This window comes from Hyperolius riggenbachi, chromosome 2 (genome assembly GCF_040937935.1).
Source record: "Hyperolius riggenbachi isolate aHypRig1 chromosome 2, aHypRig1.pri, whole genome shotgun sequence".
NCBI lineage: Eukaryota > Metazoa > Chordata > Amphibia > Anura > Hyperoliidae > Hyperolius > Hyperolius riggenbachi.
Genome location: NC_090647.1, coordinates 559,421,258 through 559,493,346, shown reverse-complemented (window position 1 = coordinate 559,493,346; position 72,089 = coordinate 559,421,258). Strand labels below are relative to the sequence as shown.

The window sequence follows — 72,089 nt, the reverse complement described above, 5'->3', positions numbered from 1 at the left end:
TGCCCGGTTTCAGGTCCAGCGGTGCCAGCCACAAATCCGTCTGTTCCTTTATTCCCCTCCAAATTTCCTCCCCTGTGTGCTGCTTATCCCCAAGGCAGATCAGCTTCAGCAACGCTTGCTGACGCATGCCAACAGCTGTGCTGCACTGCTTCCACGATCCTACTGCTGCTGGTGCTGGGTTAGCATTTCCGGATGAGGTACAGCTTTGAGATGCGTTGGAGGAGAAGGAGTCAGAGAGGTAGGTGCTGCTGTTGTTATCCAGCTGTTTGCGGCGTGGGCAACACCCGCGCCGTAGCAGGTGAGGAATCGCTGCCAGGCTCCACAAGGTTCACCCAGTGCGCGGTAAGGGAGATGTATCGACCCTGGCCGAACGCACTCGTCCAGGTGTCAGTGGTGAGGTGAACCTTGCAGGCAACGGCATTCTTCAAGCTTTGGGTTATTTAGCTGACCACGTGCTCATGCAACTCAGGCACTGCAGAGCGCGCAAAGTGGTAGCGGCTGGGAACCACGTAACGTGGGATGGCCACTGACATCATGCCCTTGAAGCTGTTTGTCTCCACCACTCGATATGGCAGCATTTCGCAGGCCAGAAGCTTGGCTATGCTGGCTGGCTGTTACTGCCACGGCCCGGGGGTCATTTGCTGGCAATTTCCTCTTGTGCTCAAACATCTCAGAGACAGACAACTCAACCGTAGCGCTGCACACCGAAGGGCTGTTGGTTGTTGTGTTTGATGAACACTGGGAGACCTCAAGAGCACTAGTCCGGAAAGTGACAGTGTCAGCATCGTCTGATGTTTGTGAATGTTGTGAACCACGCAATGGCTGGGCTACTGCTGCTGCTGAGGCGGGTCTGGTGGTGAGTCTGGTGAACCCAAGGGAGGCAGTGTTGCTGGTGGTACCCTGTCCTGCCGCGTTTGCCCACAGAGTGGGATGTTTGGATAGAATGTGGCGGCTCATGCTGGTGGTGGAGAGGTTGTTAATACTTTTCCCCCTGCTCAGGCGGGTCTTGCACACCTTGCAAATCGCCATGGTAACATCCTCAGTGCAGTCTTCAAAGAAAGCCCAGACTTTAACTGGCTGAGGACTCGGACCTCGTGCGTGATGTGCTGGTGCTGCTTAACCCACTGCTGGACGCTTGAGAGGTCATCCAAGTAATTATCTGGTCCTGTTCTTTTGGATCTGTGAGGGTTGTTGTCCTGGACAACATGGGCAGTATTGAGTGGGTTTTCTTGGGTGCTCCCCTGTGGCCTGTACGTGAACCGTCAGGGGAAACACCTCTTCCCTTGCCCCTCCCTCTTTCACCGGATTTCTTCCTCATTTCACTTATCCTTAAAGTACACGCTGACTGGCAGCAGTACAGTGGCAGTACAGAAATGCTATACAGTGGTGGGTGAGCGGTGTACCACTATTGTCAGCAGTGACACAGAGCACAATGCTATACAGTGGCGGGTGAGCGGTGTACTACTGTTCCCAGCAGACACAGAGTGGAAGTAAACACAATGCTATATAGTGTGGCTGAGCCGTGTACACAGAGTGGCATTAAACACAATGCTATATAGTCTGCTATATAGTCACCCCGAACAGGGTGATGTTCTGCAGAACCCGAACAGTGGCAAACACTGTTCGCCCAACACTACTGGGAGGGAACGCAGATTTTAGTACCTAAACACACGATACAACATGTTTTCCGGGGTCGGACTCTGAGGCACATACAGATGGTCCCGATCATCATCCTCATCATACAACTCTTCTCCTGAGTCTGACCCACCCACCACCTCTGCCACCCCAACATCCCCAGACACAGACCCCTCATCGTCCTCAACATTAACTTGGGATGCTGGCCTGAGCCAGACCTCCTCCTCCACATCAGGCCCCATCATCTCCTCAATGGCAGCCCTCATTAATCGCTCTGGCGACGGACTGATGGACACAACGTTCTCCTCCGGGGAGGGCTGCTGCTGACCACTGGCTGCTGGGGTGGATGTTATAGCTTGCGTGGGGCGTTGGCTGTTGCTGTTGTTGGGAGTGCTGCTCACAGCGGAGGTCTCTGGGGAACTCATGTTGAGCTCATATAGTGGTTGACGGTGAGTGGAGTATTACTGATCCCAGCAATATACACACTGACTGGCAGAGTACGCAATGCTATATAGTGTGGCTGAGCGGTGTACAGAGAGTGGCAGTAAACACAATGCTATATAGTCTGGCTGAGCGAGCGGTGTACTACTGTTCCCAGCAGAATCAGAGTGGCAGTAAACAATGGTATATAGTCTGGCTGAGCGGTGTACACAGAGTGTCAGTAAACAATGGTATATAGTCTGGCTGAGCGAGCGGTGTACTACTGTTCCCAGCAGAATCAGAGTGGCAGTAAACAATGGTATATAGTCTGGCTGAGCGGTGTACACAGAGTGTCAGTAAACAATGGTATATAGTCTGGCTGAGCGAGCGGTGTACTACTGTTCCCAGCAGAATCAGAGTGGCAGTAAACAATGGTATATAGTCTGGCTGAGCGGTGTACACAGAGTGTCAGTAAACAATGGTATATAGTCTGGCTGAGCGGTGTACACACAATGCTATATAGTCTGCTATATAGTGTCAGTAAACAATGGTATATAGTCTGGCTGAGCGAGCGGTGTACTACTGTTCCCAGCAGAATCAGAGTGGCAGTAAACAATGGTATATAGTCTGGCTGAGCGGTGTACACAGAGTGTCAGTAAACAATGGTATATAGTCTGGCTGAGCGAGCGGTGTACTACTGTTCCCAGCAGAATCAGAGTGGCAGTAAACAATGGTATATAGTCTGGCTGAGCGGTGTACACAGAGTGTCAGTAAACAATGGTATATAGTCTGGCTGAGCGGTGTACACAGAGTGTCAGTAAACAATGGTATATAGTCTGGCTGAGCGGTGTACACAGAGTGGCAGTAAACAGAATGCTATATACTCTGGCTGAGCGAGCGGTGTACTACTGTTCCCAGCAGACACAGAACAGTAAACAGAATGCTATATAGTGTGGCTGAGCGAGCGGTGTACCACTATTCCCAGCAGACACAGAGTGGCAGTAAACAGAATGCTATATAGTGTGGCTGAGCGAGGTACACAGAGTGGCAGTAAACAGAATGCTATATAGTGTGGCTGAGCAAGCGGTGTACTACTATTCCCAGCAGACACAGAGTGGCAGTAAACAGAATGCTATATAGTGTGGCTGAGCGAGGTACACAGAGTGGCAGTAAACAGAATGCTATATAGTGTGGCTGAGCAAGCGGTGTACTACTGTTCCCAGCAGTGACACAATGACAGGGGGGACCCTGGCTAGCGTGGCTGGAGCGCGAACTACCCTGCCTGCCTACCCAAAGCTAAACCCACAGACAAATGGCGGAGATATGACGTGGTTCGGGTATTTATTTACCCGAACCACGTGACAGTTCGGCCAATCAGAGCGCGTTCGGGTCCGAACCACGTGACCCGTTCGGCCAATCACAGCGCTAGCCGAACGTTCGGGGAACGTTCGGCCATGCGCTCTTAGTTCGGCCATATGGCCGAACGGTTTGGCCGAGCACCGTCAGGTGTTCGGCCGAACTCGAACATCACCCGAACAGGGTGATGTTCTGCAGAACCCGAACAGTGGCGAACACTGTTCGCCCAACACTAGTTATTACACAGGCAAGCTGCTCTGTATCTCCTCCCCTCAGCCTGTGAAAACTCCACTCCTCTCTCAGCCTCCCTCCTCCCCTCTGCCTCCAAAATCTCTGGCAGGTAATACCGCCTCCACCCCAGACTGAGCTCCCATGAGCACTTGCTACATGGGACTCAGAATGCCTAGGCACTGTGGGTAAGGTTTTTTTTTTTAATGTAAATGGAATTGGGGTATTAAAACAAATTAGCTTGAGGAAGGCCATATAAACTACATGTAAGGGGCACTTATGCAATGAGTAAATTTATCTCAGATCCACTTCAAAGGCTGGCTTACACTGAATCAGTTGCTGGCAAGTGGCAACTGGAAAACAATGCCCATATGAGAATGTTTCCATTTTTCACAATGCTGGTTGCAGCTCACACACCACTGTGGACCAAATGTATACAAGTGTCAAATGCCCAGCGACTGAGCACAGAACTGATCCATTAAAGTGAATCTGAGGGGAGGGTTAAATGGAGGCTGCCATTTTCCTTTTAAACAATACGTTGCCTGGCAGCCCTGCTGGTCTATTTAGCTACTGAAGTCTAAACACCAGAAACAAGCATGTAGCTTTCTTGTCAGTTCTGATGTGTCAGAAAAAGCTAATCTGCTGCATGTTTGTTCAGGGTCTATGGTCAAAAGTATTAGAGGCAGAAGATCACCATGGCAGCCAGGCAACTGGTATTGATTAAAAGGAAATATGGCAGCCTCCATATACCTCACTTTGGGTTCACTGTAAAACAGATCTATTGTAAATCAGCATTGCATCTCATTGATGCTATCGCTTTGTGGTCTGATCTTGAGCATGAGTGTCTCTCTGCCAGATTCCCACCCAACATGCCCAGGAGATCCCACTCTGATCAGGAGGATCTAATGCTAGACTGACACCACCAGAATCCAAGAGAAATGGAAGGAACTAATGGGAGTCTTATACCAAACATTCTTCTAATGCCTGGTACACACCATACAACTTCCCTTCAGGTTGATGGGTTGAATAGATAATCTCCAACAAATCTAATTTCCAATCATTCCATTAAAAAGGTGATCAACCTATGGGCCCGTTTCCACTATCGCAAATCTGCATGCGTTTCCTGCATGCAGATTCGCACAGCCAATACAAGTGGATGGGCCTGTTTCCACTTGTCAGTTTTCCTGAGCGTTTTTCTGTGCAGGATTTTTCTGCACAGCAGAGCCCTCAGAATTCGCCTGCGTGTGGAATGCATGCAAATCGCCGCTAATGTATTTAATAGGGAAATCGCCTGCAGCTTTGGTATGCGAATTTTAATGCTAATTTGCATGGAAATCAATGGAAAAGCACACCGGCACTGCCATGGTTAAATTCGCATACAGCGTCATCCATGCGAATTTTCATGCAAATTTCGCAAGAAAATTCATACAACCACATGTGAAATTTGCATCCGCATGCAGATTTTTACCGCGGCGATTCGCACCGCACAAGTGGAAACGGGCCCTATCAGATCAGACCTGTTCGTTTTTCTGCAATTGTATGGTGTGCCAGGCTTTAGACAACTGGCAAATTGTCCAGGCTTAACCTCCCTAGCGGTATGATTACTTCCATCAGAGGCGTAACAATCGTGGGTGCAGAGGTTGCAACTACATCAGGGCCCTTCAGCCAGAGGGGGCCCTCCCTCAAATGCAGTATTAGCTCTATTGGTCCTTTGCTGGTAATCATTAATCACTTCTATAGATGCTTTGAATAGTCGTAATTAAAAAAAAAAACTGTACCCCATCTTGCACCTCTAACACTGTGGTTGTCCTTGGCAGGTTTTGGTGTGCCATATCAATTGCTGTGTCCAGGGATGCTCGGATGTGCCTCATCCACGAATTCGGCAATCCGCGTGGTTGCAAAAAAAAATACGCATTCGGCCCCGCCGCATGCGGATTTTCGTCCACGTCACCACGCGGATTTTCTGCCGTGAATGGCGTAATCACGCATGGATTCCCGCCCGGAGGCGGATTTTCTTTTAACGTTAATAACAAAGCCCCCATACATGCTACAATCCCCCAAATTGCATGGATTATCGAGGTGATAAGGGGCAACATAACTTCAACATAAAAAATTCCCCCAAATTTTTTTTTTCTAGAGAAAATGGATTTTAAAGTGAAATCAACACTTTAAATGGGGCTATTAATTGGTAATAAGTGGTTTTAAAAAGGGATATACGCGTTAAGCAGTCAAAGAGGTGAAGGCGAGTTCCAATGGCACTTGGCGGCGAAGGTACCGCTGGAGGAGGATGAGTGGCTGACGCCAAAAAGGCCCCAGAGAGGTTTTTGTAATTTTTTGTTTTTTTGCAGCAATTAGCAATGACATCGCAGCAGAGTTGTCAGTGGACACGGGCAGTGTGAACGCAGAGTGCAGTGGTGGTAGCGACTGAGTCAGGAGAAGGACTATGCGGGCGGTCAGTTCAGCAGCACAGAAGGACCACGGCAACATACTGGTAGTAGTAGTAGCAGCACAGCGTCATAGTGCTGGCCAAAAAATTAAATGCACCCGGTGACCCGGGCAGTGTGAACGCAGACAGAGTACATTGGTGGAAGCGAGTGAGTCAGGAGGAGGAGGACAATGCCGGCGGTCAATTCAGCAGCACAGAAGGACCATGGCAACATACTGGTGGTAGTAGTAGCAGCACAGCGTCATAGTGCTGGCCAAAAAATTAAATGCACCCGGTGACCCGGGCAGTGTGAACGCAGACAGAGTACATTGGTGGAAGCGAGTGAGTCAGGAGGAGGAGGACAATGCGGGTGGTCAGTTCAGCAGCACAGAAGGACCATGGCAACATACTGGTGGTAGTAGTAGTAGCACAGCGTCATAGTGCTGGCCAAAAAATTAAATGCACCCAGTGACCCGGGCAGTGTGAACGCAGAGTGTAGTAGCGACTGAGTCAGGAGGACAAAGCGGGCGGTCAGTTCAGCAGCTCAGAAGGAGGACCATGGCAACTTACTGGTAGTAGTACCATAACACCAAAAAATTAACCAAGGTAGGCACTAGGCAGGTAGTAACTGTCTTTATAAAGGCAGGCATAGTTAACAACAGCACATGCAGCAGCCACTTCATGTCCCCCTGTGTCCGACAATAGGGGCCAGGAACTCACCTTCCACCCAAGCCTGGTTGATTTTCAGGAAGGTGAGTTTGTCCACAGAGGCGTGGGAGAGCCGAGAGCGCTTCTCTGTGACCATGCCACCGGCCGCACTAAAGCATCTCTCTGAGAGGACACTGGAAGGAGGGCAGGATAGGAGTTCCAGGGCGTACTGGGAAAGCTCGCTCCAGATGTCCAGTCTCTTGACCCAGTACTCCAAGGGGTCCACGGGGCTGTCGGTGTCATTGAGCCCGCTGGATAACCCCATATAGTCAGACACCATGGTGGTCAGTCGTTGCTTGTGCTGGTTGGTGGTGGATGCTGTGGCGGGCACCTCTGTTCTGGGCTGCTGCACTGCATACAGGCTCTTGCTTAGGCTCTTCAGGTCTCCGGGGCGCCAGTTGCTGCTGCTGGTGGTTGTTGTTGTGCTGCTAGTGGCAATGGCAGGCACCTCTTGCTGGCTTGGCAGAGCAGTTACAGTGGGGGTGGAAGGCTGGGGGAATGCTTCCAGTAGTCTGCGCACAAGGGCCTCCTTCAACTCCCTTGTGCGTTGCTCGGTGGTGGATGGCGTCATTAAGTCTCCCAGCTTCCCCTTCAGACGGGGATCAAGCATCAAGGTAATCCAGATGTCCTCCCTTGAACGCATCTGGATCACCCGGGGGTCCCTGCGAAGGCAGCGCAACATGTGCACAGCCATGGGAAACAAGTGGGCCCTGCCAGCAAGATCTTCCTCGTCCTCGCCATTGTCCCATAACGCATGCCTGTCCTCTTCCTGTGCCATGTCGTTGTCCTCCTCAAACCGCCATCCACGTACAATGCCTGCTGCACTCTGCTCCTCCTCCTCCTCCTCATTCAGGTTAGGGACCTCCAACTCTTCCACTACCTGCTGTGAGCCCTCCTCTGAGCTGGACTGTGCTGCCATCTGCTCCTGTTCTTCCAACTGCCTCAGGGCTTCATCCCCACGCTCAATTAAATTGTCCATTGCCTGCTCCAGTAGACAAACCAAGGGCACCCACTGGCACACAGAGGCCCGCTCCTCACTGACCATCTTGGTTGCCTCCAGGAAGGGACTCAGCACCAGGCATACTTGCTGCATCAGTGTCCACTGAGTGGCAGTAATCATGGGGACTTGCTGGTTGCTGGGGACACTTGGGACTAGCATGTAGGCCCTAAGAGCCAGCCTGTGCTGACACAGCCACTCCAACATGGCCAGAGTCAAATTCCAGCGAACTGGCATGTCGATGATCATCCGGTGTTGTGGCCTTCCATACTGCTGCTGTAAGGTGGACAAGAGTGCAGAGGCAGTGGCTGACAGGCGGAAAAAGCGTACCACCGCCCGGGCATCCTGCAGCAGCTCGCTCATCCCCTGGTAGGTGCGCAAGAAGCGCTGCACCACAAGATTGAGCACATGGGCCAAGCAGGGGATGTGCTGGAGGTTTCCCTGCTGCACTGCTGCCACCAGGTTAGCCCCGTTATCGGCTGCCACATACCCCACTTCCAGGCCTCTGGGGGTCAGCCACCTCCGCTCCTGCTTCCTGAGGGCGGCCAGGACGTTGGTGGCCGTAAGCCTCTCTTTCCCCAGGGTCACCAATTTTAAAAGGGCTTGGCAGTGCCGAGGCTTGGCGCTGCTGCTGCCGAGGCGGGCTTGCTTTCCGGGTGCAGAGGGAGTGTCGTGACAGGACCCTTCTGCATCCCCCCTGATCCCGCGTGGTGGCACCACTAGCTGGGCTGATGCGCTCTTGTCCTCCCTCCCTTCCATCAGTGTCACCCAGTGGGCCGTAAAGGACAGGTAGCGACCTGTCCCAAATCTGCTACTCCACGAGTCCATGGTCACGTGAACCCGCTTGCCCACAGAGTAGTCCAGGGAACGGGCCACGTTTTCCACCGCAAACTTGTGGAGTGCTGGGATCGCGCTCCTGCTGAAATAGTGGCGACTGGGGACTTGCCACTCGGGGATGCCAAATTGGAGCAGCGTCCGCATGGCGCTCCCCTCCTGCACCAGGGAGTAGGGAAGCAGCTGTGATGCCATGGCCCGGGCCAGCAAGCCATTTAGTTTGCGGATCCGCCTGTGGCTTGGAGGCAGAGGCTTGGTCAGACCCTGAAAGGTGTCGCTCAGCAGGGTCTGACGACGCTGGGATGCAGGGGAGACAGAGGAGAGAGACGAACACTGGCTGCCAGCCTCAATGTCTGTGTCCTGAGTAGCCGAGGTGGAAGAGCGCTTGCGTGCTACTACTGCTGCTGCTGTGGGGGATTCACGACTCTGAGGGAGGGAGGATGCTGCTGCGCTGGTGGGCCTTCTGCTCTCAGGAACCCCTGCCAGCAGTGCCTGCTTCCTCTTAAAGTCCGCATACTCGCGGCAGTGGCGGCTTCTCAGGTGGCCCTGGAGGGATGAGGTACCCATCTTGCTCAGACTTTTCCCACGGCTCAATCTTTTGCTGCATAACCTGCACACCGCATACCTTTTGTCATCAGTACATTCCTCAAAGCAATCCCACACTGGTGACTTTAATTTACTGCGGCCCCCACTAGCAGAGGGTGCAGCGGAACAATGTGTGGTAGTAGTTGCCGGGGGTTGCATGGTGGTGGTGCCGGCTGAAGCAGTGTCCTGTCTACTTCCTCCACGCCCACTGCTGCCGATGCCCCTGCCCCTGCCTGACATATGGCGATATCCTTGCCTAGGCCGAGGTGACTCGTCATCCTGCTCTGCCTTTGACCATTCTTCCACGGACTCAGCAGGCTGCACATAGTTAGGGTCCACAACGTCGTCATCATCAGCAGCATCATCATAATCCAGCTCTTCCTCTGACTCCCCCGCCTCCTCTTCTGTCCCTACATCCCCAGACACAGACCCCTCTTCTTCATCACCAGAACTCAACAACGCTTGTGATTGTGGCCCGATCTCAATCTCTGCCACATCAGTCCCCAGTAAGTCCTGAGCTTCTTGCATCAGCAGGTTCCCAGAAGCCGGACTGAGGGACAGAACGCTGTCATCCTGGGAGGGCTGCTGACCAGTGGGTGCTGGGGTGGATGTCACAACAAGCGTGGGACGTTGGCTGCTGCTGCTGCTGCTGCTTGGAGTGGTGCTCACAGTAGAGGTCTGGGAGAAAGTCATGATGTCCATGAGTACGTCAGGTTCCATTTGCTCAACCACCACATGGGGACCAGAAACTTTAAAATATTTGGACAATGGCGTCCGCTGACTCGGCCCAGGCTTTGCTGCCCCCCTTTCTGCTGCATCACGACCACGTACAGCTGGGCGTCCTCTCCCTGGACGTGGAGCAGTCCCAGAAGTGGCTGAGGCAATTGAACTCCCTTTCCTCTCACCCCGCGAAACCCTGCCAGACATGTTGCTAGTAATGAATCACTGGATGCAGTGGGCACAGTACAAGGTCACTGAAGGATGCACCAGGCACAGTACAACGGCACTGAAGGATGCAGTGGGCACAGTACAAGGTCACTGAAGGATGCAGTGGGCACAGCAGTGGGCACTGGATATACAACTAGGTCACTGAAGGATGCAGTGGGCACAGTACAAGGTCACTGAAGGATGCAGTGGGCACAGCAGTGGGCACTGGATATACAACTAGGTCACTGAAGGATGCAGTGGGCACAGTACAAGGTCACCAGTGGTAACAGTGGCCTTGGACGGTAAAGAGTACAAATCCGGCCCTGCTTAGGGGTAGGTATATGGTTTATTGGGCTTGGGGTAGCTTTTGATGGTTTGGACTCCTTTCTTTGTCTAGGTTTGTTTTTGTTTTTATTTTTCCTATATGTGTGCCTAGATAAGAAATCTGACTCTGATTTGCTTTCAGTTTCAGTTGCTGTAGACCCCAATTCTTTTTTGGTGTTCTTAGTCCCTCCCTGCCTTGTGCACCATCTTTTTTTCCCTCCAGTTGTACACTGCGTCTCTTGGAAATTTATTTTGTTTCTGACCTTTATATATCTTCCTTATGTTTGTAACGCAACTTTACTTTGTAGTGTGTTTCAAACTTTGTAAAATCAGGGTGATCTGCCAACTTTAATAATTCTTTTTGTTCTCTGCAAAGTCTGGTTGCCAGTTTCTCAGAAGCTGTCCGTTCTTGATCTCCTAGATAACTCCTAAGCTCAAGGTAGTGTTTCGTTTTTAATGTTCCCCAATCGTTCATGAAATCAGCGTTATCTCTATGGGAGTGTGGTTGGTCTAGATTCCTTAATCCTCTAACAGTCACTCCTTATTCCAGGTATATATTGTAACTGGCTCCCTCCCAGGAGGAGCCTCTGATATGTTCTATATAGGTCTGGGAGGTTTGTACAAAATGTGTTTTTTTGGGGGGGTCATTGGTGGAAACTGTAGCAGAAGGGGTAGTGGGGTCAATGGCTTCTGAGGTTAAACTTCCAATTGTAGGAACTCCAACCAGTATAGTGGACATGACTGTTTAGTGTCCATCTCAGGAATCAAAATAAAAGGTAATAATACAAATACTGGTAAAGCGTACTCGGGGAAGATAATAGTGGTAAAATGAGTTCGCAAAAAGGGACAAGCCCTTAGCGCACTTAAGGCATAACATTTATTTAGTACTTTAAAATATAAAGCAGTAAAATATATATCAATAGCACCAACAGGTAGATACATATATAGTGTCCACAGGTCGTGACGCAATATTAGTGTGAGCTACACAATGACTGTATACAGGGAAACAAGTATATATTGAGTACAAATAATGTAGCTACATAAGGTGTAGATGGACATGCATTCAATCTAGGCGATAGCCTCCTTATACGCTTACATCTGAAAATGGCGCCTGAGAATAATGGCGCACGGTGTTGCCGCTAATCCATTTGCCGCTTATCGCTATTTAACGTTAAAGCCTTACTGTTATTTAGCGTTAAAGCCTTATTGTTATTTAGCGTTAACACACAGAACCCTCTCTGTACCTACCCCTAACCCATAAACCCCCCCTGGTGGTGCCTAACCCTCAGACCTCCCCTTGTGGTGCCTAACCCTAACCCCCCCGCCGGTGGTGCCAAACCCTAACCACCCCCCTTGGTAGTGCTTAACCCTAACGTAACGACCCCCCTTGGTGGTGCCTAACCCTAACCACTCCCCTGGTGGTGCCTAACCCTAACCACCCCCCTGGTGGTGCCTAACCCTAACCCCCCCCCCCCCCCCCTGGTGGTGCCTAACCACCCCCCTTGGTGGTGCCTAACCCTAACGACCCCCCTTGGTGGTGTCAAACCCTAACCACTCCCCTGGTGGTGCCTAACCCTAACCACCCCCCTGGTGGTGCCTAACCCTAACCACCCATCTCGGTGGTGCCTAACCCTAACCACCCCCCTGGTGGTGTATATTGTACTGCAGTGGTGCTCAGCAGAGCTCGAATATTCGAGTAGCTCGAATATTCGAGCTCTTTTTTCAGCTATTCGAGCTCGAATACCGAGCTTGAATAGCTGCAGCTATTCGAATGGGCTATTCGAGTGAACTCGAATAGCCCATTCACTATTAGAGCTATTCGAGCAAACAGCGCTATTCGAGCTCGAATACCGAGCTCGAATAGCGTCATAGCCCAGATTGATGTCCTTAGAGCCAATCAGAGGGCTCCCAGGCCCTCTGACGGCAGCCAATGACAGAGGGGGACCCTGGCCAGCCCCTACCCTATAAATAGCGGCCGCCATGTTCCGTTTTTCCGTCCTTGCCTGACTTTGTACAGAGAGAGATCTGCTCCTTTGTGCTTTGGCTTAGCAAGAGCTTTATTGTGGTCAACTACCTAGCGTTTTTGCTCACATACACCTCCTATATACACCTATATTGTTGTTAGTTAGATAGACATTGTATTTTAGTTAGTAGCTTGTGTGTTACATAGAGACAGGCACAGCTGCTGCAGGCAAGCTCACAGCTTTAGGCCTCAGGGCCTTGCCTGTGTGGGCAGCTGTCCTTCTGTCCTCTGTTAGTTTATTATACCAGTGTTTCTGCTGTCCTTTACTACTGAGTGATTGTATTTTGTAGTAACTGTACTAGGACACTCACTGTCACTGTTTGTTCATAGCTCCTGCGTGTGTGCGTGCACAGTAGTACACACACTCTATTTCCTTCTGATTACTATTGATTATTGTAATTTCTAGTTGTACTTACTAACTACTTACTACTAGGGACACTCAGTCACTGTTCATAGGCTAGCTCCTGTGCTGCGTGTGTGTGTGCGTGCACTGTCAGTACACACACTCTATTTCCTTCTGATTACTACTGATTATTGTAATTTCTAGTTGTACACTTACTTACTACTAGGGACACTCAGTCACTGTTCATAGGCTAGCTCCTGCGTGTGTGTGTGCGTGCACTCAGTACACACACACACTCTATTTCCTTCTACTTAATCTGATTACTACTGATTATTGTATTTTCTAGTTAGTGTACTAGGGGACACACTCACTGTTCACTGTTCACACTTATACTGATTACTGAATTATTGTATTTTGTATTAGTAATCACTTAGCGATCTAATCACTTAGTGATTAGTGTCACCTCACCCACCAACCCACTCCATTAAAGTACCCCACTTTTTCACCCGCCCTTTTAAAAAACGTTTTTGTTTACGCCCAAAACATCAAAGATGTCTGGAAGTGGCAGCCAGCGCGGTTTGGGCAAGGGGAAGGGCAGCAAGGGAATCAAGAGGAGAGGGAGCAGCATTGTGGCAAGCTGCGGCCGCGCCACCATGCACAGTTCCGCAGCAGCAGCAGCTGCGTCAGTGGCTAACATTCCTCCTATAGCCACTGGCCGTGGACGCCTTGGGCGCCGCCCAGCAGGAGCAACTCACGCTGCAGAGACACAGCAGCAGCAGCAAGTAGTACCTGCTCCTATTTTCCTCCAGCCGGGTCGGAAACGTCCCATTGAGGAAAAGGATGCAGACACTGTGGTGCAACTGATGACGGAGGATGAGCAGCCCGCCATCAGCTCTGCATCCGAGGCCTCCACCCTCACCACCACCACCACCACCCCTGTTCGCAGCAGCCGCCCAGCAGGGCCTGGGGAGGAGGCCAGTTCACCGTCAGTCGCCGACCTGTCATTCAGCAGTCTTTTGACCCCAGGCATCATGAGTCAATTGTCTGCTGTTGTTGGCGATCTTGAGAAGGAGATACTGATGGGCACTTTGGGGGAGGAGGGATTGGACAGCAAGACTGTGGCGACAGTCAAGCAGCCCATCCATGCATCAGGAGAGGCGTTTGGGGGGTCATCATCCCAGCAGGACATGTTTCAGGAGGGGGATGATGATGATGACACGGTGACAGACAAAGACTGGGTGCCACCAGCTCCAGGGGATGTCGTCATCAGCAGCTCTGAGGAGGAGGATGCGCTTGTGGGCCTTGCAAGGAGGCGCATCATTGCAAGCATTGGCAGCAGTAGGCAGGTCCCACAGCCTGCTGGTGTCTCAGGTTCAGCAGCAGCAGCAGCAGCAGCATCTGCCAGTACCACCACCAGCCGCACCCAAGCCCCCGCCCCAACCACCACAGGGAGACAGGCAGCAGCGGCTCCAGGCCGTAGGGGGTTGTTTTTGTCACCAATCTGGCGATTTTTCACCATGCCCACAGTGTACAGCAAGTACGCCACTTGCAACCACTGTCAGCGGAAGTTGAGCAGAGGTGCAGACCCCTTAAAGTTCAGCACCAGCTCGCTCATCAACCACCTTGCTGCGAAACATTTCCACCAGCATGAGGAGTTCCAGAGGCTGAAGGCATCTGGTGCTGGCAGTGGCACCACACCCATCACTGCACAGCCTTCAGCAGCAGCAGCAGCAGCAACAGCAGCCACTCGCCCTCCTGCTCCTCCAGCAGCACCAGCAGGAGTGCGGAAACACACTGCTCCTCCCCCCTCTGCAACTCCTGCCGCCGACACTGAGGCCTGTTCTGGCAGCCAGTCCTCAGTGGCCTCCTCTGCTGTGTCCGCTGATTCCCGTGCCAGCAAAAGGCCACGCCAGAGCCTTTTGAGCGAGTCCTTCCAGGGGGTGGTTAGGGATCTGCCTCCCAGCAGCCGTCGCGTGCGTCAGCTGAACGGCTTGCTGGCATGGGCCATGTGCTCCCAACTCCTGCCGTACACGCTCGTGCAGGAGGGGAGCGACATGCGTGCGCTGCTTGCTTGTGCAGCCCCAGACTGGCAGCTCCCCAGCAGACACTTTTTCGCCCGCAAGGCCATTCCTGCACTGCACCGCTTTGTGATGGCCAATGTGGAGCGAGGGCTGGAGCACGTGGTTGGTGAAAGGGTCCACGTCACCATGGACTCCTGGAGCAGCCGCTTCGGGACAGGCCGCTACCTGTCCTTCACTGTCCACTGGGTCAGCTTGGTGGAAGGGGGTGAGGATGGGAGAGCAGCAGCGGGCACAGCAGCAGCAGCAGCACAGTGGGTGGTGCCACCCCGCAGGGTCAGGGGAACTGCAGCAGGTTCCTCCGATCCTCTGCCATCCTCCGGCACACCTGGCCAAACCCCCCGCCTCAGCAGCAGCGTGAAGGCCCGCCACTGCCAAGCGCTGCTGCAGTTGGTCAGCCTTGGGAAGACCAAACTGACGGCAACCGATGTGTTGGCCAAACTCCAGGAGCAGGAGAGGATTTGACTGACCCCCAGAGGCCTCAGAGTCGGAGAGGTGGTGGCCGACAATGGGGCCAATCTGGTTGCCGCAATTGACAGGGGAAACCTGACCCACATCCCCTGTCTTGCCCACGTGCTGAACCTGGTGGTGCAGAAGTTCTTGCGCACCTACCAGGGCAGAGGCGTTCCTAGCGCTGTAGATTCGTGGCCCGTGCCACGAACCTGGCGTAAGGTGCCCCTGATCTTCGATTATGGGGTGCCCAACACTGGTGCCCCGAATGTATGGGCACAGCCGGTCAGCCGCACAGCGTTATGGCTGAATGCGGCCGCCGTTCGCTCGATACGGCGGCCGCTCACATTTCCGGCTCCCGACATCAACTCCAGAAGTGACAGGCAGCATACGCTGCCTTGATCCGCCCCCTGCCGCCCCGTGCTCCAATTAGAAGCGGAGGAGCACCTGGCAGGGGGCGTGGCGATCCATTCAAAGGCAGGGGGCTGGAGCCATGGAGTGTGACTAGCTCCGCCCCCTGCACGGAGTCTGACCCGCAGACCCGACCCAGGCAGCACATGGCGTCATATTGGCGGCGCCGGCTTCCGCACCCGGCCACCCGCCCAACAAAGCATCCGCTCGCCGCCAGGCTGCTCCACGCGCCTCCCCCACAGAGCAGCAGCTGCAGAGCAGCCCACCATCTGGCCGCCGCCTCCTCAGACTTTGCCGCCTCAGTCACCCGGCCGGTGCCCCCCACAGTGCCTCCTCAAGTTCCAGAGTCAGAGAGCAGCAGACAGTGGACTGACAAGACAAGGAAGGAAGCAAGCCTGCAGCCAGCCAGATGCCAGAGAGACCACCCACCCTGCAGCCAGCACCCAGCAGAACACCGCAGCCACTGCCAGTCATACACCTTCCTTAGTTCACACAGTAAGTGGCAGCAGTGCAGTGTGCACCCAGCAAATGCAAGTGGTGGGGGTTTGGTGGGGAGGGGGGAGATGAGAGGGTGCAGCACTGCAGCCGGAGCCAGTTAGCCACCCTGAAGCCAGCCCAGCAGTAGCCACAAGCCAGGTGGGGGGTTTGGGGTGGAGGAGGGGAGAGTGGAGCCATTTAGCCACACACAGCCACCCCTCAGGCAGCCCAGTAGTTGCCACTAGCCAGGTGGGGGGTTTGGGGTGGAGGGGAGAGTGGAGCCAGCTATCCACCCTGAAGCCAGCCCAGCAGTAGCCACTAGCCAGGTGGGGGGTTTGGGGTGGAGGAGGGGAGAGTGGAGCCATTTAGCCACACACAGCCACCCCTCAGCCAGCCCAGTAGTAGCCACTAGCCAGGTGGGGGGTTTGGGGTGGAGGAGGGTAGAGTGGAGCCAGCTAGCCACCCCGCAGCCAGCCCAGTAGTAGCCACTAGCCAGGTGGGGGGTTTGGGGTGGAGGAGGGTAGAGTGGAGCCAGCTAGCCACCCCGCAGCCAGCCCAGTAGTAGCCACTAGCCAGGTGGGGGGTTTGGGGTGGAGGAGGGGCGAGTGGAGCCAGCTAGCCACCCTGCAGCCAGCCCAGTAGTAGCCACTAGCCAGGTGGTGGGTTTGGGGTGGAGGAGGGGCGAGTGGAGCCAGCTAGCCACTAGCCTTGCTCTCTGCGGATTAATGAGTAACCAGTGGTTACTCTTGATTCAAATTGGCTCTAATTCCTGCAGCTGAGCGGCTAGATGCGGTGGGGTTAATTAAGCTTAATGCTGCTCTCCGCTCAGCGTTTCAACAAGGTGCAAGCGTCCAAATGGACTCATTGCAAACCTAATTTGCTCCATAGCAAAGCTTGCAACGCATTCATTTGGATGCTCGCACCTCGTTAAAATGCTGAGCGGAGAGCGGCATTATAGTTAACCCCACCGCATCTAGCTGCTTCGCTGTGGCAATTAAAGCTAATTTGAATCACGAGAAACCACTGTGGTTATTCGTGATTAATCTGTGCCAAGCAAGGCTACTAGTAGTCACACACAGCCAGCTCAGCAGTAGTAGTAGCCACTAGCCAAACAGCACCTGGGACTGGCTGGGCCTGCCTGCTGTGCTGTCTCAGACACCTGTCTGTCACCAAAGCATTACTAGATCACCATTCATGATTTGCCAATAGACTGGTCACTGGTACTAGTACAGCAGCAGGCAGCTTATTGGATGCCTTAGCACTTATTTGAATTACAAAGTCATGCTGTGTGGTGAGGCTTACTGCGCACCTCCTGTGGTCAGGTGTTGTCCTTGGTTTACCTGTTCTTTTTATATCCTGGTTGACAGTCATGCGCAGTATTTCCTATTGGGCTGCCTTTGACCACGCTCGCTGGGGACCAATATACTAGTATGTGTGCCAGTGTGTGAGGATGTACCAGTTGTGTGCAGTGTGCACACTCCACTGGAAGCCTATACTGCTGCCTATGGTAAGTATGCAGTCCCTGCTGTCACTCACTATCTAAACGGGGGTCCCTGCTGTCACTCACTATCTAAACGGGGGTCCCTGCTGTCACTCACTATCTAAACGGGGGTCCCTGCTGTCACTCACTATCTAAACGGGGGTCCCTGCTGTCACTCACTATCTAAACGGGGGTCCCTGCTGTCACTCACTACCCAACTGGGGGTCCCTGTCACTCACTACCTAACTGGGGGGTCCCTGTCACTACCTAACTGGGGGGTGCCTGTCACTGCCTACACTGGGGAGCTCCTGTCACTAACTGAACTGGGGGTCTCCTGTCACTACCTAAATTGGGGTACTCCTGGCGCTACCTTAACTAGGGGGCACCTGTCGCTACCTAAACTATCCAGGCCAGCCAGCCCAGCATCACCACCAGCCAACCAGCCCAGAATCGCTATCAAAAAGGCCACAGCATCACCACCAGTCAGGCCAGCATTTACTTCAACCAGCCAAGCACAGCCCAGCATCACTGCCAGCCAACCCAGCCACAACATCGGCCACAGCATCATCGCCAGCCAACCCAGCCATAACACCGGCCACAGCATCACCGCCAGCCAACCCAGCCACAACATCGGCCACAGCATCACTGCCAGCCAGGCCACAGCATCACTGCCAGCCAGGCCACAGCAGGCCTTTCAGCTCACACATCATCCCCAATCCAGCCAAGACAGTATTGCCAGGTACAGCAGCCAGTAGAGGAGAATTCAGAAGCCAGGTGAGAGGTGTCTACCATATTAAGGGGGCATTCTGCCTATTTATGTGAAATGCTGTCTATTTATGTGCCGCATGACTGCTGAATTTGTCTTGTTGGGTGCCTCATGATTTGTTGGGGGCCTCATGATTGCTGACTTTGTCTTGTTGGGGGCCTCATGATTGATGAATTTGTCTTGTTGATGGCCTCATGATTTCTGAATTTGTCTTGATAAGGGCCTCATGATTGATGAATTTGTCTTGTTGGAGGCCTCATGATTTCTGAATTTGTCTTGATAAGGGCCTCATGATTGATGAATTTGTCTTGTTGGAGGCCTCATGATTGCTGAATTTGTCTTGAGGGTCACATGATTGCTAACTGCGAGACTATGGAAAAAAAATGTATCATCATCATATGAGACAATAGCATTAAACCTACTTTTTTAGCTTTTTAAAACAGAAAATAAAACTGGGAGGTTCTAAAAAATGAATATATTTTTTCAGAAGTAGGATGGATGAAATTGTTTCTTTTCAGTTTTTCAACATGGATTTTCCATAATGTTCATGTATGTGTTAAAACGTTTGTACAGTATTTAGTTTAAATTGCTGTTGCCACTTTGCAATAGATAAGTGACTTGTGGGTTGCAGTTTGGGCCTCCAAAAAGTTCGCCACCACTGTCCTAATCTAATGTACGATTGGCCCCACCCATGGTCACGCCCACTCACTGCATGACCACGCCCATTTCTTGCCGCGGCGCGCACATAACCCCCACCTTGTGCCCCCAGGTGCCACTGATCTCCAAGGACCCTAGGAACGCCCCTGTACCAGGGGATGGGCGAACTGCTGGAAACGGCAAGGAACGTTGTGCGTCACTTCCGGCGCTCGGCTGCCGCCTGTGCGAGCCTGGAAGACGTGCAAAAGGAGCTGGAGCTGCCACGCCATCGGCTGATCCTTGACGTTCCAACTCGCTGGAACTCCACCCTGGCGATGTTGGAGCGTCTGGTTGAACAGAAGCACGCTGTCAACCAGTACCTTGCCCTGGCCACTGTTTCCGCCGCTCAGAGAAGGGACAAGACCAGCAACATCCCGTCCATCGTCCCCGATGATGACTGGAGGCACATGCAGCAGGTGTGCTTAGTTCTGGCTCCCTTTCTGCAGGCCACTAACATGGTGAGCAGGGACCATGCTATGGTCTGCGAGTGGGTGCCCCTGGTTTGTCTGCTGAACAGGGCCCTCGATGCTTTGCTGGAACAGGGAGCGGCAGCCTTGGACCAGCAGGAGCGGCAAGCAGCTGCACAGTCCACCTCTGAGGGGGAGGAGGAGGAGGACTTGGTGGAGGTCCCTGACCTTGCTGCTGATGAGGGGGATCAGCACAGCGCAGCTGAGTTGGTGCGGGGGTGGAGAGAGGATGAGGCGGCAGAGGAGGAGGATGAGGACAGCACTGCCGTCGATGTGCCAGCACACATGGCCCGCCTCTTCCCAATGGCAGCGCACATGCTGACGTGCCTGCGCAAGGAACCCAGGGTGATCCAGATGAAGCAGAGGGAGGACATCTGGATCAGCATGATGTTGGACCCACGCCTCAAGGGGAAGTTGAGCCAGTTCCTGCCGCCTGCAGGAGGAGACCCAGCGCAACAAATAAGGAGCTTGCAGCAGGCCCTTGTTGAGCGCCTGGAGGAAGCCTTCCCCCAGCCTTCCACCCCCACTGTCCAGCCAGCACAGAGGCAGCAGCAGGTGCCTGCATCCAGCAGCAAGCGCCCCACAGACCTGCTGTCTCTCAGCAACGAGCTCTACAGGACTGTAGAGGCTCCGGCAGCAGTGACTAGAGAGGAGGTGCATGCAGCAGCATCCTCCTCCGGTCACAGCCAGCGCCTGACCCGCATGGTGGCTGACTACATGGGGTCCTACAGCGGGCTTGACAGCGATGCCCCTGTTGATCCCATGGAGTATTGGGTCAAGCGCCTGGAGATCTGGAGCGAGCTGGCGCAGTACGCCCTGGAAGTGCTGTCCTGCCCCCCTTCCAGCGTGCTGTCCGAGCGCTGCTTCAGTGCAGCTGGTGGCGTGGTCACCGAGAAACAGACTGTGGACAGACTGACGTTTCTCAAGATGAACCAGGCGTGGGTGGAAGGCGAGTTCCTGGCCCCTGTTGTCGGCGAGAAGGGGACATGAACTGGCTGCCGGAAGAACCATCGTTAATGTGCCTTACCACCCTTTACCACCTCCTGGCTCCTGCTCACTAAGCCAGCCTGGTTCACTTTGACTATTACGTCGCCTGCAGCCACACATTTTACATCTACAGTGGGCTGCTGTGTACTGCCCTTCTGCTGTCTGTCTGTCTGTGTTTCCCACTGCCAGGGAAACAGTGGTACCTTCTGCTGCCACTCTGCCACCAGCTATTACGTCAAACAATAGCTATATCTGTGTAATTTGCTGTAAAAAAAAAAAAAAAAAAGTAAACCATTAAAAAAAAAAAAAAAGTTTAATTTTTCTGAGGTGCCCGGGTTGAAAACTGTGTTGTCCCAGTTGTGTATTGGACACGATGTGGGCTGCACGACCGCTGTCTGGGACCTCCTGTTGTGTTTATTTACAGCCCTTGTATCAATGCTAGGTACCAGGGCTATTATGTCACGCTGCCTACCTACCTGCTGCCACACTCACACTACTCCTCCATTCCTCCTGCTGCTGCTGCTGTCTGTCTGTGTTTCCCACTGCCAAGGGTACACAGATTTTACCTTCTGCTGCTGCTCTGCCACCAGCTATTACGTCAAACAATAGCTATATCTGTGTAATTTGCTGTAAAAAAAAAAAAAAAAAAAAAGTAAACCATTAAAAAAAAAAAAAGTTTAATTTTTCTGAGGTGCCCGGGTTGAAAACTGTGTTGTCCCAGTTGTGTATTGGACACGATGTGGGCTGCACGACCGCTGTCTGGGACCTCCTGTTGTGTTTATTTACAGCCCTTGTATCAATGCTAGGTACCAGGGCTATTATGTCACGCTGCCTACCTACCTGCTGCCACACTCACACTACTCCTCCATTCCTCCTGCTGCTGCTGCTGTCTGTCTGTGTTTCCCACTGCCAAGGGTACACAGATTTTACCTTCTGCTGCTGCTCTGCCACCAGCTATTACGTCAAACAATAGCTATATTGGTTGCAAAACCAAAAAACCATAAAAAAAAAAAAAAGGTTTAATTTTTCTGAGGTGCCCGGGTTGAAAACTGTGTTGTCCCAGTTGTGTATTGGACACGATGTGGGCTGCACGACCACTGTCTGGGACCTCCTGTTGTGTTTATTTACAGCCCTGGTATCAACGCTAGGTACCAGGGCTATTATGTCACGCTGCCTACCTACCTGCTGCCACACTCACACTACTCCTCCATTCCTCCTGCTGCTGCTGCTGTCTGTCTGTGTTTCCCACTGCCAAGGGTACACAGAATTACCTTCTGCTGCCACTCTGCCACCAGCTATTACGTCCAACAATAGCTACTCTCATTACTCCTCCATTCCTCCTGCTGCTGCTGCTGTCTGTCTGTGTTTCCCACTGCCAGGGTACACAGAATTACCTTCTGCTGCCACTCTGCCACCAGCTATTACGTCAAACAATAGCTACTCTCATTACTTCTCCATTCCTCCTGCTGCTGCTGCTGTCTGTCTGTGTTTCCCACTGCCAGGGTACACAGAATTACCTTTTGCTGCCACTCTGCCACCAGCTATTACGTCAAACAATAGCTATATCTGTGTAATTTGCTGTGAAAACAAAACAAAAAAAACATTAAAAAAAAAAAGGTTTAATTTTTCTGAGGTGCCCGGGTTGAAAACTGTGTTGTCCCAGTTGTGTATTGGACACAATGTGGGCTGCACGACCGCTGTCTGGGACCTCCTGTTGTGTTTATTTACAGCCCTGGTATCACCGCTAGGTACCAGGGCTATTATGTCACGCTGCATACCTACCTGACTGCTTGCTGCCACACACTCATCCTCCTCATCCTGCTGCTGAATTTACCTCCTGCTGTCTGTGTGTTTCCACTGCCAGGGAGCACATACAATGGCACTTCCACCATGCGCCACCAGCTATTTGTTACGCTCAAAAATAGCTGCATTTCTTTAAAAAAACAAAAAATATATATATACTTTTTATTAATACTTTGTGATATTATTTTTAGAGGTGTCCGGGTTGAAAACTGTGTTGTCCCAGTTGTGTATTGGACATGATGTGGGCTTCACGACCGCTGTCTGGAACCTCATGCTGTGTATTTACGGCCTGGTACCACCGCTAGGTACCACACAGCCTATTATGTCTCGCTGCCTGCCTCATTGACTGCCTGCTGCCACACAATCATCCTCCTCCTCCTGCTGCTGCTGCTGAATTTACCTCCTGCTGTCTGTGTGTTTCCACTGCCAGGGAGCACATACAATGGCGCTTCCAACATGCGTGCGCCACCAGCTATTTATTACGCTCAAAAATAGCTGCATTTCTTTAAAAAAATATATATAAAAGAGAAATAAGTGAAGAAGAAGAAGACGATATAGAAGAAGAAGAAGATATAGAAAAAGAAGAAGAAGAAGGAGAAGAAGAAGAAGATATAGAAAAAGAAGAAGACGAAATAGAAAAATAATAATAAGAAGAGGATATAGAAAAAGAAGATATAGAAGAAGAAGATATAGAAGAAGAAAATGAAGAAGAAGAAGAAGAAGAAGAAGAAGAAGAAGAAGATATAGAAGAAGAAGAAGAAGAAGAAGAAGATATAGAAGATAAAGAAGAAGAAGAAGAAGAAGTATATACACTACTGAACAGAATTTTGGACACAACTTCTCTTCTCTTTCCACCTTTTTTTTTAAAGGAACATCCCCACATAATCACTTGCTGTTGTTACTTGGAAAAAAAGATGTTTCTTGCATCATTCACCCCCAAAACAAGTGTTGGAAGCTATTTAAGGCCAATTCGAATAGTCAGCTCGAATAATGAGCTCGAATACCGACTCGAATAGTGAGCTCGAAGTCCGAGGTCGAATCGAATAGTAAAAAATATTCGACTCGAATATTCGACCGAATTCGAATAATTTACTATTCGAATTCGACCAAACTCGAATAATAAAAAGGGGTATCCGAGCATCACTATTGTACTGTAACTATACCTAACCCTACTCTCACACAGAATCCTCCCTTTACCTATCCCTAACCCTAAGACCACCCTGGTGGTGCCTAACCCTAAGACCCCCCTGTTGGTGCCTAACCCTAAGACCCCCCTGGCGGTGTCTAACCCTAACCACCCCCCTGATGGTGCCTAACCCTAAGACCCCCCCCCCCCCCCGGTGGTGCCTAACCCTAACCTTGACAGCGTTACATTAAATCTTTTCACCGTTTTGCAGTTAAAGGACTTCCGAGGCCAAAATCCGGGCCCAAAACATAAAAAAAGTTAGCTACCTTCATGGCTTTGTAAGGCACGGAGGACGCCGTCCGCGCCCTCCGTGCCGTTCCGCCTGGTCCCCTCTGGTGAATAGCCCCCCGAAAGGCTGCGACCCCACGGTCCGGGTCGGCATCTTCTGCCCCTATAAAGATGGCCGCCGGAGCTGGCCACGGCTGCGCAGTCCGCATAGCCGCTACTGCGGCTGCGCAGCTCTAGGGCCAACCCCCCGATCACGTAACAGGCAGCGTGGATCGGAGGGTTGGCCCTAGAGCTGCGCAGCCGCAGTAGCGGCTATGCGGACTGCGCAGCCGTGGCCAGCTCCGGCGGCCATCTTTATAGGGGCAGAAGATGCCGACCCGGACCGTGGGGTCGCAGCCTTTCGGGGGGCTATTCACCAGAGGGGACCAGGCGGAACGGCACGGAGGGCGCGGACGGCGTCCTCCGTGCCTTACAAAGCCATGAAGGTAGCTAACTTTTTTTATGTTTTGGGCCCGGATTTTGGCCTCGGAAGTCCTTTAAATAACGTCTGCAGTTTGGCTTATGTAGGGCGCTATTGATAAATAACGTTAGTGTGTGCCACTATTGATAAATAACGTTAGTGTGTGCCACTATTGATAAATAACGTTAGTGTGTGCCGTTTTTCTTCTTTTTTCCCTGTGCGCCATTATTATGCAGTACTAACGATAAATAGCGATAAGCGTATTTTTTTAATGCGGCGCCATTTTTATGCATAGGTGCTGTGCGCCATTATTCACTGATTCGTCCTTATACACCTATAAAAATGAGTGTAGCCAACTCAGAGAAACAAGTCCCTCTATCACACACACTATAGCAGGAGCGTTCAGCTATATTGATAAAAAAACTGTGCAGCAGTGGAAGAAATTTCTCTTGGACTGATTATTATTACAAGCTTGGTATGATGATTGGATAATGCTGGGGGGAGCATTCTGCAGAGGTGCTCCTCACGACCTTGTGATCATGAGTAAGTCGTGATTGCCAGGCCGGATTTCTGGCAAGGCCACATAGGCCATGGCCTAGAGCACCAGAGGTTTAGGGGCGGCTCAGTGAGGGGCAGGAAAGCTGTTCTATGCAGTCATCCCTATCTACAAGAACAGCTTTAATCTTTGAACTCTCTGTCCTGTACTTGTGCCGTCCCAGCAAGACCTGTAAGCTCTATCCTGCAGGTATACATCTGTCTAACTCTCATGGTGACACATTAGGTCTATCATTAATGACATGGCAAGCATAACATAAAATTTCAAAACATAACTTATAATCTATACACGTATTACCAAAATAGCTATTGTCTGTGACACCAATGTTGGAAAGTAAGGCGAATTCTCATTGGGGCACACAGAGATAACAACCATACAGATGGTATAGGTGGCCTTGGGGGGTAAAAAGTACAAATCTGGCCCTGGTGATCACGAGTCATTTTTTGCATTAGTGATCGGCTCTTGATCACAAATGCACTCGTGATGATTGCACTTGTTACCCAACTCGTGATCACAAGTTACTTATGATCACTAGTCGGTATTCGTGATTAAAAACCCGGTTATAAGTAAAAGTAAACAGCTAATGACAGTTAATGTATTTACCGCATTTACATGTATACTTTTTTCCCTTTGAAACGTTAAAATTGATTTTCTCAAAAACTGTAAGGTCTTTTTGAAAAAAAAATGTTGTTCCTCTTGTTCTTCTTAACATACAGTGGCTTTCAAAAGTATTCGGCCCTCTTGAAGTTTTCCACATTTTGTCACATTACTGCCACAAACATGAATACATTTTATTGGAATTCCACGTGAAAGACCAATACAAAGTGGTGTACACGTGAGAAGTGGAACGAAAATCATACATCATTCCAAATATTTTTTACAAATAAATAACTGCAAAGTGGGGTGTGCGTAATTATTCAGCCCCCTGAGTCAATACTTTGTAGAACCACCTTTTGCTGCAATTACAGCTGCCAGTCTTTTAGGGTATGTCTCTACCAGCTTTGCACATCTAGAGACTGAAATCCTTGCCCATTCTTCTTTGCAAAACAGCTCCAGCTCAGTCAGATTAGATGGACAGTGTTTGTGAACAGCAGTTTTCAGATCTTGCCACAGATTCTCGTTTGGATTTAGATCTGGACTTTGACTGGGCCATTCTAACACATGGATATGTTTTGTTTTAAACCATTCCATTGTTGCCCTGGCTTTATGTTTAGGGTCATTGTCCTGCTGGAAGGTGAACCTCCACCCCAGTCTCAAGTCTTTTGCTGTCTCCAAGAGGTTTTCTTCCACGTTTGCCCTGTACTTGGCTCCATCCATCTTCCCATCAACTCTGACCAGCTTCCCTCTCCCTGCTGAAGAGAAGCACCCCCCGAGCATGATGCTGCCACCACCATATTTGACAGTGGGGATGGTGTGTTCAGAGTGATGTGCAGTGTTAGTTTTCCGCCACACATAGCGTTTTGCATTTTGGCCAAAAAGTTCCATTTTGGTCTCATCTGACCAGAGCACCTTCTTCCACATGGTTGCTGTGTCCCGTCCCCACATGGCTTGTGGCAAACTGCAAACGGGACTTCTTATGCTTTCTGTTAACAATGCCTTTCTTCTTGCCACTCTTCCATAAAGCTAACTACAATCAGAGAAAGAACATGTGTGCATCAACCAAGTGAACCTGACAAATCTGGCTTTGCAAATTTGGCCTATTGGCTAATCACGAGACATTGCTCATGCAAATAAGCATTTGCTTTCGCATGCCTAAATATGCAGGGTCAAAACCAAAAACCGCAAAACAATCGCCCTGCGGGAATTAGTTCATGCTATACAGCACTATCCAGGGGCGCCACGAGGAGGCTTCCCATTGCCCCCATACAACCCGGGGGGCCGCGGGGGTCCCAGGCACTCTCACCGCCTGGAACCCACACAGCGGCACCCCGGAGGCGGAGGCTGGGGGGTGCAGGCGATCTCCCCAGCGTGGCCAGCGCCGGGAAGAGCCGTCCGCACACACCTCCCAAGATTAAAAACAGGCACTTACCTCAACGTCCATTGCGTTCTGCTGTATGCGCATAACCTGGGCGCGACACATAAGGGGCGGACAGGCGCAAATAGCCTGCTCCAGGGCTCTCACCTCCTAAAACAAGCCACTCACTACCTGCCCTCAGAAAAAAGAAATGCAATGCTAACTACAATCAGAGAAAGAACATGTGTGCATCAACCAAGTGAACCTGACAAATCTGGCTTTGCAAATTTGGCCTATTGGCTAATCACGAGACATTGCTCATGCAAATAAGCATTTGCTTTCGCATGCCTAAATATGCAGGGTCAAAACCAAAAACCGCAAAACAATCGCCCTGCGGGAATTAGTTCATGCTATACAGCACTATCCAGGGGCGCCACGAGGAGGCTTCCCATTGCCCCCATACAACCGGGGGGCCGCGGGGGTCCCAGGCACTCTCAATGGGAAGCCTCCTCGTGGCGCCCCTGGATAGTGCTGTATAGCATGAACTAATTCCCGCAGGGCGATTGTTTTGCGGTTTTTGGTTTTGACCCTGCATATTTAGGCATGCGAAAGCAAATGCTTATTTGCATGAGCAATGTCTCGTGATTAGCCAATAGGCCAAATTTGCAAAGCCAGATTTGTCAGGTTCACTTGGTTGATGCACACATGTTCTTTCTCTGTTGTAATTAGCATTGCATTTCTTTTTTCTGAGGGCAGGTAGTGAGTGGCTTGTTTTAGGAGGCGAGAGCCCTGGAGCAGGCTATTTGCGCCTGTCCGCCCCTTATGTGTCGCGCCCAGGTTATGCGCATATAGCAGAACGCAATGGACGTTGAGGTAAGTGCCTGTTTTTAATCCTGGGAGGTGTGTGCGGGCGGCTCTTCCCGGCGCTGGCCATGCTGGGGAGATCGCCTGCACCCCCTGCCTCCACCTCCGGGGTGCCGCTGTGTGGGTTCCAGGCGGTGAGAGTGCCTGGGACCCCCGCGGCCCCCCGGTTGTATGGGGGCAATGGGAAGCCTCCTTGTGGCGCCCCTGGATAGTGCTGTATAGCATGAACTAATTCCCGCAGGGCGATTGTTTTGCGGTTTTTGGTTTTGACCCTGCATATTTAGGCATGCGAAAGCAAATGCTTATTTGCATGAGCAATGTCTCGTGATTAGCCAATAGGTCAAATTTGCAAAGCCAGATTTGTCAGGTTCACTTGGTTGATGCACACATGCTTTTTCTCTGATTATAGTTAGCACTCTTCCATAAAGGCCAACTTTGTACAGTGCATGACTAATAGTTGTCTTATGGACAGAGTCTGCCACCTGAGCTGTAGATCTCTGCAGCTCATCCAGAGTCACCATGGGCCTCTTGACTGCATTTCTGATCAGCGCTCTCCTTGTTTGGCCTGTGAGTTTAGGTGGACGGCCTTGTCTTGGTAGGTTTACAGTTGTGCCATACTCCTTCCATTTCTGAATGATCGCTTGAACAGTGTTCCGTGGGATGTTCAAGGCTTTGGAAATCTTTTTGTAGCCTAAGCCTGCTTTAAATTTCTCAATAACTTGATCCCTGACCTGTCTTGGACCTGTCTTATGTGTTCTTTGGACTTCACGGTGTTGTTGCTCCCAATATTCCCTTAGACAACCTCTGAGGCCCTCACAGAGCAGCTGTATTTGTACTGACATTAGATATAGAGTGCACCTGTGTGTAATCTGATTACACACAGGTGCACTCTATTTAGTCATTCGCACTCATCAGGCAATGTCTATAGGCAACTGACTGCACTCAGATCAAAGGGGGCCGAATAATTATGCACACACCACTTTGCAGTTATTTATGTGTAAAAAATGTTTGGAATCACGTATGATTTTCGTTCCACTTCTCACGTGTACACCACTTTGTATTGGTCTTTCATGTGGAATTCCAATAAAATTGATTCATGTTTGTGGCAGTAATATGACAAAATGTGGAAAACGTCAAGTAGGCCAAATACTTTTGCAACCCACTGTATGTGGCAGATTTGGTGTTTCCAAGGGGGCTTTGCTATTAACCATTAAAGTCGGCGGCTTTTTAATCACAAATGCCGAGTCGTCATTTGTGATTACATTGGATTATTCGACTCAAAATCGCACTCAAGTCGGATATTCTTTTCTACTCATAATCGTGATCACGAGTCAATTCGTAAGTGGGCGGAGTTGAATTCGTGATCACTTAAATTCATCATTGGGGGTATTCGAGCACCACTGGCATTCTGTAACAGATCCTGATGTTTAGGGAAGGTCGGTGGGGCAGGAAGAGTCCTCTGAAAGGCAGTTCCTGCGATGTAATGCAATGGTGTGGAGAAAGCCGACATCAGAGAGTAACTAATCAGAACTCACTCAGATCTCCCACCTGCACTGGGATCACGTGAGCTAACCTGCAGCCCACTACAGCTCTGACATCAGAAGGAGCACCAGCATAGATCATTCCTATTACAGCTGGCTGGATGGAAGGGCCGGGTCGAGGCAGAGGCTAGGGAGGCACCAGAGTGTGGACAGTGCAGCAGTGCCCCCCCACTCCCGGGTGCCCCCTCGCACAGCCATATGCAGAGTGTGTAGTAGAGCATGCCACTCCTTTGTCAGCGGCTAAACGCTGCCAGGATCTTCACCATCCTTGTCACACCGTTTTTAATGTCTCCACTGTATGATGCCCTCTAGTGGCATCTCCCATTACATTAGCCACTGGAGTAGTCAGAGAGAATACAATGAACTATGCAGCAGGGATGGTAAAGTTTGCAGCAACGCTGATAGGCGAGAGGTGGTCTCCGCTGCATACACTCCATATCCTTACCTAATATTGGGGGAACATCTGGATATCTATACTAGGGAGGGGAGATGGATGCTACCTAATACCGGGGGCAGGGTACATCTGAATATCTAAACTGGAGAGGGGAGATGGATGCTACCTAATACTGAAGGGTACATCTGGCTATCTATACAGGGGGGTAGGCTACTTAATACTATGGGGTACATCTGGCTATCTATACTGTGGGTAGGCTACCTAATACTGTGGGGTACATCTGGCTATCTATACTGGGGGTAGGCTACCTAATACTGTGGGGTAAATCTGGCTATCTATACTGGGGGTAGGCTACCTAATACTGGGGGTACATCTGGCTATCTATACAGGGGGGTAGGCTACTTAATACTGGGGGGTACATCTGGCTATCTATACAGGGGGGTAGGCTACTTAATACTGTGGGGTACATCTGGCTATCTATACTGGGGGTAGGCTACCTAATACTGGGGGTACATCTGGCTATCTATACTGGGGGTAGGCTACCTAATACTGTGCGGTAAATCTGGCTATCTATACTGGGGGTAGGCTACCTAATACTGGGGGTACATCTGGCTATCTATACAGGGGGGTAGGCTACCTAATACTGGGGGGTATATATGGCTATCTATACTGAGGAGGGGGCTACCTAATACTGGGGGTACATCTGGCTATCTATACAGGGGGGTAGGCTACCTAATACTGGGGGGTACATCTGGCTATCTATACAGGGGGGTAGGCTACCTAATACTGGGGGGTACATCTGGCTATATATACAGGGGGGTAGGCTACCTAATACTGGGGGGTATATATGGCTATCTATACAGGGGGGTAGGCTACCTAATACTGGGGGGTACATATGGCTATCTATACAGGGGGGTAGGCTACCTAATACTGGGGGGTATATATGGCTATCTATACAGGGGGGTAGGCTACCTAATACTGGGGGGTACATATGGCTATCTATACAGGGGGGTAGGCTACCTAATACTGTGGGGCACATCTGGCTATCTATACTGGGGTACATCTGGCTAATCGCTAAGCTGTGCCGTGCTCGGCTATAGGAATTTGGGCACATGCAGTAGGAATCAGTGCAATTTGGATGGCTGCCCCTCTCGTATGTGGGGAAATTCTGCTGATTCGGGTTAATTCGGTCCTAGTGGAAATGGGCCGTAAGAGAGGCTTTGGGTGAGTTAAGTTCATGAGAAGCGTCTTGTGAATCAGTCCTGGCAAGTGCTACGGTAGATAGAGATCTGTTACAATATTCATTTTGGTAGAAAACCACCCTGTAATAACCTGGCTGTGTGCCGGAGGCTGGGACAGAAGTTCCTGGAAATCAGACACCCTCGTTCTTCGTGTAGATATTTCAGGAGCGTTCATTCTGCCATGAGCTGGCTCCTGTACGCTATTACAGGTGTCTGCATGTGACCACTGTCACACGTCGGAACCGCGATGCTTGACATGAGGAGACATTTTGCTAGATCAGGTCAATTAGGCGCCATGATTTAGACATCTGTGTTAATTATCGGTAATCGCAGTGATTTGGTGCCCCGGCGTGTAGCTACTACTACATAGTACAGCTATGGGTCATTTGTACACTGGTGTTTCAGGTCAGCTTAAGTCACTCACCCTGGGGTTTAAATTGAACCAGAGACGAAGCACCCTCATGTATTTTACCATATATAATGAAACAGAAAGCAAGGTAGGTGCTTTCTCCAATGTTCCCACTGACCTATATGGCAAAATACATGAGGGTGCTTCGTCTCTGGTTCACTGGTTAGGCATTAGGTGTGTGTGTGTGTGGGGGAGGGGGGTTAAGTTAGGCACTTACAGTGGGGGTTATGATTTGGCATTAGGTTTCTGTGGGGGGTGGAGGGGGGTTAAGGTTAGGGACTATGGGGGTTACAGTTAGGCATTAGGTATGTGTATGTGTGCAGGGGAGTTGAGGGGCCCATGAACACTTGAAAAAGGCAAAATGTTAGCGCTTAGAGCTAGCGTTTTTGCGCCGTGATTTTACCACGATTATCACAGTAAAATTATTGTACAAATCCGCGTTTAATAAACGATCGCGATTAGTGCTTCTATCGCATGGTAATCGCAATTGCTCCTGAATCGGGGAAAAATGCTGCATGTAACACATTTGCGAACTGCGAAACATCGCGCGATCGATGGCAATCGTGGCAGTGAGATCACGGCCATATAGTTACTATTGCACTAGTGCTTTAAAAAGCGTTAGTGCTTTGGCAATTAGCGGTAAACGGCTGCTAATCGCCCTAGTGTGAATGGGCCCTAAGGTTAGATACTTACTGGGGGTTATCGTTAGGGACTAGGTGGGGTGAGGGGGGTTCTTTTTAGGCACTTATAGAAGATTAGAGTTAGGCTATGAGCAGTTCTAGCATCAATGGGGCGGCAGGTAAAGTTAACCTGCCCCCCCCCCCCCCCAAAAAAAATAAAGTGGCATTAGGGGCTCCTTTGTTGCAGCCAAATTTCCCCCAGGGCCCCTGAGTTGTCTGCTGCCCCTTCCAATCACACTCCAACTTAACTGTGCTTCCCGGGGCCCCTGCAATGTTTTTGGCAGAATAGCCTCTCACCAGGGATGCTCATCCGGATCCCGGGTACCCGGATAACCTGGGTATCCGACCATTTTTCCGCTATCCGGTCGGATCCGGATTCCGGATACCTGGGCCAATATCCGGATAGCTCTATGCGGGTATCTGGCCGCATATTCCAGATACCCGCGAGTACCCTCGGATATCCGACGGATATCCGGATCCGGGTACTGTAACAAGGAAGATGATGTCATTGAGCCAATCAGAGGGCTCCCAGCCAATCAGAGGCCTCCCAGCCTAAGCCCTGGCACCCAATCACAAAAAGGAACCCTGGCCAGCCCCCCTGTGTAATAAGGAGGGCTGGCATGATGAGACAGATCGTCCTTGTTTGTGTGGCTGGCTGTAGAGATGGGAAGTTCGGATCTTTTCAATGATCCGGATGATTCGAATCGGATCATTGAAGAGATCCAGATCTTTGATCCGAATCTCGGATCATTTTACTACCGGAAGCATTCGGGGGTGAAATGAACAGCAGGACAGGTCTGTGGACAAGAGAAGGAGAGGGAGTGGACACACAGAGAAGGGGAGAAGATGGACAGAGGGCAGGGAGTGGACAGAGAAGGGAGGAGGGACGAGCAGAGAGCAGAAATGTTTGCACGTAATACCCACATGCTGCAATCATATGCTTTACATATATTTCACCTATATGTTCATCTGTACACTTTGAAAGAAAAGGTCGCACAGTGAAAGAAAGCATTCCCAGAAGATAAGTGCAGCTGTTTAGTGCCGAGTGCAGGAGGATTATATTGCCTTTCAATCACACTGTCTGCAAAGTTACTGAGCTGTGCTGAGCCAAAAGCTTCCAATGTGTTCAATGTGCAGCACTACGGAACAGCCAGCCTATAATGTGCAGCACGTTATAGCCAGTATGTGTGCTCTACACATATCTGGCAGTGGCACCCATGTCCCCTCTCTCTCATCTACCTGTCTCCCTGCAAGGCTGCCTCCCTTCCAACAGAGCGATCCATTAGGGATGGTCGGAAATGCCAATTTCCGATTCTGCGGTAAATCCGCATTCCGCCATTGCCAAATACCGATTCCGCTTTCCGCTACCAATTTCCGCATTCCAATGCGGAATTTCCGCCGGAAATCGCGGAAATTCCGCCCGACTTTAACATCGATTTTCTCAAAAACTATAAGGTCTTTTTGAAAACTTTTTTTTGCATCTTATTCAGGAGATTCTGCTTAATAAACCCTGAAAATTTGGTGTTTCTAGGACTTACGGGGGCTTTGCTATTAACCGCTAAAGTCGGCGGATTTTTACTGTAATGTAGATGCAGAAAATAGGCAGATGCGGATTTTCTGCATTTTACATTACAGTAAAAATCTGCCGACTTTAGCGGTTAATAGGAAAGCCCCCGTAAGCCCTAGAAACACCAAATTTTCAGGGTTTATTAAGCAGAATCTCCTGAACAAGATGCAAAAAAAAGTTTTCAAAAAGACATTATAGTTTTTGAGAAAATCGATGTCAAAGTCGGACAGAATTTCCGCGATTTCCGGCGGAATTTCCGCGATTTCCGGCGGAAATCCGCCTAACACACTTGCATTACCGATTTCCGCATTCCGATGCGGAAATGCAATTTCCGATCGGAATTTCGGAAATTGCATTTCCGTGGAATCCGAATGAGCATCCCTACGATCCATCTCTGCTCTGCTTCCAAGACCCCGCTGCCCGCTGAGAGGGGGCGTGTCGCTCCTGGCCCCGCCCCTTTTGCGATCCGAATCACTCATTTTGATGATTCGGATGATCGACTCATAAAATAGATTCGGATCAAAGATCCGAATCGTTCATGATCCGCAGGGGCGTCTGTGCCATTAGGCAACTATAAATTTTTGCCTATAGCGCAGTTGGTGGCAGTGGGCGCTCCTCTGTGCGTCAGTGTTTATTTATTTATTTTTTTTCCTTCTGCATTCAGCCAGCCAGGTCGGCGCCGGCTGTGACAGGCAGCTCAGCCTGTGCCCGGCGCCGCCTACTGGTCCGCCCCCTTCCTCGAGTCTTCTCCATTCAGAGCCTCCGAGTCCGAGCAGTTGCAAGCCTGCACGCACGTTAGTTTATATGTGCTGTGCAGACAGTGCGTGCTGGCTGCCGCCTACTGGTCCAACTCCGCCCCCTCTCCTTCTCAGACTGTGCTGATTGCTGAGCGTGCGATCGCAGCACGCTGATTTATTTACACACTCGGCGCCGCCCCTAACTCTGCCCCCCGCCTGGCTGTCACACGTGGGTAGAAGTCTAGAAGAAGTGACGCACCAGGGCGGCTGGCTGCTACATGCAGAGAGAGGCGACACCGGCTCACAGAGTCACAGTGAGTGCCCTCTGCTCTGCCTCTGCTGCTCGCAGCTATTGATCATTTTTTTATGCCCCCCTGGCTGGCCCTGGGAAGGAAGGAAGAGGAGCCGAGGGAGTTGCGCGCCACAAGGAGGTCGGGACCGGAGGTCGGGATAGGAGGAGATCGTGACAGGAGGAGATCGTGACAGGAGGAGATCGTGACAGGAGTTCTTCTGACTAGGTGAGTAAATGGGTTTTTCTTTTCAGATCTGCTTAAGGATTTGTGCATATTGGGGTCATTTCTGCTGTAGGATTGTGCATATTGGGGTCATATCTGCTAACGATTTGTGCATATTGGGGTCATATCTGCTAACGATTTGTGCATATTGGGGTCATATCTGCTAACGATTTGTGCATATTGGGGTCATATCTGCCAACGATTTGTGCATATTGGGGTCATATCTGCTAACGATTTGTACATATTGGGGTCATATCTGCTAACGATTTGTGCATATTGGGGTCATATCTGCTAACGATTTGTGCATATTGGGGTCATATCTGCTAACGATTTGTGCATATTGGGGTCATATCTGCATATTGGGGTCATATCTGCTAACGATTTGTGCATATTGGGGTCATATCTGCTAACGATTTGTGCATATTGGGGACATATCTGCTAACGATTTGTGCATATTGGGGACATATCTGCTAACGATTTGTGCATATTGGGGTCATATCTGCTAACGATTTGTGCATATTGGGGTCATATCTGCTAACGATTTGTGCATATTGGGGACATATCTGCTAACGATTTGTGCATATTGGGGACATATCTGCTAACGATTTGTGCATATTGGGGACATATCTGCTAACGATTTGTGCATATTGGGGTCATATCTGCTAACGAATTGTGCATATTGGGGTCATATCTGCTAACGATTTGTGCATATTGGGGACATATCTGCTAACGATTTGTGCATATTGGGGACATATCTGCTAACGATTTGTGCATATTGGGGTCATATCTGCTAACGATTTGTGCATATTGGGGTCATATCTGCTAACGATTTGTGCATATTGGGGACATATCTGCTAACGATTTGTGCATATTGGGGACATCTCTGCTAACGATTTGTGCATATTGGGGTCATATCTGCTAACGATTTGTGCATATTGGGATCATATCTGCTAACGATTTGTGCATATTGGGGACATATCTGCTAACGATTTGTGCATATTGGGGTCATATCTGCTAACGATTTGTGCATATTGGGGTCATATCTGCTAACGATTTGTGCATATTGGGGACATATCTGCTAACGATTTGTGCATATTGGGGACATCTCTGCTAACGATTTGTGCATATTGGGGTCATATCTGCTAACGATTTGTGCATATTGGGGTCATATCTGCTAACGATTTGTGCATATTGGGGTCATATCTGCTAACGATTTGTGCATATTGGGGTCAGATCTGCTAACGATTTGTGCATATTGGGGTCATATCTGCATATTGGGGTCATATCTGCTAACGATTTGTGCATATTGGGGTCATATCTGCTAACGATTTGTGCATATTGGGGTCATATCTGCTAACGATTTGTGCATATTGGGGTCATATCTGCATATTGGGGTCATATCTGCTAACGATTTGTGCATATTGGGGTCATATCTGCTAACGATTTGTGCATATTGGGGTCATATCTGCTAACGATTTGTGCATATTGGGGTCATATCTGCATATTGGGGTCATATCTGCTAACGATTTGTGCATATTGGGGTCATATCTGCTAACGATTTGTGCATATTGGGGTCATATCTGCTAACGATTTGTGCATATTGGGGTCATATCTGCATATTGGGGTCATATCTGCTAACGATTTGTGCATATTGGGGACATATCTGCATATTGGGGTCATATCTGCTAACGATTTGTGCATATTGGGGTCATATCTGCTAACGATTTGTGCATATTGGGGTCATATCTGTTTTATAATGGTTTTGCGGCTCCCAGTTTTTTTTCTCTTTTCGGAAATGGGCCCAAGTGGCTCTTTAATTCTTAAAGGTTGCAGACCCCTGGCATATAGCATCATGCCTGCTGCGTGTGGGTTTGGGCAGTCTCAGAGTCAGAGGGAGGGAGACATACATGCTGCACAGTGCACAGAGTGTGCGCACACAGTCTGCAGAGGGGAGACAGACCCTCATAGTGAGTGGCGAATGGCGTGCCCCCTCTTAATATTATATGCCCCCCTCTCCCCTGGCTGGCCCTGAGATTTCGGGGGGGGGGGGGGGGGGGCGCCACAGGTTTTCTTGCCTGGAGTGACAAAGTGGCTAGAAACACCCCTGATGATCCGGACAACACTAGCTGGCTGGCTGCTCACTGACAGACTTGCTCCAGTGCTGTTGGCTTAGCAAGTGCTGCCTGTATACAGTGATAAACCTAAAGCTTTGAGTGCTAAACACATTCACACTACACTATTGTTCTATTGTTTTTTTTTAGCTAGCTTGTAATTGTTTGCTTTCATTCACTCAGTTAGGTCCTGTCTGTGTCTGTGTGTGCTGTACAGGCCAGCAGGACAGTATAGGTTAGGGAATAGGATTACTGTGTTATTGTATTGTATTATATAGTAAGTTAGTACTGCAGTTAGTTGTTAGAGAGAGTAGTACTGTGTTAGTTTACTACAGATTACTGCAGTGCTGCTGTGCTGAGCATTGTCAGTGTGACAGTTAGACAGATAGTGTGCACTGTCTGTCCTCTACTCTGCGGTCTGTCACTCCGTGCTGATTTGATTTAAAGTCCAACCCCGATTTTATTAAAGTAAAGTACCCCACATCATCTGGTGACATTATTATGTATAAGTTGTACTATGTCTGCTGGCACCGGCAGCCAGGGGAGGGGCAGCAAGGGCAAGATGACAGGGAGCAACATTACGGCCACCCTCAGAAGGTCTGCCGTGTCAGTGTCGACCCCAGCGGGCAGCCTACCCTCAGTCAGCGAGCTTTTCGCTCCAGGCGCCACGATTGAACTCAGGGCTGTTAGCCGCACGGAGTTTGAGTAGGATGTTCTGGCTTTTGAGGAGGGGGGGTATGATGTTGATGAAGGGCCGTGACTACCATCCACAGGATGGCAGGATGGGGATGTCAGCTCTGACTCTGAGGAGGAGGATGCGTCGGTGGGTTTGGCACGGAGGATCAGCATTGCAGACAGTGGCCGAGGAATGCGGGACCCACATCCTTCTGCCACTACCACCAGCAGCACCACTCAACCCCTAACCGCAACAGGGAGAAAAGCCGCAGCATCCCATTCAGGCCGCAGGGGAATCTTCACCGCCCCAATCTGGCGGTTTTTCGCTCTCCCCTCATTGAACAGCAAGTTTGCCATATGCAATGTGAGCAAACTACAGATGAGCAGAGGTTGTGACCCCTACAAGTATGGCACCTCCAGCTTCATCACCCATCTGGCCAAAAAACATGTTGTTGAGCATGAGGTGTTCAAGAGGCTGAAGCAAGCTGGCGCTGGCTCCCACCGCCGCGGTGCCACAGGCCACTGCTGCTGATACCACCACCAATATTCAACCCAAAACACAATTGCGGTATCATTTTTTGGAGGTGTCTGGGCTGAAAACTGTCATGTCCCAGTTGAGTGATTGGACTTTGGACACAATGTGGGCTGCACGACTGCTGTCTGGAACCTAGGCCTGATGTTAATTGACAGCTTTTTTTTTTCATTTTATGTCCACCAAATAATATATTAGTGTTTCCCTTTAAAAAAACATGACGCTACATGCATCATTTACCCTAAAAACCCTTTTTAAAGCTATTCAAAGGGCACTTCCGATTTTTCTATCCGGATAACCGAATGGGTCGGGTATCCACGGGTAATTTGGTCCGATATCCGAATTCTCTCGGATATCCGCAAGGTCGGTTCCAAATATCTGAATCGGATCCGGATATCTGGGTACCCGGATCCGGTCCGGTTTTAAAAAGAACTACCCGAGCAACCCTGCCTCTCACCTGTCCCAACAGGCGCACTCCTCTGTCAGCCTGTGGCTCCGTTCACTCCCCAACCTCATCCTCTGTCCTCACAGAGGAGCCTCTCATCTGTGACCCAGCACCATAGTAGTACATAATAATATGCTGCCAGGTCATGGAGGAGTGGCGCATCTGCGATGCTGAGGTCAGGAATGGCGATGGCCCGATTGGACAACAGAGCAGCGGCACGCAGACCTGGAATCAGGAAGTAGTAAGTCGTTCCCCGCTGCTGCCACTGCGCTACATTCTGGTCTGGAGGGGAGAACGCGGAATGAGGGCCCCAGGTGAGGGAGGGGGGAGACTGCCCCCCTCCCCGCCACTCTGTGCCTGCCGCTGCCCCTCCTTTCTGCGCTGTGCCCCCTCCTGTTCCTGGCCCAAAGGCTAGATCTGCAGTGCGGGGCCCCGGGGGCACTGAAGTCACATGATGTCACTGTAATTAAAAGGCCTCCCGGGGGAAAATCCTGAGCTCCCGGTAGCCCAGTCGTGCTCTGGTCCGGCGTGTGTACACATCCATCAGGTAGTGTTAGTTAGGCTTGCTTCACACTGACAGATGAAATGCCGCATTTCACACTCCTCAAACAACCGCAAAGACCTATAGTGATTACCGTAGTTTTTGGACTATAAGAGGCTCCTGACCATAAGACGCACATGGGTGTAGAGGACAAAAACCAGGGGAAAAAATACATATACTAATCCTGGTGCATCCATGGTGAAGGGGCATCTTGTAGATTATGCCCCCTTTGTACTTCAAGCCTCCTTGTACCTCTTGTGTCTCCCTGTGTCCTCCTCTGTCCCCCTTGTGTCCTCCTCTGTCCCCCATGTGTCTGCCTGGCCTCCTTGTGTCTTCCTCTATGCCCCTTTGTGTCCGCCTCTGGATGGGCACAGTACAGGGAGTCCATGACATTGCGGTGGGTTAGAGGTTCATATTAGCAGGCATTCACAAATCAGTAACTCTCTGTATTTGGACTATGAGATGCAGTGACTTTTTACCCCACTTTTGGGGAGTCTTATATATACTCAGGTGAGCAATTCTTTGTTTTTACTAGTTGACACCTCCAGGACATACATGTTAGTCCTCTCTGTGGCAGTCTTTGTGTAGTATTGTGTAGTGGCCGCCGTGGTTGTGCTCATGTTCATGGGAGTGCAGGCGATCACGGTTTTCCAGCCCCTATGATCAGACTGTGGTAGTTCAATGACAGCTAGGTGGCCAATAAACACTGATTCTGCACTGAAGCCTTATACAGGAAACAGTAATGGATACTAGATGCCATTAGAGGTGGTGAATGATTATTGGGTTATGGTTGGTGCACTACTAGGACCAGCAGACCTGTCTACATAACTAACTTGTGCACTAGACACAGAAGAGCAACACAATAGCAATAAGAACAATGTATCGGCCCTAAGAAGGGCTATTAGCTGTTCAGAACACTGTGGTAGCAGCAAGAATCTGCACTGAGGACACAGAACACAGGCCCACCTAACTCTCTCCCCGTCAGCAGCACACTCTCCCTGATCTGCCTAGCACAGAAGCCAAACTCAGACTGCAAAATGGCTGCTGTGCTGGCTTTATGATAGGTGGGAGGGGGGGGGCGGTCCAGGTGGGAGGGATAGCTGATTGGCTGCCATATGTCTGCTGACTCTGGGATGAGGGGACAATCAGTGATGCTCGAATGTCCAGATCCACGAATTCAGCAGCCACGGCCGTTGCTGAAAAAAAAAATCTGCCTCTGGTGTGATTGGTTCTGTATTTTGATACTCATCCACGCCACAATGCGGATTTTTGACGCAATCACGGCCTGATCCACGACCGGATCTGAATTTTCTTTTAATGTTAATAGCAAAGCCCCTATACATGCTACAATCCCCCAAATTGCATGGATTATCAAAGTGATAAGGGGCTACAACTTAAACAAAAAAATTTCCGAAAATATTTTTTTGTTTTTGAGAAAATGGATTTTAAAGTGAAAATAACACTTAAAATGGGGCTATTAATTGGTAATAAGTGGTTTTCAACAGGGAAATACACGTTAAGCAATCACAGAGGTGAAGGTGAGTCCCAATGGCACTTGGCGGTGATGGTACCACTGGAGGAGGATGAGTGGCTGAAGCCAAAAAGACCCAGAGAGGTTTTTGTAATTGTTTTTTTTTTTACATGACAGCAGAGTTGTCAGTGGACCCGGGCAGTGTGAACTCAGAGTGTAGTGGCAACTCACTGGTAGTACCACAGTGTAATAGTGCTGCCCAAAAAACTTAAATGCGTCTGGTGACCCGGGCAGTGTGAACGCAGAGTGTAGTAGCGACTGAGTCAGGAGGACAAAGTGGACGGTCAGTTTGGCAGCACAGAAGGACCATCGCAACTCACTGGTAGTACCACAGCCAAAAAATGAACCAAGGTAGGCAGGTTGTAACTTTCTTGGCAAAGGCAGGAATGGTTAACACATTGCCACTTGGAGTCACACCTGTAACAAGCATGCAGCCAATTAAGTCATACCCGGAACAAGCATGCGGCCGGTGGAGTCACGGGGGTTGCTGATGCTGCTGTGTGCTGTGACAAAGTCACAGCACCAGCAATAAAACAATTTTAAAAGTATATTCAACTAGGCTAGGAGTGCTTTAAGTATAAACGCAACATTTGTGATAGTTTCATCATGAGCTATGATGTGTGTTGTTACTGGGAGGCAGAGGATAAACACAACAGCCAGGCATCTGGCATTTTCATGAGGGATCAGCGATGGCCACCTGCATGTATCTCAATTCAGGATTCCTTTAAAGAGACTCTGTAACAAAATCTTCAGCCTTATTTCTTTTATCCTATAAGTTCCTATACCTGTTCTAATGTGGTCTGGATTACTGCAGCCTTTTCTAGTTGCCCTGTCTCCGTAATGTATCTAATCTTCTTTTATTTGTCAAGCCTTGTCGAGCCAGAGAGGAATGTGCTGCTGCTGCTGTCATAGGGAGAAGTTATGCATGCCCCCTCCATGCCCCCTGCAGGCTCTGTGTGTGTATAGTTTGTTTATCCCTCACAGACAGGTCTCTGCTCTCAGTTTTCTGAGTTTGTGAGGCTGAGAGGGAAGGAGTTGCTGCCTGTCACATTCTAATCCCAGACTGGAGTGCAGAATTCCCTATGTAATAAAAACTTGTAGTAAACTGTAACATGATATATATACCGTATATACTCGCAAGCAAGCCGAATTTTTCACCCCCCAAAAGTGGCCCAAAAGTTGGGGGGTCGGCTTGCTTGTGAGTCATGTGCCACAGTGCCAGTATGGGTAGGTGGTGCCCCTCCCCGCTCCCCCCGCGGCCGCCGCTGCTATTACCTTAGGCGGCGCCGCTTCCTCTATTCCCCTGTCCTGCTCCGGCGGTAACTAATTCACAGCAGCGCGCCCCTCGGCGCTGCTGTGTGATGACGGAGGAAACCATAGAGAGCGGCTTCCTGTAGCGGCGATATGTATCACCGTTACTATGGGAACCGCTCTCTATGGTTTCCTCCGTCATCACACAGCAGCGCCGAGGGGCGCGCTGCTGTGAATTAGTTACCGCCGGAGCAGGACAGGGGAATAGAGGAAGCTGCTGCCTAAGATAATAGCAGCGGCGGCCGCTGGTGGAGCGGGGAGGGGCACTACCCACCCACCCACCTACTCATACGGGCACTATGCTAGCTATACTGGGGCACTATACTAGCTATACTGGGGCACTATGCTAGCCATACTGGGGCACTATACTAGCCATACTGGGCACTATACTGGGGCACTACCTACCCATACTGGGCACGATACTAGCTATACTGGGCACTATGCTAGCTATACTGGGGCACTATACTAGCTATACTGGGGCACTATGCTAGCTATACTGGGCACTAGACTACCTATACTGGGCACTATACTAGCTATACTGGGGCACTTTACTAGCTATACTGGGGGACTACCTACCCATACTGGGCACTATAGTAGCTCTACTGGGCACTATACTAGCTATACTGGGACACACTGGGGGGATCACGCGGCCAGCATTTCCTACCCCCGGCTTATATGGGGGTCAATCATTTTTTCCTGGTTTGTCAGGTAAAAGTTGGGGGGTCGGCTTACATGCGGGTCGGCTTGCTTGCGAGTATATACGGTATATATATATATAGACACAAACATCACTTTCTGGTTAGCGGCCTTTTGTCTTTTGTTTGTAAACACTGCCTAAAACTGGTGATTAAAAGCCAGGATCGCGGCGGGAAGTGGTGGGAACCGCAAATAGGGATCCACAGTGACTCGATTGGTATGTTTTTTATTGTACAAATCAGACAGTACAGATTCTCTTTAAGGCTCTAGCTCATCCTCTTCAGTCTTATCCAGCTTGAAGTCTTGCAGAGAGACTGGCTCGTCTGTCTGGGGCAGCGGCTTAAACACCTTCAGATGGGCGCACTTATTGTCTCCATATGTAACCTGTAGAGAGAAAAGACAAACGTTCAGCACACAAATCAAACGTACAGCTTTATGTACTGCTGACAGTATCTTTATTATTGCCTTCATTTATATTAATAATGATGTTACTGGAATATTAGAGTGTAAGCTCCTCTGCTACAAAGACTTAGGCTACAGTCACTCTGTGTGCATCGCATAATGCCTGCACTACAACATGGACTTAATCGCTTTCGGACCGCGGTAATTGAGATCTACGCCCAGTTTGTGGCTGCCTAATCCTGCCTTGGCGTAGATTTCATTTACCGCGTCGTGTGGTCCCACTGCTCTTGCCGCTTCCGTCAATTTCTCCCTCACCGCAAGCCCCTTGCTCTGCTGTTGCTATGACGCCAGAGCTCTATGAGCCGGTCAGAAACCGATTTCATTGGCTTCTGACCCTGTGATTACTGTGAGCCAATCCCATTGGCTTACATTGCTGGACAGGGTCAGGGGCCAATGAAATCGGTTCCTGACCGTCTCACAGAGCTGTAGAGTCATAGCGACGGCAGAGAGAGGGACCTGCAGCAATGGGAGAGCAGCGTGACCAGTAAAAGCGGCGGGTCCATGGCAATTCGTCGGTAATCCCAGTTTTTTGGTAACAGCAGTCTCTGGTCCTTACAGGGACACTTAAGCCAGGAATAAAAACATCAGTCTTACTTTCCTGGGGCTTCTACCAGCCGCCCCGTGCCCTCGCAGTCACTTACGGAGCCTCCAGTCCCCCACCGCTAGCTAGTTTCATTTTCGCTTACAGGCCTGACAGGCTTGGCCATGCGTATTTTTCTTCGCGTTCCCATCCACAATAGCGTTGTGCGCCTGTGCAGGATGCTATTGAGGACGGGAACATGAAGAAAGATACGAGTGACCAGGCCTGCGCAGGTGCAGAAAGCCCGCCGACTCCCCATCAGGGCCTGTCAGCAAAAATGAAACTAGCTGGCGGTGGGGGACCGGAGGCTCCGTGATTGCAAGGGCACAGGACAGCTGCAGGGGGCTGGTAGAAGCCCCAGGTGAGTAAAACAGATTTTTTAATACTTGCTTAAGTGTCCCTTTAAGAGGCCACAGACTGCTGGTACGCAAGTGGTTTATGCAATAAAAGGCGCATGTAATAATCATAGCATGATTCATGAAGAATGGGAACATACGTTTGCACACGTTAGCCAACAACGCAGGGATGGATCTGAACATGTCCATACAATTGTCTGGGCAGTAAGTCCAAACTTAGTATGAACATGCTCTTAAAGGATATCAACCACCTTAAAAAATAGTTTCATACTCACCTAAGAAGAGGGAAGGCACTGGATCCCTTTGAGCCATCCTGGTCCCTTCTCCGTGCCCTCGTTCCACCCCCAGACTTCCATGACAACAATCCAATTTCAATGCCAAGGAAGTCTTCATGTCTCCTTGGAAGGCTTTGGAAGTACTCTGGTCTCCGTTCTGCACGTGTGCAAGCGTGGACTCGGTGTGCACAGTACGAAGCTGCGCATCTTTGGAAGTACTTGGAGACCTGAGTACCGTATTTTTTGAACCATAAGATGCACTTTTTCTGCCATAAAAGTGGGGGAAAAACCCAGTGCGTCTTATGGACCAAATAATACATATTCAGTCCGGCGCCAGGTGTCCCGATCCTCCCATGCTGTCTCCCTGGCACCCCTCATGGCCCCCCAAACTGTAGTACCAGTGCAGTGAGAATTCCTCTTTTACTACTTAATTGCCCAGGACGCCCCCTGCATTAATTTATGTGGGCAAGATAGACTTAACAGCCTGCAGACCCACCTGGCAGTAATACCCATGAGGCAAGATACTTAACTGCCCGCGGCCCCCCAGCAGTTATGCCCATGGGGTGACTTAAGACTGCACAGCTTACCTCTCATGTGTGTGTGTGTGTGTGTCCTCCTCTATGCCCATTGGTGTCTCCCTTGTGTCCTCCTCTATGCCCCTTTGTGTCCCCCCTGTGTCCTCCATTTGTCCCCATGTGTCCTCCTCTGCATGGGCACAGTACAGGGTGTCCACAACATTGGGGCAGGTTGGAGGTTCATATTGGCAGAAAATCACAAGTCAGGAACTCCCTGCATTTGCACTATAAGACGCAGTGACTTTTACCCCCACTTTTGGGGGAGAAAAAGCGAGTCTTATAGTCCAAAAAATACAGTAAGTAGCAAGAGAGGAATTCTCGCTGCACAGGTATTACAAAGCCAAGCACAATGACAATGGTGACATTCCATCTATGCTTATAGTGGTGGAGCTGGGTTGAGTTCCAAGTCCGAAACCAAGTGCCTTTGCCTTGCAGAGTAGAAGAAGTGAGGTCCTGCACAATGTCCCTTGAATATTGTAACCTTTATTGAGTCACATAAAATCAGCAGCACCGTGTAGCTAACATGTTTCAGAAGCACAATGATCCTTAGTCATAGCACCATAGCCTTTGCCATGTTTAGGAGGGGGAGAATATCTACAAGATACCCCTGCACCATGGACACACCGGGTTTAGTTTATTCTTTTTTTTTTCAGGAGCGTCTTATAGTCCGAAAAATACGGTACTTCCAAAGCTTTCCAAGGAGATCCAAAGATGCAGCTGGAGAAAACTGGAACGGGGCAGCGGGGGAATGAGGAGACTAAGAGGGGATACAGAGCCTACTCTCTTTTTAGGTGAGTATGTACATTTTTTTTATTTTATTTTTTTATTTTATTTTTTTATGTGGCCTTTAAATAAACTGTGTACTTTATAACATACAACTTTCCTACTGATCAACAATGCATGTACAATCCAGGCCTGAGAGGCAACTGGCAGTGTATTATTACACCGGTATGAAAAAAAGTACTTGCCCCTTCTTGATTTCCTCTAGAATTGCTTATTCGTAAAGGGTTCCCCAATAACCAAAATCAACTACAAAGTAACAAAGCAACTACTCCCTAAACATAATCCTTGGTGGCACCATCAGTACCAGCCACAACTGCATCCCAGCACTTTCAGTAACAGGAAATTGATCTTACAAAAAAATGTTTTAATATGTCTGTCAAGAGGGTATATTATTTTTAAATTATGGGCATGTGATTAGTGATGGGTGTAAAGCTGAAAAAACGCACCTTTATTTCCAAATAAAATATTTTCACCATAAATTGTACTAGGGATATAATTTTAACATTGCAATAACTGGAACAAATGGGCAAATAAAATGTGTGACTTTTATCCACAGAAGAACGTTTTATTTTAAAACTATGATGGCCAAAAACTAGGAAATAATGCATTTTTTCAATTTTTTTCTTATTATTCCCATTAAAATGCATTTAGAATAAAATAATTCTTAGCATAATGTACCACCCAAAGAAAGCCTAATTGGTGCTGGAAAAAAACAAGGTAAATATCATTTCGTTGTGATAAGTAGTGATAAAGTTATTGGGGAAAGAATGGGAGAAGCGCTGAAATGTGAAAATAACTCTCGTCCATAAGGTGAAAACAACCCGCGGGCTGAAGTGGTTAATGTCTCTTCATTACAATGTTCAAGTCAGGACGCCTTCCTGGTACCTAAACCCTATCTCATGTGTCACGGCTGTCAAGCTATCATCATGCTCAGTGGAGTTTCCCTTTAAATCCGAAGAAAGGTGCACAGAAGTGTTTTGAGAATATAGTTTAGTTTGTTTCTCTTGGGAAAACTTAAAAAAATTCCTCACAACACAAGCAAAACAAATGCTTTTTACAGAAGAGCCAGATACACACAGCAATGGCACCCTAAGCCCAGCATGATTCCGAGTTGCATCCTCAAAGAAACATTGCAAACAGATTTGCTCCAAGCCTTTTGGTGTATGCTCCAAGTGAGTTGAAATCTGTTATATGTTCTATAGAGTGCTACAATTCATAGTTTGCTATGTTTAAGGGTAAAATAAACACTAGCGATTGCGATTCAGCAAAGTCCTTTTTTTCCCCGGTGATTGCGATTTTGCTATGCACTGCATGGCATAGCCAAATCGCTGCAATAACCGCTCCACGGTGCGATCGCGCTTTAGTAAAAATTGAATCGCGGTAGTGTAAATAACCTCCCGCGATTCCTATGTTATTTAGCAAACCCTAGCGATTTTAAAATCGCTAGCGATTTGCGATTTTGCGATTCAGCAATCGTAAGCTCCTCTAGTGGAAAAAGGCCCTAAACATCCAGTAAAATGTGACAAATAAGTAAATGTGTAGCATTTTAGCCATGTTTAATTAATTCTGACAAATGAGACCAGGCCACCAATTTCGGCCCGAAATTGGTCACATTGTTGATCAGGCATGCTTTTGGCAGAAACGATTTTCATCTGATTCAATAATAATTATCGTATCGGATGGTCAATTGGCCGCCAAGTCGAGGGATGTGTGGCCACCTTTAACCCATTGTCTCCCTTAAAGGAAACCAGAGATGTACAATGCTGCAGATTTGATGCTTATCCAGTGCTTGCTCCAGCCCCATAAGCTCGTCTGGGTCCCACGCCATCCTCCCAGGCTCCCACGGTCTGCCGTTCAGCTGTAATCAGCCCCAGTAACAGGCTCAGTCGCGTCAGTCCAGATCTACTGCGCATGTGCGGGAGGTCGTGCATGCGCAAAAGACCCCGACTGGACATGACTGAGCCTGTTACTGGGGCTGATTACGGCTGAACGGCAGACCGCAAGAGAACGGCGTGGGACTCAGACGAGCTTATGGGACTGGAGCAAGCACTGGGTAAGTATCAAATCTGCAGCATTGTACGGTGCAAGAAACATTAAACAAGGTGCAGAAACATTACACAGTAAAGTGCTCCTATACAAACAGGACATTAGCTATGGCTGTGATCACTCTCTAAAGGGGCCCATACACTGGTCGATTTTAGCCATCGATAGACGGCCGATTCGACTGTTTTGATTGAATCGGCTAGAATTCGATGCAGCAGAAAGCATGATCGATCAGCAGATCGATCGATTTTCGGCCAATTTTGATCGATTTGATCAATCAGTCCGGACGGAAAATCTGCCGGCAGCCGATCGATGGCCCATAGGGTTGCATTGAAACGAATGGTGCAACACTGCATTTCAATCGAATTTCAATAGATTTCATACTGAAATCTATTGAAATTCAATTCCTACTGTGTGACACTCATCAGATACATTCCTGTCAGATTTGACCTGATAGGCATCTGAGAGAAATCTATCTGATGGTCGAATCTGCTGCAAATCTGTAAGTGTATGGTCACCTTAAGTTTGATTTGTGTGCTGATCAGATCTCTGCAGAACTGTGTAGTGCACCTGTAGGTGTAGCTGTGTTAGCTGGGTCACTTTGCACAGGTACTGAATAATCATGGTGGCAGGATTGGCTACAACTGCAACAGACCACAATACATAACAAGTGTGTGGTTTGATGAGTAAATTGAATTGCCATATGTGAAATTTCAACCTCTTAGTCACTCTTGTGGAGATTTAGCTGGTTTTAATGTGGTTTGTATGTGGTTTTCGTCTTGAGCTAGTGGTTGCTCATAATAAAGTTTTTGGTATATTTTGAATACGCTGAGCTTGATTTTAACTATTTTTTACCTTTAATTTATTTAGCTCTGATTAACCACAGAAGAGCTTTGTTTTTTTTTTCTTGTCAAATCACAAATCAAATTAGTTATGCACAGACAGCAGCGCCTAATAATGCTATTTTATGACCTGAGGGGGTCTTGCTTTTGTCCACAAGTAATTTCATCTGTGTAAGAATCACACCTGTATGGACATTAAAGCATCTAGAGAAAGTTTTATTGTGTTATGCCACATTGTAATTACCCGCAAAGGCACATTTGATCAAAATGATGAAGTTATACCCATATCTATTGAAAGAAACTATTAGTCTAGTTAATAAATCAGTCTATAAATCACTTACCTTGATGAGGTATATTGTGCCGGCAACAACCTGCGTCCTGTACAATATGGCCGTCAGATTCCCGCAGTTCACTCCAGACTTCTTCTCAAAATCCGGTCTCACCTGAAGAAGACAAGATGCCCATGTGGGTCAGATTTACAGGAAGTGAAATACAAACCCAGATTCTCCACATACCAGCAATAAGGCCTATGGGGTTCAATTACTGAGCTTGGAGTCTCAAAGAATATGTGCCTAACCAAAAAAGACTTGGATGGATTTTTTTTAATGCAATACATAACCAGTGGGGCTCAGAGGTAGCGGCCACATCTGGGCCCTTGTGCCAGAGGGGCCCACCCTCAACCATAGAATTGGCTCTTTGGGGTTGATTCACTATAACAAAAAGCGTGCCTTTTCAGAGTTAACATGCCTTATCAGAGTAGCATAGCGAGCGCTACGAACTTATGCCTGCTAATTGGCAATGATGAGAGCTCCACTTGTCCTGCCCTGAGCCCCTGCGGGTCCAATCACTTTAAAGGACATTATCCCCACACTTTGATTTGTCCAAAAGGCTGCCTGTCACTTGACAGGAAACTTGACAGGCAGCATATTGGGCAGCCTTACTCTGATAAGGCACACTAACTCTGTGTGAAGGATTGTGGAAAAGCCGCCGCATGCTCTGACGGCGCGGCGGCTAGTTCCGCGTTCAGCCCGGCGGTTTCTGCGCGCCGACATGTGTCTGATGTGGTTCAGCCTTCCTGTGCACATAGCGTGCGTGCACGCCGAGAGGCAGAAGCTTTATGGGAAGCAGAAAGGGGTCAGCTGACTCTACTGGTCAGCTGATCCCAGAGCGAACGGCGGTTGGCTGAAGGGGACTGGGCGGCGCTGATCTGCGCTGCACTATATAGCTGCTTGTCCTTCAGTCTCACGTTGTCTGCCGTTGCGAATGCTTATGTGTTGGCACACAGACCACAGTCAGATCCTACAGTGTGTTAAGAGCCAGGTGGACCTGGGGATTCACACTGAGCTAGATTACTCTTGTGGCTTTACTGTTATGCTCTAGACCAGTTCCAGGGTGTTGTGACTACGGACCTCACACCCAAGACTAGGATACTGTTTCAGTTCTATGTTATGCTCTAGACCAGTTCCAGGGTGTTGTGACTACGGACCTCACACCCAAGACTAGGATACTGTGTCAGTTCTATGTTATGCTCTAGACCAGTTCCAGGATGTTGTGACTACGGACCTCACACCCAAGACTAGGATACTGTGTCAGTTCTATGTTATGCTCTAGACCAGTTCCAGGATGTTGTGACTACGGACCTCACACCCAAGACTAGGATACTGTGTCAGTTCTATGTTATGCTCTAGACTAGTTCCAGGGTGTTGTGACTATGGACCTCACACCCAAGACTAGGATACTGTGTCAACTCTATGTTATGCTCTAGACTAGTTCCGGGGTGTTGTGACTATGGACCTCACACCCAAGACTAGGATACTGTGTCAATTCTATGTTATGCTCTAGACCAGTTCCAGGATGTTGTGACTACGGACCTCACACCCAAGACTAGGATACTGTGTCAGTTCTATGTTATGCTCTAGACTAGTTCCAGGGTGTTGTGACTATGGACCTCACACCCAAGACTAGGATACTGTGTCAATTCTATGTTATGCTCTAGACTAGTTCCGGGGTGTTGTGACTACGGACCTCACACCCAAGACTAGGATACTGTGTCAGTTCTATGTTATGCTCTAGACTAGTTCCGGGGTGTTGTGACTACGGACCTCATACCCAAGACTAGGATACTGTGTCAGTTCTATGTTATGCTCTAGACCAGTTCCAGGGTGTTGTGACTACGGACCTCACACCCAAGACTAGGATACTGTGTCAGTTCTATGTTATGCTCTAGACTAGTTCCAGGGTGTTGTGACTATGGACCTCACACCCAAGACTAGGATACTGTGTCAATTCTATGTTATGCTCTAGACTAGTTCCGGGGTGTTGTGACTACGGACCTCACACCCAAGACTAGGATACTGTGTCAGTTCTATGTTATGCTCTAGACTAGTTCCGGGGTGTTGTGACTACGGACCTCATACCCAAGACTAGGATACTGTGTCAGTTCTATGTTATGCTCTAGACCAGTTCCAGGGTGTTGTGACTACGGACCTCACACCCAAGACTAGGATACTGTGTCAGTTCTATGTTATGCTCTAGACCAGTTCCAGGGTGTTGTGACTACGGACCTCATACCCAAGACTAGGATACTGTGTCAGTTCTATGTTATGCTCTAGACCAGTTCCAGGGTGTTGTGACTACGGACCTCACACCCAAGACTAGGATACTGTGTCAGTTCTATGTTATGCTCTAGACCAGTTCCAGGATGTTGTGACTACGGACCTCACACCCAAGACTAGGATACTGTGTCAGTTCTATGTTATGCTCTAGACTAGTTCCAGGGTGTTGTGACTATGGACCTCACACCCAAGACTAGGATACTGTGTCAATTCTATGTTATGCTCTAGACTAGTTCCGGGGTGTTGTGACTACGGACCTCACACCCAAGACTAGGATACTGTGTCAGTTCTATGTTATGCTCTAGACTAGTTCCGGGGTGTTGTGATCACAGACCTCACACCCAAGACTAGGGTATTCTGTAGGCTAGTTCCAGGGTGTTGTGATCACGGACCTCACACCCAGAGCTAGGATTGTATTGTATGTGTATTTGCCTTAACCCGGTTCCAGGGCATAGAGAATAGGCCCTCACACCTAGTTAGGGCAAGTCTGTTCATATTAGCAGCAGGGCTTCCTGCAACCAAGCCTGGGTCCCTCTTCTAGGGAGTCCTCAGGCTACAGGAATATTCCCCACAGTCAGGGGAGTATTCCTCAAGTCACTCAGGCCACCGGGGTCTCTGGTGGTCTATGCTCAGAGTTGTACTGTTACACCAAACACTCACATTATACTGGTGTCCAGAGGTTAGACATACCTGGATTATTGGTGATACTGCAGATCATCCATAATCTGGTGTATATCTGCATTACGGGTGATTCTGCAGATCACCAGTAATCAGATTCTCTCTGCGTGTTGACACCCATCGTTACACTCTGATAAGGCACACTAACTCTGATTAGGCATGTTAACTCTGATAAGGCACGCCAACTCTGATAAGGAACGCTAACTCTGATCAGGCACGTTAATTCTGATAAGGCACACTAACTCTGATAAGGCATGTTAACTCTGATAAGGCACGCTATTTATTATAGTGAATCAACCCCTTTATTGGTCCTGTGCTGATAATATTCAGTTCTATAGATGCTTTAATTAGTAGTTATCAAGGCTGGATTCACTATAAGGCACTGTAGGCATGTGCCTACAGGCACTGATGATGGAAAGGCAGCTCACTCTCAGTGCGCCTCCTTCCCTGTGCAGAGTCCTGAGCAGAGTGTAAATGAGAGGTTACTCGCTCTGCTCTCTGCATTTAACTCACGGGATCTACCTTGAGTCAGGAACACCTCTAGCTACCTAATAGTGAGGGTACCTATGGCTACCTAATGCTAAGGGACACCTGTAGCTACATGACAGGCAGGGGAAGTAGGGGGAAAGTGACAGCTGGGACAGTCAGCACACATGTAGTGCAGTTTAGTGGGAGTTTGTAGGTTCATGTTGGGCAAAGTCTAAGGTGCCAGGACATCTGTACCTATAGGCTCCTGTGATGTAAATCCGGGCCTGGTAGTTATCATTAACACACTGTTTCCGATCCCCTGCTTGCAACTCTGGCACTGTGTTGTCCTTGGCAGGTTTTGGTTTGCCATATCAATTGTTATGTATATAGTGCTTGGTGGGTACAATGTAAAACTTGCACTGGAGCCCACAACTTCTTAGCTACACCACATAGCATTTATTTAATTGTGCTCCTGTGAGTGTAATAAAGGTGGCCATGATGGGCAAATTCGAGTTTGACCAAGGAACAAATCTCTCTCTGATTGAGTCTGATTAGAGAGAGATCTATCAGCTGCCCTTATAACGCAGGCGGACCCTGATTCATTTCAGCATGAAATCTCTGGGGAATCGAACAAGTCCTTTGCAACACCCTTGTGTGCATTTATACATCACCTGTCCTGTGTCGCCCACCGCACTGTGCCCATCCGTCTTCAGAATCTCCAGTTCTTCTGTTAGCGCTATACACACTGCATACACTAGGGGGCAGTACCACGGGTTTTGCCACATTTAACGCCCATCCCGATATCGCTCAGCCTTTACTACCACACGTCCAATCAACCAAGATGGCCCGGTATCTTGCAGTATGTTCGATCGATACATGCAACTGATTTTGGCTTGGTAGCACCAATTGTCATCTGGGTAAATAATAATTATCGAATCGGATGGTCGATCGGCCGCCAAGTCTGGAGATGTATGGCCACCTTTAGGCTCTTCACCACCATGGTATCATTGTTCTACTTGTCTGGGTGTATGGCCACCTTTAGGCTCTTCACCACCATGGTATCATTGTTCTACTTGTCTGGGTGTTTGTCCACCTTTAGGCTCCTCACCACCATGGTATCATTGTTCTACTTGTCTGGGTGTATGGCCACCTTTAGGCTCTTCACCACCATGGTATCATTGTTCTACGTGTCTGGGTGTATGGCCACCTTTAGGCTCTTCACCACCATGGTATCATTGTTCTACTTGTCTGGGTGTGTGGCCACCTTTAGGCTCTTCACCACCATGGTATCATTGTTCTGCTTGTCTGGGTGTATGGCCATCTTTAGGCTCTTCACCACCATGGTATCATTGTTCTACGTGTCTGGGTGTATGGCCACCTTTAGGCTCTTCACCACCATGGTATCATTGTTCTACGTGTCTGGGTGTATGGCCATCTTTAGGCTCTTCACCACCATGGTATCATTGTTCTACTTGTCTGGGTGTATGGCCACCTTTAGGCTCTTCACCACCATGGTATCATTGTTCTGCTTGTCTGGGTGTATGGCCATCTTTAGGCTCTTCACCACCATGGTACCATTGTTCTACTTGTCTGGGTATATTGCCACCTTTAGGCTCTTCACCACCATGGTATCATTGTTCTACGTGTCTAGCCAGCAGCCCACTGTACACCTCTAGATCTGATCTGACTGCAGGGGGTAAATCTGAATGTGCCTGGGAAACCTAGCTAGGGATGAGGCTTAGATTTCATAATTGAATGCATATGCTGTATTTTTGTTTTAATCAAAACACATTTGAGCTTTTACAATAAAATAATGTAAAATATCTGGTGTGGCTGTTGATTGGTTTCTCCATCTCCCTCCCTCTGTATGAATCCAGTCTGAACTTGCTTGAGCTGACAGTCAAAAGCGAGCCAGGGATGATGTCAGAGGAAAGGGAAGTCTGCCCTTATCCCTCCACTGCAGTCATCTGCTGCAACAGGTATCTGACTTTTATAAACTTTCCCATAATGTTTATTTATAGAAAAAATTAGAATCAGTGCCGGCTCTACCATGAAGCTACCTGAATCATCAGGTGGCAAAATCTAGTGGGGAGGCTGGCGACATCTTAGTATGCAGAGTAGCTGCAGCGGCGCACAGTAACCCGGTCCATTCCCAGGCCCTCTCGTCTTCAGCATTGCAGCCTATCACCATGCGGTAGTGTCTCTCTATAGGCTCCCAATGTATATCATGTGACATCGGGAGTCTACGGAGAGATGCTACTGCAGGGTAATAGGCTGAAGTGCAGAAGAGGAGAGGACCTGGCGCTGGAGCAGGTCATTGTACTCTTCTGCATCTGTGTAATATGTTGGCGCTTTATAAATACAATAAATAATAATAAACTGCCCTGTCCTGTATAATGAATGGTGGCAGGAGGATGGGACGTTTCTGCTGTGAGCCACACGTGCAATGTACTCCTATGGGCCGCTCGTGATTTGCGAATATTTTGCGTTTTCCATTTTTCTGTCTGTGTTGCAGAAAAAACTATCTCCGTTCAGCTTTTTTTGCATGCTGCGAGCATTTCAAAATCAATTTATTTTTCTGTTATTTGCTAAAAATGCAGCCAAATGATTTCCAAAATGGAGTAAAAGCACACAAATGCAATTGCGGCAAAATACAAGCAATTTCTCACGCCTCAAGTGTGCACCCCTTTAAGTGGTCCTATACACCCAAAGCTAAAATTTCAGTAACTACAGTTACATAAAAGAACATTTGAAAGCAATCCCACACATTCTCTGTGTGGAAAAACGGTATACTTTCACTGAAGAGGGCAGAAGAAGCTTCCTTATCTCTGTATTGGCAAAGGCATCGACAAAGGCAGAAGACACTCTGTTTTGATTCTGCTTCCTGTTCTCTCTCCCTCCTCCCTTCCTCTGCTGAACATATCCATAACCCTGGCAACAGCTGAGTCACTTTAAGAGAAAAGGAGGACTGGCCAGAGTGAAGAAACTTGCCTTCAGAGAGCTTTAGCCAGCAATGATTACATTTGCCATCAGCCAGACATACGTTATCTTGTACTGTTCTGATTGCACCGCACCATTCCCCCATGCATTTTACCCTGTTGTGCCAACAGGGTAGTATGTGTTGCCCTGGACAGGAAGTACATCACTGGATTGCTGTCGATCTGTGCATGTGCGCCATGCCTCTACCGTAATTGTTCCTGCATGCTTACCACATCGCCATAGACTTGCATGATCCATGCGGTAGGCACAGATCATGCAGCGACGCAGTTTGCATGAGCTTGCATCAACTTTGCTACTTCTTTTGTACCAAATTGCATCGTTTTAGTCTGTAAGTCTCCATAGACTTACATTGCCCTCTCAACGAGCTACGGTGAGGGAGAGTATCGTAATGCTATGAAATGCAATACGTGTGAAAGTAGCCTTAATGGAACGAGGTCCGACTTTACAAGAGAAAAAAGCGACTGCATTTAGATACATTTATAGCGTGCTAGAGAGGCGTTTCTTACATTGTATTTTCTCCTCATAGTCACAAATACATGACAGGACAAGCAACATTTTACACAATATGAAGCAAAGCTTGCCAAGAACAAGTGTAATTCTGATAAGATTCTGACGCCCATGTGATGTCACATGGGAACATTGCTTGCAGCAACTAGCCTCTGCAACGTGTCTCTGGATGCTGCAGTGAGCCTCTAAACACTGAAACTGTGTAAGGACTGGGACCCACTATGAGAAATTAGACCAGATTAGCACCCACCCTGATGTATAGGCAGCCAGATTAGCCCTCTGCAGTGTAAGTAGCCAGATTACCCCCTGAAGTATGGGTACCTAAATTAGCCTCTTAACGTATAGGTAATCAGACTATCCACCTGACATATACAGTGGGTTGCAAAAGTATTCGGCCCCCTTGAAGTTTTCCACATTTTGTCATATTACTGCCACAAACATGCATCAATTTTATTGGAATTCCACATGAAAGACCAACACAAAGTGGTGTACACATGAGAAGTGGAACGAAAATTATACATGATTCCAAACATTTTTTACAAATCAATATCTGCAAAGTGGTGTGTGCATAATTATTTGCCCCCCTTTGATCTGAGTGTAGTCAGTTGCCTATAGACATTGCCTGATGAGTGCTAATGACTAAATAGAGTGCACATGTGTGTAATCTAATGTCAGTACAAATACAGCTGCTCTGTGAGGGCCTCAGAGGTTGTCTAAGAGAATATTGGGAGCAACAACACCGTGAAGTCCAAAGAACACACCAGACAGGTCAGGGATCAAGTTATTGAGAAATTTAAAGCAGGCTTAGGCTACAAAAAGATTTCCAAAGCCTTGAACATCCCAGGGAGCACTGTTCAAGCGATCATTCAGAAATGGAAGGAGTATGGCACAACTGTAAACTTACCAAGAAAAGGCCATCCACCTAAACTCACAGGCTGAACAAGGAGAGCGCTGATCAGAAATGCAGTCAAGAGGCCCATGGTGACTCTGGACGAGCTGCAGAGATCTACAGCTCAGGTGGGGGAATCTGTCCATAGGACAACTATTGGTCATGCACTGTACAAAGTTGGCCTTTATGGAAGAGTGGCAAGAAAAAAGGCATTGTTAACAGAAAGCATAAGAAGTCCCATTTGCAGTTTGCCACAAGCCATGTGGGGGACACAGCAACCATGTGGAAGAAGGTGCTCTGGTCAGTTGAGACCAAAATGGAACTTTTTGGCCAAAATGCAAAACGCTGTGTGGCGGAAAACTAACACTACACATCACTCTGAACACACCGTCCCCACTGTCAAATATGGTGGTGGCAGCATCATGCTCTGGGGGTGCTTCTCTTCAGCAGGGACAGGGAAGCTGGTCAGAGTTATTATTATTATTATTATTATTTAGTATTTATATATAGTTGATGGGAAGATGGATGGAGCCAAATACAGGGCAAACTTGGAAGAAAACCTCTTGGAGACTGCAAAAGACTTGAGACTGGGGTGGAGGTTCACCTTCAAGCAGGACAATGACCCTAAACATAAAGCCAGGGCAACAATGGAATGGTTTAAAACAAAACATATCTATGTGTTAGAATGGCCCAGTCAAAGTCCAGATCTAAATCCAATCGAGAATCTGTGGCAAGATCTGAAAACTGCTGTTCACAAACGCTGTCCATTTAATCTGACTGAGCTGGAGCTGTTTTGCAAAGAAGAATGGGCAAGAATTTCAGTCTCTGGATGTGCAAAGCTGGTAGAGACATACCCTAAAAGACTGGCAGCTGTAATTGCAGCAAAAGATGGTTCTACAAAGTATTGACTCAGGGGGCCGAATAATTACGCACATCCCACTTTGCAGTTATTTATTTGTAAAAAATGTTTGGAATGATGTATGATTTTCGATCCACTTCTCACATGTACACCACTTTGTATTGGTCATTCACGTGGAATTTCAATAAAATTGATGCATGTTTGTGGCAGTAATGTGACAAAATGTGGAAAACTTCAAGAGGGCCGAATACATTTGCAACCCACTGTAGGTAGCCAGATTGACCCCACCCCCAAAGTATAGGTAGCCAGTTTAGGCCCCCAGATATAGGGAGCCAGATTGGGGCCCTTCCCCGATATATATATATATATATATATATATATATATATATACATACATATATATATAGAGCCAGATTAGCCAACGAAAGTATAAGTAGCCAGGGCCGGTTCAAGTAACAATTGGGCCCTAGGGCAAAATCAGCCTGGGGGCCCCCCAAGCCTCAGACCAAAAAGCGCCATTAGAGGTCCTTTGTTGCAGCCAAATTTCCCTCCTGGGCTCCTGAGCTGGCTGCTGACCCTCCCCCAATTACCTCCCAACTTAACAGACTCTGCAGAGTCCCTGGAAAGCAACAGTTAAGATGGGTGAGGGACACCTTGGGGACCCCTACAGGCTCTGGGGCCCTGGGGCTATTGCCCATTTTTTCCTATGGTAGCTCCGGCCCTGTAGGTAGCCATATTAGTCCCCTGAAGTATAGGTAGCCAGATTAGTCCCCTGAAGTATAGGTAGCCAGATTAGCCCCATCCCCCCCCCCCCCGAAGTATAAGTAGACAGATTATGAACACAATGTCCCTGGCTACAGTCCTCCCCCACAGTGTCCCTTGCTACAGTGCTTCCGAAAAAGTGTTCCTTGCTACAGTGCTACTCCATAGTTTCCCTTGCTACAGTGCCCCCCACAGTGTCCCATGCTACAGTGCTCCCCCACAGTGTCTCTTGCTACAGTCCTCCCCCACAGTATCCCTTGCTACAGTGCTCCCCCACAGTGTCCCTGGCTACAGTGCTCCCCCACAGTGTCCCTTGCTACAGTCCTCCCCCACAGTGTCCCTTGCTACAGTGCTCCCCCACAATGTCCCTTTCTACAGTGCTCCCCCACAGTGTCCCTTTCTACAGTGCTCCCCCACAGTGTCCCTGGCTACAGTGCTCCCCCACAGTGTCCCTTGCTACAGTGCCCCCCACAGTGTCCCTTGCTACAGTGCTCCCCCACAGTGTCCCTTGCTACAGTGCTTCCCCACAGTGTCCCTTGCTACAGTGCTCCCCCACAGTGTCCCTTGCTACAGTGCTCCCCACAGTATCCCATGCTACAGTGCTTGCCCACAGTTTCCCTTGCTACAGTGCTCCCCCACAGTGTCCCTTGATACAGTGCGGGAGCGCGCGGGAGCGAGCACCGGCGGCGGGGAACCGAGGATCGTAGGAGGACGGCGCTGGACATGACAGCTGCAGGGGGCTGATAGAAGCTCCAGGTAAGTGTTAGTTTATGTTTTTTTTTAAACATGTCATAGAACCCCTTTAAGTACCAACTGGCTCTGTCCCCTTAAAGAGGAACTGTCGCAAAAATCTTAAAATTTAAAATACACACGCATACAAATAAAAAGTACATTTCCTCCAGAGTAAAATGAGCCATAAATTACTTTTCTCCTATGTTGCTGTCACTTACAGTAGGTAGTAGAAATCTGACATTACCGACAGATTTTGGGCTAGTCCATCTCTCCATAGGGAATTCTCAGTGTGGCCTTTATTCTTTATAAAGACATTCCCTGAAAAAAATGTATACAAAAATGCTGGCCAGCCTCCCTGCTCACTGTACACTATTTTGGCAGGGTGATGGAGCAACTGCCATTCACTAAGTGCTTTTAAAAGTAAAAAGAACCCTGAGAACCCCCTATGAGAAGATGGACTAGTCCAAAATCTGTCGGTAATAACAGATTTCTACTTCTTATTGTAAGTGACAGCAACATAGGAGAAAAGTAATTTATGGCTCATTTTACTCTGGGAGAAAAGTACTTCTTATTTGTATGTGTTTTAAATTTTAAGATTTTCGTGACAGCTCCCCTTTAAGGCCCAGAGACAACCGGTAACAGAAACCGCCACACATACCCGCACCTACCTCCATACACGCCACACACCCATGCCTCAGCACACCCGCTCTGCCATCTCTATGACCGGCTCTGTGAGCCGGTCAGGAGCCTCTTTCATTGGCTACTGACCGTGTGATCAATGTAAGCCAATGGGAGTTGCTTACATTGGTGACAGGAACCAATGAAATCGTCTCACAGGGCTCTGCTGTCATAGTTTCGGCAGGGCAAGTGAGCTGCAGCCGGGAGACAGTGATGAGATCGCCGGGAGCGATGAAAGCGGCGAGAAGGCACAGTGGCGGTGGTGTGAAATCTATACCCTGGCATGCATTAGAGCATCAACACAGGGCTTAGACTTCAATCACTGCCATCCGGAAGTGGTTAAATTTGACTTTTGAGCGAAATTGTCATTCAAAATCATTTTCACACAGTGTTAGACCAAGAACTCCAATGGAGATCGGAGTGTGCTAAAGCTGATATGACCCTGATGCCCAAGGGTCGCCGATTCAAGAAACCAAGATCAGCAGCACCACTCTTGAAGAAATAGCTCTTTATTCAGACACGTAATTAAAATCACATGCCAGTAAAATGGGCTTAGATGCAGCTACGGCCCACTGTTTCAAATGCTTCTTTATCAAGCTGCAAGCTCATAAGCTTATGAGCTTGCAGCTTGACAAAGAAGCATTCGAAACAGCGGGCTGTTGCTACGTCTAAGCCCATTTTACTGGCATGTGATTTTAATTACGTGTCTGAATAAAGAGCTCTTTCTTCAAGAGTGGTGCTGTTAATCTTGGCTTCTCGAATCAAAAATAATTTTGTAATAGTGATTTTTTGCAAATTTTCACATTATTGATGTGAAAATATACCGGTAGTATGTTTTTGTGTTTTTGCTGTAAAAATCATGTTTTTTTTTTAAATATTTGTGAATTTTTGCCATATTGCGAAAATGCAAAGTATTCTTGCGAAAAATTTCTTGAAATCAAAAATGCCCATTTTTGATGCAAAACCGACTTTGATAAAAATTCACCAGCAACACTGCTTTATAGAGTTTTATATGGAATTCACATAATTTAACCACTTGAGGACCGCAGTGTTAAACCCCCCTAAAGACCAGGCCATTTTTCTGTAAATTGGCCACTGTAGCTTTAAGGCCTCGCTGCAGGGCCATCCAACGCAGCACACAAGTGATTCCTGCCCTCTTTTCTCCCCACCAACAGAGCTCTCTGTGTGTTTATTTTGTTTTTTATAAATGTTTTTGTAATTTTCTTCAATAAAAATGCCTATTTATTTATTATATTTTTTTTTTACTAACTCCCTCCCTCCCGCCAACAATTCAAAAACCTGACCAATGTACCACACACATTTTTTCCCCAGTCATGAATAAAATAATTGAAAGCTCGGAAAAATCTGGAACTGTACATCAAGTAGTTGACAATCCATCACACACTATACAATTCCTGATAAAGTTGGTCTGAAATTTCCAACATGTCCAATCTCCAAAAATTGAGAACAAAAATGGGAAATTCGATGGGATTTATCAAGCTCTCGATTTTTCGGGACAACCATTTGAAATGATCGAATTGGTGATAAATTGGATCTTGTAATTGTATGGTGTGTGGCCACCTTAAGCCTTTCATTCTGCTGATAAGGGGGCAATACTCACGCTATCACAGATTTCTTGTACTTCTGGGGTAGCTTGCTTCGCCTTGCCAAACCCCCCAACCATGTGTGGCTTTGGTTGCTTCGGTCTGTTGTCCACGTCGTCACACATTCTTTTCAGCTGTTGCTCAACACACTGGCAACACTCAACGATTGAGCTCTTATATACCTGTGAGCTGCACCATTCCAGGAAGAGATCGGGTGTGTCTAATAATTACTGACACTGTGAATAGTGTGCCTTCCTCGGGATTAAACTGATATTTCAGGATATTGTGCTGCAAATATCCAATTATTTATCCAGAAACATGATGGCTAGCAATGGTGACAAATTGATAAGTTGATAGACCCCCCCTCCAGTAGAATGGTACGGGCTGCACGCATGCCTGGGGGCGGGGCGGGATTGGCAGGGGAGGTTTGGTGGGTAGACTGGTCTGTGCAGTTTGCAGGTTGGAGATGGTACCTGATGAGTCAGGGAAAGCATGTAATTATCTAGCATAATATAGAGATTATACACAGTTTTATAGGTTTGTTATGTAGATGATTATCTCTCAAGCCCAGTCAGGGTCGGATTTGTTTTTTTTTATGGCCCAATGCCCCCTATAACAAGCCGCCCCAGCATCCCAATCCTCCCCTCCAACATACACATACTTCTCGCCCAGCAAACATTCAGTCTAAACTGATGAATTATAATAATGACAATCGCATGTGAAAGCAGTAGCAGTAGAGGGTGGTACCGAGTTAGCTATCAGTAAAAGCAGGAATTTTGAATCAGGTTGATATAAGATGACCCGAGGGGTGGGCCCACAGATACAGAGGGTACACGATGCCACACAGACAACGGTTCTTACCCAGCACTAAAGTTTACTAAATAGTAATAAAGTATACATAGCTGGGCATTTATAAACTGTCAGATAACAAAAGAATAAATCATACAGTGACAGTAATACTGTGTAACGTAAAACAACTAGCTCTTACTAAATATCCTCCCCTAGTCCACGAAGCAGCCTTGCTGCATCTGAATGTTCCTGCGTGGTCTTTGTCTTCGGGGTGCACCCTTAAGTATTGTGCAATACTATTTGTAATCCACAGGTAATATGTCCGTCTTGTAATCCACAGGTAATATGTCCATTTTGTAATCCACAGGTATTATGTCCGTCTTGGAATCCACAGGTAATATGTCCGTTTTGTAATCAACAGGTAATATGTCCGTTTTGTAATCCACAGGTAAAATGTCCGTCTTGTAATCCACAGGTAAAATGTCCATCTTGTAATCCACAGGTAATATGTCCGTTTTGTAATCCACAGGTAATATGTCCGTCTTGTGATCCACAGGTAATATGTCCGTCTTGTAATCCACAGGCAATATGTCCGTCTTGGAATCCACAGGTAATATGTCCGTTTTGTAATCCACAGGTAATATGTCCGTTTTGTAATCCACAGGTAAAATGTCCGTCTTGTAATCCACAGGTAAAATGTCCGTCTTGTAATCCACAGGTAATATGTCCATCTTGTAATCCACAGGTAATATGTCCATCTTGTAATCCACAGGCAATATGTCCGTCTTGGAATCCACAGGTAATATGTCCGTCTTGTAATCCACAGGCAATATGTCCGTTTTGTAATCCACAGGTAATATGTCCGTTTTGTAATCCACAGGTAATATGTCCGTCTTGTAATCCACAGGCAATATGTCCGTTTTGTAATCCACAGGTAATATGTCCGTCTTGTAATCCACAGGTAATATATCCGTTGTGTAAGCCACAGGTAATATGTCCGTCTTGTAATCCACAGCTAAAATGTCCATCTTGTAATCCACAGGCAATATGTCCGTTTTGTAATCCAACAACCACTAGTGTTGATCGAACATCCAGATATTCAGGTTCGGTTCGGCCGAACATGGTCCAGATATTCGGCATATTCACGCCGAATCCCGAACATAATGGAAGTCAATAGGGACCCGAATATTCCTGCTTTGCAGGCCAGAAAAAACACAAAAAATGAGGGAAACTTCTGCAAAATGGCTTGGAAATAGTGTGTGTGGGGGGGGAGGGGGGGGGGCGTGCAAATGAGATCCTGAAAAGCTGTCGTAGTACCAATGGGACCGGCAACGCTAATCCAGCACACAGGATGGAAGAGGAGGTACAGGAAGAGAAGGCCACGCTTTGTGACACAACCCAGGCCTTGCCTGAGTACAAAATGCATGCGTAAAGCAATGCATTTTGTCGCCATGCAGTGATAAATGTAATAGAAATTAGATATTAGTGAAAATGGGACAGGATGGAACAGGAGGTACAGGAGAGCAAGGCCATGCTTTGTGACACAACCCAGGCTTGGCCTGAGGACAAAATGCATGCGTAAAGCAATGCATTTTGTCGCCATGCAGTGATAAATGTAATAGAAATTAGATATTCCTGAAAATAGGACCAGCAATGCTAACCCAGCACACAGGATGGAAGAGGAGGTACAGGAGGAGAAGGCCACGCTTTGTGACACAACCCAGGCCTGGCCTGAGTACAAAATGCATGCGGAAAGCAATGCATTTTGTCACCATGCAGTGATAAATGTAATAGAAAGTACTGTCTTTTGGTGCAATACTAAGACAAAATTATTTGCAAGAAAGTGTGTTTATTTTAGAGCCACAAGTGATCCTACCTGGCACTGAAATTACTGTTTTTGGTTCAACACTAAGACAAAATTAATTGAAATAAAGTGTGTTTTTTTGGAGACAACTGGTCCCAGCTGCCACTGACAGTACTTTCTTTTGGTGCAACACTAAGACAAAATTATTTGCAATAAAGTGTTTTTTTTTTTGGAGACACACCTGATCACAGCTTCCACTGACAGTACTGTCTTTTGGTGCAACACTAAGACAAAATTAATTGCAATAAAGTGGTTATTTTTTGGAGACACACCTGAGCCCAGCTGCCACTGACAGTACTGTCTTTTGGTGCAACACTAAGACAAAATTATTTGCAATGCAGTGTGTTTTTTTGGAGACAACTGTCCCACCTGCCACTGAAAGTACTGTCTTTTGGTGCAACACTGCTGCTGGCAGTGCCTGCTGGCAGTGGTGAGTCAGAGGCCCTGTGGGTGCTGTCAGCGGTGAGGATAGGGCTCTTTGGCTGGCCTGTCTGGCTTGGCTGACAGTGGTGAGGCAGGGGCTCTGTGGGTGGCTGGGTGCTGCTGTCAGCGGTGAGGCAGAGGCTCTGTCCTCTGTGGCTGCAGCAGTGCTGTGTGAGGCAGAGGCCCTGTGGGTGCTACTGTCAGCCGTGAGGATAGGGCCCTGTGGCTGGTTCGGCTTGCAGTGGTGAGGCAGAGGCTCTGTTGGTGGCTGGGTGCTGCTGTCAGCGGTGAGGCAGAGGCTCTGTCCTCTGTGGCTGCAGCAGTGCTGTGTGAGGCAGAGGCCCTGTGGGTGCTACTGTCAGCCGTGAGGCTGGGGGCCAGGGACCTGTGGCTGGCCTGGCTGGAAGTGCGCTATGCTGACGCTCCCTCCTACCTACCCAAAGCTAAACCCCAAAGCAAATGGCGTCGATAACGCGCGGTCGGGTATTTATAGTCCCGAACCACCTGACTCGCTCGGCCAATCACAGCGCGAGCCGCACGTTCGGGTGACCGCTCGGCCAAGTTCGGTGCATGCTTCGGCCAAGTTCGGTGCACGCTTGGCCAATCACAGTAGGGGGGAGGAGTTCGAGCAGCGTGGCCGAGCATCGTCATGAACACCATGCGGTGTTCGGCTGTGTTCGACTCGAACCCGAACGGCCCATTATTCGGGGAATAACGAATAGTGTCGAGCACTGTTCGATCAACACTAGTAATATGTCCGTCTCTTTACACAAGGCTTCCCTATTTGTAGTTCCAGGTCAAGCGAAGTATGTCTCTGGCAATGTACTCTGTAATACATAAAATGTCACTGGTAGGCACTATGATACAGCAAAGCTGCATTTACAGTTCCTTAGGTACTTTGAGAAGCTTTCAGTGCTTTCTTCTGGATCCACAGGTCTTTCAACAGCCAAACCGCACAGACAGGAAACCCCCGGATAATTCACTGCAAAAATGTCCTTAGGTGCTGTAGAAAGGTCCCCTCTGTGTGCCTCAAGTTCCTCTCAGGCTCCTCAGAGATGTATTCTGCAATCCTATGCAATCACCAGGACACCAGATTTTCCAGCTCTTCACAGCAGCCACCGGCCAACACAGCTCTCACTTCCTGTTGCCCCTGGAAACCCCTCCTGTTTAAATAATCTGTGATGCATAAATCTAATTTGTTCATGCAGCCACAAATCTGTAATTACACTTCACTAGCACACCTGTGGGGTTCAGATTACTCCCCTAAATTAGCCTTAATCACATTTTGAAAGGTGATAGAATATACATTTTCATTACTACACACTGCATTGTAACTTATTCCTTATCCTTTGCTTCCATATACTAACTGAAGTGAGTAGTGCAGGTACATTAATACAGATACATTGCAGAACATGGCTCCCTACCCTTACATTGATACCATTGATTGGCTAACTTGAAAGAAAAAGAGCATTTTCATAGAATGCTTTTGGCTAATCAGCCTTCTTCAGTTCCTGCATGCTGATAATATGTTCTAACTTCTATTCAGCATAGAGGAATTCTGAAGGGGTCTGAAGAAGGCTGATTAGCCAAAAGCTTATATGAAAAGTAGGAACACATCTTCTGCAAAACATTTTTGCTTGGGCATAATGTACTGTGTGTTCACACAGAGAAATGCATAACAGAATGAATGCGAGTCCACCAGCCTCTAAAGGCACGTACACACGCTGAGTACATCTGTCAGAAACAGTCTTATCAGTCTGCCGACAGCGTGTATACATGTGCTACTGGTGGAGGGGTCTACCCCCGCTCTTCCTGCCTACAGAGAGCGACATCTTACCCCGAGGGGACGGGTCAAGTTCCCCTAACGCCTTTAAAGTGGTTGCCTTTCAGCAACCTGCCATTGTGAGTATATTTTATATAGTTTTCTTTTTACCATATTGGACGAAAATACTACTTTATAGTGGGCTCTCGATTTCTCTGTTGTTCAGCTGAGCCAATTTCCCTATAAGCAGATAGAAGTGGCATTTTGGAGCCATTTTCAATTGGCTTATCGTCTTGACTCTATTCATCCGATGACCAAAACAACTGTACATTTAAGGCATGCATCATGCTTTGTTTCTCCTCCCCCTTGGGCAGAATCCACCATGTAGTCATGTACATCTTCAGAAGGAACACATATATCTTCAAAAGGAAGACAATACTTTCCAGCAGAGGAGGGAGAAGTAGTAGTAGGAAGAGGTTGATCTACAACTCTGCCTCAGGGCCTCTGTGAAGTAATGGGTGTACAACACTACCTGCAGCACAAAAAATGTCTCAGTTCTTGCTGGGTTCTGGTTGTAGGTTCTGGAGGGCTGGAGGCACGCACCAACCCAAAGGACTTTCCCTTCTACCCCAGACAAAGCTGTCCCCAGGAAAAATGGAAAGTGTATCAAACCAATACCCATCTGCCGGCAGCACAATACAGTAGCTTAACTTAGAATAGTAACAAAGGCAGAATCTGCTTACCGGTCGAGATAAAACTTTTTTGAGGGTGAAGGAAGAGGTAAACCAACAGACTTTGGTCCACTGTAGTTCCTCCTGTTGAAGGTGACGTGATGGGGGTTCCCTCTTCCCTAATGCCCGAACTATTCTAACACTAGACCAGCTCTCATCAATGGCTTGGTTTTGGAAAAAGAGGTTCCATCACAAACCCAACTAGTCATCCAGTCTAGGCATGGACTGCCACTAAGAAAGCCTTCCAGGATCAACTTAAGAAGGAGCTCTGAACGCCTGAAGCAGTGTCCCGCTCTAAGTCAGATCTGATGAGAGCCAAGCAGGAAGCTGTTAGATCCCTATGGGAAAACAGGGGCATTGTTTTTTTCTTGGGGGCTCTATCTTGGTACTCAGATAGGACTATAGCCAGGATGCCCTTAGGCAGCTACAAGATGGAGAAACCTGCCAGAGTGTGAGGAGTAATCCTAAAAGGGAGCTAACACAGCTCCTAGATTTGGGGGTTTCCTTGGGTGCTCTTACTGTTAGCGAGAATGAGTTTTTGGAAGTAGGGACACCCATTGTCTCAATGTTCCACCATATACTTAACATACATAAACCAGATGTTCCCATGAAGGGCAGCCCTATCGGGGCAGGCATTGACTCCTTGGGGAGCATCTAGGGTAGTGGGTTGATCTCTACCATCAAACCTTTCATACCTCATACACAGGTTTCTTGGTTGCCTGTGGGACACCTCTCACCTGTTGGTGAGTATGAACCCCTTGGTTTGAAGTGCGGAGTACACTTGGGTGACTTTAGATGATGCTTCCTTTTCCTCTTCTATTCCACGTGATTTGGCTTTGAGGGCTCTAAATTTTCATCTTAGTTGAAATGCCTCCTATTCGGGATCCCTGGCGGCCTTTCTCATCTTGGAGGCAGATTTTCTTCTTTCCTGTCTCTTTAAGAACAGGTGGAGTACCTTCCAAGATCTATAAAGTTGTATTGAGCACACTCTGCTTTTAGCTATGACTAAGGAGACATGATTGCTTTGATACTTGTAAGCTGCAGTTCACTGTAATTGCTGATTGTCCTTTTTGTCCAAATCCTATCTTATATATTAAAACCCCTGTGTCTCTGCATCCTGTCCCTGTGTGTGTGTGTCCCTGCTTTGCGCTACTCTGCATGTGCCGCAGGGACAGCCTGGGACAGGAGCAGGAGGCTGCCCCTTCCGCTTTGGCTAGATATACTTGTATTTGCGGGTGGCATCACACTCTAGCATGCACATAACATTTGTAGTAATAACTTCACAAATAGTGTACTCAATGTGTGTGCGTCTGCGTTCGACCATCCAGCCACCCAAAACTTTAGCGCTACAAATAACAACTGAACACAGTAAATAAGATGTCTGTCAGTAAAACAGCGGGAGGTGTGGCCTACACTGATATATATTTATTTAAGTATTTATGTACGCAGCGCTGTACAGCGTATATATTGTCTTGTCACTAACTGACCCTCAGAGGGGCTCACAATTTAGTCCCAACCATAGTCATATGCAGGGCCAGATTTGTACTCTTTACTGACCAAGGCCACTGTCACCAGCCGCCCCGGGCCTTCAATATAGGTAACCAGATGACCCCTCCCCCTTTCCCTCCAGTATAGGTAGCCAGATGACCCCTCCCCCTTTCCCTCCAGTATAGGTAGCCAGATGACCCCTCCCCCTTTCCCTCCAGTATAGGTAGCCAGATGACCCCTCCCCCTTTCCCTCCAGTATATGTAGCCAGATGACCCCTCCCCCTTTCCCTCCAGTATAGGTAGCCAGATGACCCCTCCCCCTTTGCCTCTAGTATAGGTAGCCTGAAGACCCCCCCTCAAGTAAAGGTAGAGCTAGATAACTCCCTTAATCTCTCCCGTTCCCTCTCCCACCTTTCAGTATAGGTAGCCAGCTGGCCTCCACACCGCAGTGTCCATCAGTGTCACCTCTCCGCTCATATCCAGTGCAGAAGCTTCCTCTTCCCATCCATCTCCATCAGCTGCTGCTGTACATCTGTCCTTCCAACCAGCATCTCTCACTTGTGACTTGCCGGCATGTTACCATCGTGTCAGACGGGAAGAGGAAGCTTCTACGTTGGAGATGAGCGGACGTGAGCGACTGGCGGCTGCTATTCCACATCATCCGCTTGTAACTCTGCAATACTGCCCAAGTTCATAGACGCCGGCCTCAACACCAATGTGCAGAGAGAGCAGGGAGGCCGTTGCACAGGCGGCTGGCTGCAGAGTACCGCGGTCAGGCGCTCGCCTGATCTCCATGCACTACAGCATTTGCAAGCTTGCAAATGCTGCACCAGTTTAGCCTGTTGCTTTGGTGCCCTGCACCTGTGGTGCCCTAAGCCATGGCCTAGGTGGCCATGGCCTTAATCCAGTCCTGGTCATATGTCTATGTTTGTATTGTGTAGTGCATGTATCATAGTCTAGAGCCAAAGATTAGATCTGCTTTACAAATATTCAAAGTATCATGGAGGGGGGTAAGTGAACCGAAATACGATAAACAGAGGTGCCTGAAGGAATAAAATACACTAAATCAGCTTAAAAGTGTGAGGTAGTGGTGGACTTACCACCCAACAGATGACACAACTGGTCTATTTTGAGATAAAAAAAACACACGTTATTGGAGAACACTCCACTTTTCAGCAATGCGTTTTGCGGGTAAAACCTGCTTCTTCAGGCAATAAGATAGTAGTCACCGGAAGGCATAAAACAATATGCTAAGAGATGGTGCTAGAACAACATTGGTGTGCACAAGTTTGCATAAATTAGCACCCAAATTGTTAGTTAATAAAAAGATGAAAAATATACATATATTGCATAGCATAATATCTCTATTATTAGTTCACAACGTGAACACACACATACATATGCAGTATATTTATATACACATATTTTGCATATACAGTATATCCTATTTGTTCATTTGTTCATATTTGAATATGTAAAAGAACTAGAGGCTGTGCATAATGTTAACCGTTTCAAAGGTTGGGCGGTAGTGGGCCGAAATTTTCCATCAAAATTCGCATTTACACATCGTAATCGTAATGCGAATTTTCAGGGAATATGGTAATTAATTTTGTATGTAAAGGTAATATTTCTTTTTCTTGCGTAATTTTCACGCAATTTGGCAAAATTTTGTGCTGAATTTAGCGGTTAATAGCAAAGTGCATGCAATTCCTACCAAAATTGCTACATATGTTAAGGAGAATATTGGGTACAAGTCAAAAAGAGAATTTTTCAAAAAGACATCGTAGTTTTTGAGAAAATCGATTTTAAATATGCAAAGAAAAATGTTTTTTTTAAACTAATTTTTTAGTTTAAAAACCATTTTATCTTTGCATTTTTAAAATCGTTTTTCTCAAAAACTACAAGTTCTTTTGGAAGATTATTTTTTTCTTTTTTACTTGGACCCACTATCCTTCTTAACATATGTAGCAATTTTGGTGTCACTGCCATGTATGGGGGCGTTGCTATTCACTGCCAAAGTCGGCACAAAATTATGCGAATATTACGCCAAATTTTAGGCAAAATTACCAATCACTACACGAAATCAATTGAATTTACAAATTCTAATTACGTATAAGCATAAATGCGAAAAAATGTTTGCGAAATTTTGCATGATCGTAATAAGCTGGTTACTATCATCACTAGTGGTGGTGGTGGGGGGGGGGGGGGGTTGTTAATGGGTTGATCATGGGTCAGGTAATTAGTCGGATTGAGTTGACATGGATGAGTATAAATACTGTATTTAAATAAATTGATAAATACATATATATATTTCAAATTAAAGCGGAATATAACCCTGCATTTCAACTTTGCCCGAAAACCATATTTACAGCATATTATATGCAACCAGCATTTTTTTTTTTACTAGACCAGCATTGGAAGGGTTACACACAGAGCTTGAAAGTTCCGTGGAGAGAAATGCTGCCGCATCCGAAGTTTAGATAGATACATTTAAGTAAACACAATGTAACAAGTGTGGAATGTGACTCACTCTCTCTGACTGTGCAGGAGCTGGAGGACAGCCAGAGAGTGTGTAATATTCACCACTTGTTACATTGTGTTTACTTAAATGTATCTATCTAAACTTCGGATGCGGCAGCATTTCTCTCCACGGAACTTTAAATCCCACTGTAGGTAAACAATGGCACTGCCCCCCTAACCCCTGCCCCCCCAACGATACACTGCGTTACATAAAAAAAAGTTTGATGGGTGCTCAGTGCTTTATAATGCTACTACTTACAATACAATACAATAACATTTCTATAGCGCTTTTCTCCTATAGGACTCAAAGCGCTTAGGCTCTCTCAGATTCAGTAATTGGTAGTAGGATGAAGTATTCACACAACAAAAGTTATAATTCTGCAAATGCCAAACTGAACAGGTGGGTTTTCAGTCTGGATTTAAACACGTCCAGAGATGGAGCTGTCCTGATCTGTTGTGGAAAGGAGATCCAAACAAGGATGCTCAAATCCGTATCCGGATGAAAACCGGATAGTTGTTATCCGGATTTCACCCCGTTAATTGCAATCACCTGTGCTGGCTGGGTGGGAGGGGTCAATCTTACCTATCTGGTGTCTTCTTAGATCCGTCCCTCGGCGCCTCCCATGATGCGTTCTACGCGCATCACGTGTGTACAAACATTTCCTTCTTCAACCCGGAAGGAAGAAGTGTTTGTACTCACGTGACCGCCGCGTGGAACGCATCGTGGGAGGCGCCGAGGGACGGACCTAAGAAGACGTCAGACAAGATTGATCCCCCAGCCCAGCCCGCACAGGTGATTGCAATTAACTGGGTGAAATCCGGATAACAACTATCCGGTTTTCACCCGGATACGGATTTGAGCATCCCTAGTTCCAAAACGTAGGGGCAGCATGGCAGAAGGCTCTGGGACCAAAAGTTTCCGGGTGGACTCTGGGTATGACTAGATTATTAGAACCTGTTGATCTGAGAATGCGGGGATTGCTACGCAGCTGTAACATATCTTTCATGTATCCAGGGCACAGATTATGTAGTGAGTTAAATGTCAGTAGGCCGATCTTGAATAGGACCCTCCATAGTTCATCTCCAATCCTAAGGCCTCTTTCATGTGGGAGGCGGCTTGTGGGGCAGTTCAGCCTTCTAGTTGAGATTAAATGTAGCTGAGTCGCAGGCTTTGCAGCCACATGTTGTCATCACGTGACATCAGATTACG

At 48.2% G+C, this 72,089-nt stretch overlaps 1 protein-coding gene across 1 annotated transcript; it reads right to left on the bottom strand.

The window, feature by feature from the left end:
* Positions 1-42,804: 42,804 nt before the first annotated feature.
* Positions 42,805-61,471, bottom strand: LOC137545146 (cystatin-A-like). The gene is made up of 3 exons (XM_068266257.1): positions 61,320-61,471; positions 48,852-48,953; positions 42,805-42,978 (listed from the first exon to the last, which is right to left on the bottom strand). The coding sequence occupies exons 1-3, from the start codon at positions 61,425-61,427 to the stop codon at positions 42,853-42,855; spliced, it is 336 nt and encodes a 111-aa protein (XP_068122358.1). The 5' UTR covers positions 61,428-61,471; the 3' UTR covers positions 42,805-42,852.
* Positions 61,472-72,089: the final 10,618 nt, after the last annotated feature.

What these genes read in the sequence shown, in the direction of transcription:
- LOC137545146 (XM_068266257.1), bottom strand. Translation starts at nt 61,427, where the DNA reads ATGTGTGACGACGTGGACAACAGACCGAAGCAACCAAAGCCACACATG. An exon ending in TACAAGAAATCTGTGATAGC is followed by an intron (nt 48,954 to 61,319) that starts GTGAGTATTGCC and finishes TGTCTTCTTCAG; the next exon opens with GTGAGACCGGATTTTGAGAA. An exon ending in GCACAATATACCTCATCAAG is followed by an intron (nt 42,979 to 48,851) that starts GTAAGTGATTTA and finishes TTCTCTCTACAG; the next exon opens with GTTACATATGGAGACAATAA.